The 70,340-nt window shown below is 43.7% G+C and overlaps 2 protein-coding genes across 3 annotated transcripts in view; one reads left to right on the top strand and one right to left on the bottom strand.

Moving 5' to 3' along the window:
- The window catches only part of ZFAND5 (zinc finger AN1-type containing 5), a 10,764-nt gene extending 7,785 nt beyond the window's left edge, over positions 1-2,979 (top strand). For both annotated transcript variants that reach the window (XM_033163606.1, XM_033163607.1), the window contains exons 5-6: positions 540-665; positions 1,277-2,979. In XM_033163606.1, coding sequence (XP_033019497.1) covers positions 540-665; positions 1,277-1,425 — 275 coding nt within the window. In that variant the 3' untranslated portion in view covers positions 1,426-2,979. The remainder of the gene's footprint in view (positions 1-539; positions 666-1,276) is intronic.
- Positions 2,980-25,032: 22,053 nt separating this feature from the next.
- On the bottom strand, positions 25,033-60,676 carry GDA (guanine deaminase). The gene is made up of 13 exons (XM_033164434.1): positions 60,588-60,676; positions 57,561-57,732; positions 56,158-56,245; positions 55,726-55,831; positions 49,855-49,886; positions 48,406-48,507; positions 45,765-45,877; positions 43,982-44,079; positions 39,932-39,999; positions 39,387-39,533; positions 31,696-31,814; positions 30,632-30,659; positions 25,033-25,851 (listed from the first exon to the last, which is right to left on the bottom strand). Exons 2-13 carry the CDS (start codon positions 57,720-57,722, stop codon positions 25,781-25,783), a joined length of 1,134 nt encoding a protein of 377 aa, XP_033020325.1. The 5' UTR covers positions 57,723-57,732; positions 60,588-60,676; the 3' UTR covers positions 25,033-25,780.
- Positions 60,677-70,340: the final 9,664 nt, after the last annotated feature.

Here is a 70,340-nt window from a genome sequence, read left to right on the forward strand (position 1 = left end):
AAGGTTGTGGGCTCTACTTGGTGCTCCTATCTAGACTGAATTGCTTGAATCCTAAACTAGCTTAAGAAATTATCTTAATGGAATGAAGCTTTACTATCCCTCCCCCCCCAACACCACCCCTGAAAAAGTCTCTGAAGGGGAGGCGTCCTGAATAATATAGAAGAGGGTACAGAGGACTTCTGGAAAAGATGAGGACTGGCAGCTTAGAAGCCACTGCCCCATAAAAGGTGGGGAACCCTCCAGGGAAGCTTTTCATGGAGCATAGGTTGCTATAGGCAGAAGGTGGGGAGAAAGAACTTTGTGTTTTCAGGTTAACATCATAAAATAAGAGAACCATTCTAATGATTTCTTTGCTACAAAAGGGAGACAGGGAGGATGAAGGAGTAGGTGCTTCCAAAAATTAATTCAGCATCTCTTTCTATAAATAAACTACCAACACTGAGGTGTGTAAAGAAGAGAATTTAAAATGTGGCGATGAAAGCAGTTTAGAATTACAGTATACCACGCCTAATCAACTTGGCCGGTTTTGTTCTTTTCAGTTGTTACTCAACCCAGTCCTACAGTTAGTCAGCCTAGTACATCTCAGAATGAAGAGAAAACACCTGAAATGCCTAAACCAAAGAAGAACAGATGTTTTATGTGCAGAAAGAAGGTTGGCCTTACAGGTATGCTATTAGACACTGCATTTTCCACACTTACCCAGTCTTAAATATACAGTGGTACCTCGACTTACGAAGTTAATGCGTTCCGAAGGCGCCCTCGTAAGTCGAAATCTTCGTAAGTCGAAGGCGCTATCTCCAAACGGCAAAAAAATCGTATGTCGAAAAAACCGCATTCAAAACTTCGTACGTCGAGGTATCGTGCCACTGCTTTCCCTTCGCATGTCAAAAAATTAGGAAGCAGCGGTCATTTTTTTGCTTCCAGAACTCATTCGGAAGTCGAAAAAAATGTAAGTTGAGTCGCTCGTAAGTCGAGGTACCACTGTAGTTACTGCTGAGGACTTGCATACTTTGAAACTTTGTGAGCACTTTGAAAGGGCGTATAAGACGACCCCCAACTTTTCCAGTTAAAATATAGAGTTTGAGATATACTCGACCGCAGATTCTCCACCCGGCATATAAGACGACCCCCAACTTTTGAGAAGATTTTCCTGGATTAAAAAGTAGTCTTATACGCCAGAATATACAGTATGTACGGGAGTTCAGTTTATTATTCCACATGACGAAACCTAGGTCTTCACCAAACAGGACTTTATGCTGTTTTTGTGCTTTTACAGGGTTTGATTGCCGATGTGGAAATCTGTTTTGTGGACTTCACCGTTACTCTGACAAGCACAACTGCCCATATGATTACAAAGCAGAAGCTGCAGCAAAAATCAGAAAAGAGAATCCAGTTGTTGTGGCCGAAAAAATCCAGAGAATATAAACTAACCTACTCGGTGAAAGACTGACTTTCTTTGTTTTTATTTTAAAATATCCTAGGAAAACATTAAAGAGCAGATGCATGGCCATTTTCCTTTGATGTTCTCCAGAGTTTTACTTTAGTCTATCTTATTGATTGATATTTTAGGATGTTGTGGGTGTTACAGGCAGAATTGGATAGATACAGCCCTTTAAAATGTGTACATGCCCTCCCCAAAATGAATTGAAAGAGTAAGACCTGCACTAGAAAACAAGACATGCACAAAAGATAAGAGTTGTCTAGTTCACATGTGCCAAACAGATGCATAAAATCTGCATGTTTGCAGCAGATTTGCCTTTTGGGAATGTAATTGAGGTATATCATCCTTGGATAGTGCTACGTGCCTGCTTGATTAAATTATACACCAGGAAAAAAAATGAGTCTACTTTTACCATAGTTAAACTTTGTCCTCTTTAATTTCCACAATTCATTGTTTTGAAACTGAGCTGCAGAGGAGCCACTTTCTAAAGAGATCGGGCGTTCAGGTGCCATAAGCTGCAGTTTAAGGTTACCTACTGAATGAAACCAAGAAATTTGAGTCTGAACAGTGCAATCCTTGGAACTGATGAAAATTGCTCAACTATTAAAACTGGTTCCCAAAGGAAACTTCATTTTCAGAACTTTATGGACTAGCCTACAACAGAAGATTTGTCTGCTTCTTACTCTTATGTAGCTGATAAGTTTGTGTAGCACAAAACCACAAGACTGTTTTACAGTTTACAAACAAAATGCTACATTTAAAAAAATAAACATAACCACAGCAGCTCTGTCAAGTAACATGCATCTAATGAACCTAGTTTGCAAATGTATTCAAGCATTTAATTTGTCATATACATCTTAAGTTGAATGTGTTCTGGGTTCAAAAGAACATTAGCTCTTAATTTTTAGAGTTTTCAAATGTAGTGAGATTGCACCATTTTGCATGGGAAAAAATCATACCCAATATGGCTGCTGTAGACTTTTTAAGTGGTGCCTGGAACCACTCTGAGGGCTGCTTTATTATTTTAATAGTACTTGGGTGTAGGACTATAGTGTTCTTGGGTGTATTGCATGGGCTGCATTATCTACAGCATTGTACAATAACAACTCTAGAAAAGGCAGTATACTTCACTGATGCTTGTCTGGTAATATCACTTCTGTGTTATAATGGAAGGTTTTTTGTGATGTATGAAACTTGTGTTTTTTTATATAAACAAGTACAGTTTAGAGTAGTGTAGTGGTAATGCCTGTCCCCATCTGTAAATAGTTGTGTATACACAGGGCACTACTTCCGACTTCTATTGCAGTGTTCAGTCTTAGTTTTTCTTCATTAAAAGCATCAGGTTTTGCTTTAAACTTTGTCCTCAGTTGAGTTATTAGATATACAAATGTGTACAGATAGTTCATATTTATGTATTGCACATAATCATGCTACCCGGCATCTATGCTATATTGTATTATGTAAATAATAAAATCATGTACAGAGGGATATAGCTCCTTTTTGTGATGCTTCATTGGGTTATTAAAATACTGGTTGAATAATCTGAAAACTCCTACTTGTGAAAATATGGTTGCAACTAATCCTTCAATACTTACTAGTTAATAATTCTGGAGACCAGCTCTTCTGCATGTTTCTCCCATTGATGGATTTTATTTTTATGTACACTTCAGCCAATGAAGATGTGTTCAGATGAGCAAAGCATGTAAGATGGAATACAAATATGACTCCTGGACCTTTAAGAGCAACGTCATAGTTGAAAAAGGAAGCCTTTAAGAGTCTTAGTTGCTTTGATCTACAAATTTCTCCACTCGGAATCTCTTTTTGCTGCCACCTTAGCTGTAGTTTTCTGACCTGATGGACTTCAACCCTGGGTGATTGCCTGAACACAAACTTCATTTATTGTGCTGGTTTATGGGTTCCTCGTGATTTTTATAAAGGACCAGCAAAACAGCTTCTGTACAGCAATGGAAGGAAAGTGTCAAGATCTTTAAAAAACAAAAACAAAAAGGGAGTGTGATAACTGCTACCCTCTCCATTTATCTCTGTGTTGCTGCTTTTGCACACTCACAGGCAAGGATTACCCTTTAATGCAAATTACAAGAAATTTTAAATCTGTTGCTTCAGCTTGAGATTGTGGAACTTGCTGGGCCAAACACTATCCATAGCTTTAAGAAAAAAAGAACGGCAGTAATGAAGGATAACTGCAGCATAGCTAATGGCAATTGCTTTAATTGTTTATAACTCGTGGGACTGTCAAGAACCTGCCAACCTCTTCCATCAGCCAAAAAGTCCTCGGATAAAAGATTCTTTCCTAGTAGAAGGAAGCAAATAGATGATCTGTCTTTGTGTTTTGACAAAAATGCAAAGCTGTCAGGGCAGTTAAATGAGCACTACAGCCCATGTTACACTGCAAGCTATCGTGCCATTTCCTTTATGAGACTTAGCCATAGACCTTAAGGTATTGCTGAACTTCCAACTGCATTATCCTTGCCCAGTCATTGTGCTGGCTGGGATTGATGGAAGTTTGAGACAAACGCCATTTGGAGAGCCACAGGTCTGAATATTAAGAGTAATTCGAACTGTTTTTAGAGTTGTCACATGCTGCAGTTTACTATGTGACTTTCTGTAGAAAGGTTTCAAGGAAGGCTTCTCACTGCTTTGGCAAAGATGGATCAGCAAGTTAAAATAATGAATTTTGGTCCAAAATGTAAGTATGAACAAAACAAGTATTTTATGTGTATAGTAGGAAGCAGTCAATGCTTGTATTTTTTTTTTCTCTAATGGGAAGCCAGTGATTGAATTTTTTGGGAAATCTATAAAATTTGGTGTGCTTGGTGTGCGTAATGTAAAATACTGCTCTAGCCTAGAAACCCACCCACTGTTCTGCTTTTGGTGCCTTAAAAGAAATCAAAGGTGTTAATGTCTAGACAGTGTTGCCTTATGTCCTTTGAGTATAGCATGCCTTCGGAACCACTTGTAGCAGTCTACTTTTTTAGGGTTCTCCACTGCAAAAGTTGTGCCTTTTGACCATGTTGAATCACTTGTTTTTTCTTTCTTCCAGTAGCAGCTTAGAGACCAAGTTAGTTAGTTCTTGGTATGAGCTTTCGTGTGCATGCACACTTCTTCAGATACACTGAAACGGAAGTCACCAGATCCTTAAATATAGTGAAAACAGTACAACGCATCATCAGAGATCTACAACCTCTCCTAGACAATGACAGCTCTCTTTCTCAAGCTCTGGGAGGAAGACCTTTCATTGCCTACAGACAGCCACCCAATCTTAAACAACTCCTCACCCACAATAATACAACAACAGGACTCAACATGGACACTGGTACCAGAGCCTGCAATAAACCCAGATGCCAACTTTGCTGCCACATAAACCCGGACAACACCATTACTGGCCCCAACAACATCAAACATACCATCTCAGGACTATTTAATTACTCATCTTCCAACATTGTGTATGCAATCAAATGCCAACAGTGCCCTTCAGCTCTCTATATTGGACAAACAGGCCAAACCCTACGCCAAAGGATAAATGGACATAAATCTGATATCGGGAATCACAAGACAGAGAAACCAGTAGGAGAACACTTCAATCTCCCAGGACATTCTATAAAAGATCTCAAAGTAGCTGTCTTAATACAAAGGAATTTCAGAAATAGACTGGAAAGAGAAGTGGCTGAATTGCAACTAATCACCAAACTTAAAACCATGGAGAAACCTGGTCTGAACAAAGACATTGGATTCTTATCTCATTATACATGACAAAGCTATCTTTAGCCATCTCACCCTTTGCCTTTCCCTGTAAGACCCTGTAATAATTGCAGTCTTAACAGTCGTCTACATGTTTTCCACACCTATCAGCTGATCACCCATTCCCACCACCCTTCTGAGTAATCTTCCCCACTCCCTCACTATATTTAAGGGTCTGGTGACTTCCGTTTCAGTGTATCTGAAGAAGTGTGCATGCACACGAAAGCTCATACCAAGAACTAACTTAGTTGGTCTCGAAAGTGCTACTGGAAGGAATTTTTTATTTTGTTTTGTTTTGACTATGGCAGACCAACACGGCTACCTACCTGTAATTGTTTTTTCTTTATTACTGTTATGAAATCCAATTACCCTGTGTGATGGTATACCACTTCCATGGAATTAAATATGAAAACTATATGATGTGTACAGATTTCCCCTCTTTCAAACTTTTTAAAGAGCTTGGAGCTGTAAAGAGCACACTCCCTGGTTCACTTTCCCAAATTATGTCCACCCTGGTCTAGTACTGTTTCCTTTTTATATATTTTTTGTTGGAAGGTCAGGATCTGGAAAAGGTATGTGCATAGAGCTCTGTTCTGTAGTGGCTAGTAATGCGTTCATAATTAAGTAGGATGCAAAAAGTTGGTGCTATTCCCTGGAATAACAGGTTTACTTATATGAGCAGTTTAGTTTGCTTTCTCGTGGAATTTGCAGAAGAACATTTCTGTTCCTCGTGTGTGTGTGTTTGTGTGGAAAAAACCCATAGCAGCTCCAAACTTCACAAGGGGTGGGCTATTAATGACACTATAATCAAAGCTTAGCTGTGTATCTGCCTTGCCTGTGACATGGTAGTTTGAGAACTTGCACTTTCTTTAACAGAGACCTAAAATTATCTGCAAACAGATGTGCAATAAAACAGTTTTTACAGCTTTTTACCTCTATTATTAGGCTCAAATGCCGCACATGTGCAGAGCTGATGCTTAGCTCTGTAGTTCTTCCTCCCAATATGAAATCATTTGCTTTGTTTCCTGAGGTAGTTCACCCTGTTAATATCTCTGTACAGTATAAAATACAAAATATCTGTCACTAGGGTTCCCTTGGGTGGGTAGAGAGCAAGTGCTGGTGCACTACAAAGTATCCACTGGGAAGAAAAGATACGCTCCCCATCCCATGTCTACTAGTTTGTAGTAGACTAAAAACGAAAGGTGTTCTCCCTGTGTCCACGGGAGTCTTAGGCAACCTTGGACGTAGTTGACATCCTGCCTTACATTGAAACAAGGCTGACCCAGGGTCTGCTGGTGGTTGCTGCATGTTTGGTTCCCATAAGCTGCAGGAAAGGCTCTTGTGGTGTGCAGGCGGCACAGATGTGCACGGGGTTTTTCTTCTCAAATGCTTTCCCAAGTTGGCACACAACGTATATTTCAGCTGGGACATGGTGGTTGTCTAAAAATAAGGCAACTTGCCTGGAATCAGCATCTTACCTTCTCTCTGTATCTTCCACAACAGTGAGAGTGCGATTTATGCTTTTTATTGTTACACTACAGAGCATTCTGCATTTCAGTTTTCATTTGGAAGAAAAGATTGAAGTTCCTTTTAACTTACTGTATAATTTAATGGACATGAAGGTGTCCAGATTACCTTTCAAAAAGTAACAATCTGAATTCCAAATCCCACTTTGGTCCTACAGTACTCTGAGCAAGGACAAAATGTGGTGCCCCCCAAAAGTAATATTTCTCATTTTCACAATAATTCATTTTGGTAGGTGTGGCGTTCACCCACACTTCGGATTGGCATAGAAGGTGTTAAAAGGAAATAACCAGTAAGAACCTTGAGGGGGCGGAGTTATGTGGGCTATATAAACCCCTCCCGGGGAAGGAAGGTAGTTCTTTAGGTTCTTAGTTCTTTGGTCGTTGGGTCTTTGGTTCTTTAGTCTTTAGGCTTGTTGTTGGTCTTTAGCTAGGGGCTTGTTGTGGGTATTGAGTGCCTGGTAGAAGGGTGGCAAGGGAAGGAGTAGGAACAGGGGTGGGAGAAATCGTTGGGCACTGTTGTTAACAAGAACACAACCAAGAAAGTACTCTTTATTCAGAAACCACATGCGTATGTACTAAACTTCAAATAAAACAGTTTTGTTCCAATATTCTCCTTGACTGAACTGAGTGAAGTAAATACCAGACAAACTGGTTGGTGGCAGCGGTTAAGTAATAAAGTGGTGAGTGCAGGTATCAACGGACCGTTAAACGTCTGGGGGACCTGTGCAGGTTGAGCGAACCGCCACAGTAGGTTTTTTAAGGTACCTGTATAAATATAAAATTTGGCACTTCTTTGGCTCTGTGCCCTGTGCAGGGGAACTGCAGGCACCACTCTAAATCTGTCACTGTTCACTTGCCTGGAAGGAAACTACTGAACACAAGATGACTTGCTGTGGAATAGATATGGTGAGGATTGCACTGTCAGTGAGCTTTTGTAGTGCTGGTTAAGTAAAATTTAAACTGGGTAAACCTGCAATCCCGTATGTATTTACCTAGAAATAAGACCCACTGAACTAAGGGATTTATTTCTGAGTAGGCATGTCTAAACCACAAAGCCTAGGGCTTGCTGATCAGAAAGTTGGCAGTTCAAATCCCTGCGGTGGGGTGAGCTCCTGTTGTTCTGTCCCTGCTCCTGCCCACCTAGCAGTTCAAAAGCACATCAAAAGTGCAAGTAGATAAATAGGTACCGCTCCACTGGGAAGGTAAACGGTGTTTACATGCGCTGCTCTGGTTCGCCAGAAGTGGCTTAGTCATGCTGACCACATGACCCGGAAGCTGTATGCCGGCTCCCTTGGCCAATAAAGCGAGATGAGCGCTGCAACCCCAGAGTCGGACACAACTGGACCTAATGGTCAGGGGTCCCTTTACCTTTACCTTTTTACCTTTACCTCTAGGCATGTAAGTAAGTGATTTGTTTTTACTCAGCACTCTGACTTTTAATCAATTGGTTCCACTGTATTCTGGTAATTATTCTATTTTGGCAAATGTGTCTATTATTATTAATTAAAATATTATTACTACTGTATTATTAATATCTGTGTGAAAACAAACCACTAGGCTGCAGCAAAAACATTAAAGATCATAACAAGAGAGAGAGAAAGCATCTGTCTTGAATAGGAGAGTGTTATGTATTGAAGTTCTCACCTTGGCCACCAGGGGTGTGTGTATATAGTTTATTCTGCTGCGGTTTTCACTCAGGTCAGCTTATGCAAATGAAGGATTATAAACTGACACTCAGGGATTGGATAGCTGCAGAATATTGTTACTGTTGCGTTGTAGCTGAGTTCTATATAAGCAGGTGGCTGAGGCCTTCAGCTCAGTTCTGTTCCAGCCTGCAAATAAACAAGAGCTGTTTGGAAATCGCTGTGTCGTCTGCTGTGTCCACCCACAACTTAACACTGGCGACGAGGATGGGATTATGGACATCAGAACACAGATAGCACACAGCCAGTCTCAGAGCAAGGGCAAATCACTGAGCTGAATCACTGAGCTGAATCACTGAGCTGAAACGCTGAGCGAATCACTGAACAGAACCAACTCAGAGCTGCCCGTTCTGGCTAGAGCACTGTGTTCCATCCATCGCCCACCACGTCGGCATCGGAATCATGGCTACACTAGTGCCTCTACCGCCGTTTGCCCCGGCCTCTGAATCATGGGACTCATATCTCGCTCGGTTCGAATGCTACCTTCAAGCAAACGAGCTAACAGAAGTATCAGAGGAGCGGAAGCGAGGCCTCTTCCTCAGCCTCTGCGGGCCCGAAGTGTTTGAGACGGCCAGAGTTTTAGTCGCTCCACTCGCAGTTCACAGAGCACCGTGGGACGTGCTCCAAGAGAAGCTACGCAGCCACTACGCGCCCAAGCCATCCAAAATTGCTGCCCGCCATGCGTTTTACCACCGGAACCAGGCAGAGGGGGAGTCGATCAACGACTACGTCGCCGCCCTCCGGAAGGCCGCATTAACCTGCGAGTTCCGAGACTTGGACGATGCTATGATGGATCGGATCGTCTGCGGGGTCTGGGACAACCGTCTGCAACGGCGTCTCCTTGCCAAGCCAGACCTCACGCTGCAGAAGGCCATCGAGGAGGCTGCGGCCTCAGAAGCGGCTGAACTCTCTGCCCAAGAGATCCGCAAGGCCAGCAGCCCCCGTCCTACAAAAAAGCCAATTGCTGTACACCATGAAGAGGCTAGCAGCGACGAGGCAGCAACCAGCGAAGACGATGACGTGCACCAGATGAAGCGGGAACGCGGGAAGTTCAAACAGAGGTCCAAGGACCAATCAGAATGCGCCGGCTGTGGAGGCAACCACCCCCGCGCCAAATGTCGATTCAGAGACGCCACCTGCCGACAGTGCTCCAGAAAAGGCCACATCGCCAAGGTTTGCCGATCAACCCCGTCAAACACAGCCTCTTCACCATCTCGTAAGTCCAAATCGTCACCCCGGTCCACGAACAGTAACTGTTTCGCTCTCACCAACTGTTGCTGCTCATCCGGAACCACGATTGGACAAACCAACTCGCCTACGCAACGCAAACTACACATCACGGTGCTCATCGAAGGAGCTCCGTGTGACATGGAGATCGACACCGGGTCTGCCCTGTCCGTTGTGTCCTGGAGCACTATCAAAAGACTTGTGCCCAAGCTTTCTAAGAGGCAGCTTGACCGACATCGTGTACACCTGAGGGACTACCAGGGGAACGACATTCCCGTGACGGGCGTCGGCCAGTTCCAGGTCAAGTTCAAAAATTTCTCGGGCCCACTCCTACTCGTGGTAGTTGAAGATCTGCGGCCCAGCCTCCTAGGGCTAGAATGGTTTGGCGCCCTCGGCCTGGAAGTCACCGGCATCAACTGCATCTCCAACGCGGAAGTTGAAAACTTAACTAAAGAATTTGCCGAGGTTTTCGATGGCACATTGGGCCAATATACAGGCACACCCATCTCCTTTAGCCTTGATCCACAAGTAGCTCCAATCAAGCTAAAGCCACGCCGGGTTCCGTTCGCCCTCAAGGCTAAGGTGGACGAACAACTGGACAAATTAATCGCGCAAGGGGTTTTGGAGCCGGTCGACCATGCCAAGTGGGAAACGCCTATCGTCACACCTGTCAAGCCGGATGGGTCGGTGAGGATATGCGCAGACTACAAGTGCACGATCAACAAGGCGCTTCAGCAGCACGCTTATCCAGTTCCCGTCGTCCAACACCTGCTGCATTCTTTGGGCGAAGGCAAGGTCTTTGCTAAGCTGGACCTTGCCCAAGCCTATCAACAACTGCCTGTTGACGACGCCACCGCTGAAGCTCAGACGATCGTCACCCACCGAGGAGCGTTCCGATGCCGCCGACTACAGTTCGGGGTGAGCGTGGCTCCTGGCATCTTTCAAAGCCTCATGGAGCGCCTCCTGCAGGGACTGCCAGGCGTGGTACCATATTTCGATGATGTACTGGTATCCGCAGACTCAAATCAGCAGCTGTTCGAGCGCCTCCGCGCTGTGCTGACCAGGTTCCAGGAGGCCGGACTCAAGGTGAAGAAAGAAAAGTGTCTGATTGCCGTTCCACAGGTGGAGTTCCTGGGCTACCTCATCAACGCCTCTGGCCTTCACCCAACGGCATCCAAAATCCGGGCCATCTAGGAGGCCCCGATTCCAAAGAACAAGACTGAGTTGCAGGCGTTCCTGGGGCTGCTGAACTTCTACAATATGTTCCTGCCCCACAAGGCAACGCTAGCTGAGCCTCTCCACCGCCTGCTCAGCACGAAGGCGCCATGGTCCTGGGGTCATCGGGAGACAGCGGCCTTCAACGCGGTCAAGTCCCTTCTCTCCTCAGACAGTGTGCTGGTACAGTACAGTGAAGCCAGGCCACTGGTCCTCGCCTGTGACGCCTCGCCCTTTGGCATCGGTGCAGTCCTCAGTCATCGGTTCCCGGATGGGAGGGAAGCACCACTTGTTTACTTCTCTCGGACGCTGTCTCCGGCGGAACGGAATTACAGCCAGCTCGACAAGGAGGCACTGGCGCTTGTGGCTGGAGTGAAGAGGTTCCACGAATATCTCTACGGGAGAACCTTTGACCTCATCACTGACCACAAGCCGCTCCTGGGCCTCCTTGCGGGGGACAGACCAACTCCGCCGATCCTCTCGCCACGCATGCTGCGATGGACTGTTTTTCTGGCAGCCTACAGCTATCGGCTCATTCATCGCCCGGGAAAGTCACTGGGCCATGCTGATGCCCTCAGTCGTTGCCCTCTTCCGGCGTTTGTGGAAGATCCAGCTCCTGCTTCATCGGTACTCCTGCTTGAGGACCGTCCAGCTGCACCAGTGTCGGCTGCCGATGTGGCCTCCGCATCTTCCCAGGACCGCACCATCAGACGTGTGCTCAACTGGGTGTGGAGGGGGTGGCCAGAAGGGCCATTCACAACTGAGTTCCAGCCATTTGCAACCAGACAGCATGAGCTCTCGGCTCATCGCGGCTGCCTACTGTGGGGAGACCGAGTCGTGGTTCCCCAAAGACTCCGCCAACGCGTCCTTGAGGCTCTGCACATCGGCCACCCAGGGATCGTTAAAATGAAGGCGTTGGCTCGGTGTTACGTCTGGTGGCCTAACATGGACGATGCCATCACCTCCTGGGTTGCCTCCTGTCAAGCGTGTCAAGAATCGAGACCTGCACCACCGGCAGCTAAGGGCAACACCTGGGAGACGCCAAAGGCACCCTGGTCGAGAGTGCACATTGACCTTGCTGGCCCTTTTCATGGCCGGACCTTTATGGTAGTGGTGGACGCTTATTCGAAATGGCTGGAGGTGGCTCTGATGCCCTCCACCACTACCGAAGCCATAGTCCGGGTGCTGCGGGGCCTATTTGCAACACATGGATGTCCTGATGTCCTCGTCTCCGACAACGGGCCACAGTTCACATCAGGCGCTTTTGAAAGGTACCTCTTGGGGCTAGGCATCCGCCACGCCCTAACAGCACCATTCCACCCGGCCAGCAACGGACAGGCGGAAAGAATGGTGCGCTCAGCGAAAGAGGCACTGGCACGCCTGGACCAGAAGGACTGGCATGAGCGAGTCACGGAATACTTGCTCGTGCAACACATTACCCCGCATGCAGCCACAGGGCGGAGTCCAGCTGAACTGCTTATGGGCCGTCGCCTCAGATCTCCGCTCGACCGGTTGCATCCAGACTTCAGGGTAGCCGAGCCCCCGGGCGGTGCTAACGCACCAAGGTCTTTCATTCCCGGGGATAAGGTTTTTGCCAGAAACTATGTGGGTGACATTCCTTGGGTGCCGGCCACGATAGTGGGAGTCACTGGGCCCCGCTCATATCAGGTGGCACTTGAGGACGGGCGTTTGTGGCGCCGGCACATAGACCAACTGAGGCGCCGGGTTGGGACTTTGGACGATATCGCAGTACCCTCAACGGCAGCCTCAGCTCTAGAACCGACACCAATGGAAGGCGAGGCTCCATCTACACCCCCTTCACAAACTGCGGACATGGAGCCAAGCCGAGCCACTGCAGGGGTTTTGCCTGACTTCCTTGAGACTCCGACCACTGCCTTGCCTGAGTGTCCACCAAGTCCGATCGCGACAGGCCCTTCAACAGCAGCGGAGCCGGGGAACTCAGGCCCAACGACACCATTGGTAGCACAGCAGTCGCAACGGGACTCGGGCAGCCAACCGGACTCTGATACTGGCCCACGGCGGTCAGGTAGGGTTCCCAAACGCCCAGCGTATCTAAAAGACTATGTTACACACAATTTGCACACATAATGCTGCATCGTAAATTGAACTGTTATGCTATGTGCCTTAATGAATCAACAAGAATATTGCTGTATATAATGGAACCACTATGCTTGTAACCTAATGCCTTATCTCGGTGGGGAGGGGTGTTATGTATTGAAGTTCTCACCTTGGCCACCAGGGGTGTGTGTATATAGTTTATTCTGCTGCGGTTTTCACTCAGGTCAGCTTATGCAAATGAAGGATTATAAACTGACACTCAGGGATTGGATAGCTGCAGAATATTGTTACTGTTGCGTTGTAGCTGAGTTCTATATAAGCAGGTGGCTGAGGCCTTCAGCTCAGTTCTGTTCCAGCCTGCAAATAAACAAGAGCTGTTTGGAAATCGCTGTGTCGTCTGCTGTGTCCACCCACAACTTAACAGAGAGGGAAAGGAGTGCCAGCTTTAAATTCCTGACAGTAAGTGGGCAATGGGAGAGAGCTGTTGTGGGAGCTTGTCTGCAGTCTTACTCCTGAGCCAATGCATCATTGCAATAATCACTTTGCATAAATTGGATGGGAAAGCACAGAGACACATACTTTTTTGCATAAACTACCATTTTATGGTTCCCTTCCCCTTTTCAGTTCTGAAGTAGCACACTTTCTAATGCCCCAAGGGAATATGGATTTCACTGTTCTGGGTAAGCAGATGAAAAAGCTAGTTATTATATTTATTTCACTGCTGTAGCTATATATCTGTAAACAGATTAGATCAGTATTCGCTGTCAGTGTTACGGATTTCTAGGTTGCAAATACAGAAGAAAACATATCCAAATGCCACTTGCTTATGTATAAAGCAGGACAGTCTCTTCTGACTTCATGTATCTCATTGTTCATTTTTTCATTGGCCTGGTGTCCTCTACTAATTTTGTGTGTTCTCGTGAACACATCTTTGTGTCCCTAGCATGATGGCTTAAGTGTCCTTGTGTCTTAAAAATGCACTCCTAGGTGTCTGTAACCAGAAGTAAGCCCATTGACACCAATGGGTTTGTGTAGGAATGCGGCCTACAATTCTTATTACTGCTATGTGCATACATGGTCCAATCTTGGACAGCCTCTTTGTATGGTCAAACTATCCTAACTGGATTTCTTGGACCTTATTAATCCTGTTCCATCCTCAGAACCACTGCCTTATTCTCACTTCATTTCTTATTTAATCTTTTCCTTGTTAAGTCCAGTAACCACTGTATCATTTGCATATCATGTTTATTTAAACCATGTCTTTCTGAACATGTGCTCATTTTCTTTGTATTTTTGCAAACCTTGCTCCTAGCCTTTTAACCACACAAATGCCAACCAGAATTCAAGCGCCTTGTTCTCCTTTTTAACCTCCGGCATCATAGACTCAGCATTTTTCAATTCCTGAACTGATGAATTTACTCTTGCCTGTTCCCTGATTCTGTACCTACTCTCCCGATCATATATTCTGTCATATCTTTACAATCTTCATTCTATTCTACTCCAATCACCTCTGCTCAAGATCCTCTTGCTATTCACTGCATTGGACATAGTTATCTGCAAATGGCACATTACATGATGCATTTCTATGGATCTGTGCAGTTAGCACAATTGCTATTTTGATGAGCAAGAATAGGATTACAGCAATTCCTATACATACTCACATTTTAACCATGAGGTACCTAGCCCAACCTTTCCAGATTTGTATCTCTGTTCTTGAACCTCCTTGTACAGAACTGCATTATAGTGCAATTTCATTTATCCAAGGCAGGGGGAGAGATGGTACAGTACCACAATATTAATGGGTATTATCAGGTGCAGAAAGCTGTGTATGAATCACATTTGTTGTGACATGACAAACAATAAATAGCAATAACATAATGGAACATAATAAAGGTAAAAGTAAAGTAATGTACCCCTGGATGGTTAAGTGCAGCCCAAGTGACTATGGGGTGTGGCGCTCATCTCGCTTCAGGCTGAGGCAGCTGGCATTTGTGCACAGAATTTTCTAGGTCATGTGTCCAGTATGACTAAACCGCTTCTGACGCAAAGGGACACCGTGACAGAAGCCAGAGCACACACAAACGCCATTTACCTTCCCGACGTAGTGGTACCTATTTATCTACTTGCACTGGTATGCTTTCAAACTGTTAGGTTGGCAGGAGCTGGGACAGAGCAAGGGGAGCTCACCCCGTCGCACAGATTCGAAACGCCGATCTTCGAATCGGCAAGCCGAAGACGTTCAGTGGTTTAGACCAGTGTTTCCCACCCTTGTGCCTCCAGCTGTTTTTGGACTACAACTCCCATCATCCCTAGCTAGCAAGACCAGTGGTCAGGGATGGTGGGAATTGTAGTCCGAAAACATCTGGAGGCAGAAGGTTGGGAAACACTGGTTTAGACCACAGCGCCAACCACATCCCTTTTAGTACATAATAGAGCATCACAAATCATATAAACTAATTAAATCTATCTTAATTAAAATAATTATGATCTATAAAACACTATTAACAAAGCAGCAACTAAATAACACAGACACGCTGCAATTTGGACAGTTATAGGTTCCTGGATGTAATAGATAAATTTTGGGCAATGGACAAAAGATCAAGAGTAGTCAAGACAATCGGAGTGTTTGAGGACCGGGACATTCACAGGGAAACCAAAATGCTTGTTTATAAAGCTATTGTACTACTAACCTTATTATATGCTTGTGAAACATGGACCACTTATAAACGCCATCTCCAACTCCTCAAAAGATTCCATCAACAGTGTCTCCGAAAAAATTTACACATCACTTGGGAAGACAGGTGAACTAATATCAGTGTATTGGAAGAAGCAATGATTACCAAAGTTAATGATTACCATTAACTTTGTTGGACTGGTCATGTTGTGCGGATGCCTGATGATCGTCTTCCAAAGCAACTACTCTATTCCAAACTTAAAAATGGAAAGTGTAATCAGGCCCAAACGGTGGGGGGGGGGGGTCATATGGGCCACTTGGCCCTGTTAGGATATTGGTACAGACCGAGCTGCAAAAGCAGCAGCAGCGAGGCTGATATGACTTGTGTTTTTCCCATGAGAAAGACAACTGTTTTGTCTTTCTCTCAATCATGTGATATCTTTACTTTTACTTTCAGTTCTGGCTCAAGAGATGCTAGATGCATTATGCACAGCTCTGACTTACTGAGCTGGCAAGCAGAGACAAACTCTGCATCTTATCTATAATAAAATAGTTTAGCCTTAATGGCTTGTGTGTTGTTGTTCTTCACGCTAGGGAACAATCACATATCAATGTGCCACTGGACTCGAGTAGCCAGCAGTGCACCCAGGCTTCGTCCCTACCTGGGGGGTCAGTCTCACAACTTGCCCCAGCGGGACGTTTGCTAACAGGCCCAGGCCTCCGATTCCAAAGGGGGCCTCGGTCAGCATATTCACAATCGCTCACCATTATTTAAATGTAAATACTTAAAATAACCCTTTTCCCTATGTATTTTTAAAAAGCACTATTGTATATCTATATTTTCCATTTTGTCTTTATATGCAGATACGGTTCAAGTCTTGAAATAAAATTATTTGTCAGCATAACTTCTGTGAAAATTATTTATATACTTACTTATTTATAAGACTTCGGAGATTCCCAGGGTAAAAAAGGTGGGGGGGCTCTGTCTTGCTCTGCAAGGGCCTGAGTGTAATGCTGGTGGTCAACAAAAGAGGTTTAAAGACTGTCTCAAGGCAAATCTAAAAAAAAATGTAGTATACACACTGACAACTGGGAAACACTGGCCTGCGAGAGCTCCAGTTGGAGAACAGCCTTTACCAAAGGTGTCATGGGCTTTGAAGACGCTCAAACTCAGGACCAGGGCCGGCGTGTCCATTAAGGCGAACTAGGCAATTGCCTACGGCGCCGAAATGGAGGGGGTGCTGGCCAGCCTGCCCCGCTGCCCCCCACTGCTGCTCCGCAAGCGGCAGAGTGGCGGGGGAGGGGGGAGCAGCCCAAAATCAGGCTTCTCCGCCGCCAGCTGCAGAGCAGCGGGGCTGGGCAGCAGCCGCTTAGCTCCTGCCTAGCCCCGCTGCTTTGGGGCGAGCGGCAAGGGAGGGCTCCATCTGAGCCTCTTTCCCTCTGCCCACCCCACAGAGAGCCTGGGATAAGGGAGATGCGGTTGCCTGTGGTAGAAATTGGCTCATTCCAGTCAGTCAATTCTCCAGTGTCTGAGCAGCCTTCCAAGTCCCAACTTGAATTGCAAAATATAAATATTAAAATGCCTTTCTTTGAAAAGGGCAGCAGCCCTGCTCTTTCCTTTCAGCTGATCGTTAAAGACTCTGACAACAAAGAGCACGTTTGTAGCACTTACTTCCCAGAGGGTGTGGTGTAACACTAATGAAATTTGAAACCCTTTTTATAACATGAGAAAAACCTTGACTCTAAAGGAGACTGTAAACAAGCTGTTTTCAAGAGAGGCAGGCAGGTGTCCCTTTCTACTGACGGTTAGTTTGTTGTTCAGATTTCATTTTGAATATTTCAAAAATCTCTCCAGTAGGTGCTGTTTTGGAATGGAGGGAGTATTTGTAGAATCACAGAATTGTAGAGTTGGAAGGGACCCCAAGGGTCAACTAGTCCAACCCTCTGAAATGCAGGAATCTTAGCTAAAACATCCACTTAAGGAAAGAACAGTGGTCTGGAGAAGGGGTTAAGCATATCCCACCACCACCTCCTCCTCCTCCTTTTAACTGGCGCTAACCACACCTGGCTCTTTCCAAACATCTGACTCCACTCTTAGGTGTGTGTGATAGAAGATGGGTCGCACACCTTGGGCAGTTGGAACAGTGTAATGTGGAATACTAGGAGAGGTTTTAGGTTTATGGACATTAGCAGGAAGTTATAGATAGGGATGGCAATTGCAGAAGTGCACAGAACTACATGGCTCTTCGTTTTGGACTTTTTTGCCCTTATTTCATTGTGCGGTTATTGTGTTTTGCAAAACTTATTTAAAAAGCGATTGAGCGGCAGTGTGCTGTAATGTAATAAAATTGTTGTAATGTAGGATATATGGCTTGCTATCCAGTAGTTGCATCAACACTTGGCTCACATTGATCAAAATGTATTATTCCAAAGTCTCATTAAGGGTTGTTGTTTTTTCTCTATCAGTTGATGGAATAAATTAAATTTTATCCCAAGAGGTGGCCTTTAATGAAATCTTCATAAATTATAAATATTTGGTTTGTTTAACCCAAGTTTATCACTTTGAAGTATCGGTTTGAAGGGGGAAAGTAAGCATCTGCTTAGTGCTTAATGTCAGCCGTAGTGCGGTCCCTACTGATGTCCTAGTGTTATACAAGACTTTGTGAGAATAAATGTTAAAACATGTATTGCAAAATTTCATTGAAATTTCAGAAAGTTTGTTACTGTGGTAAAATGTGAAAAGTCAATTTTTACTACATTTGACAAAAATCCAATAAAAGTATCTTGAACGCTGGTATGATTTGCTTCAGAAGGGCACTGTGTATAGCAGAGGTTTGGGGTGCCATGTAGAAATACTGACAGTGAAATTTGATTGATATACCAACCCCTGTTGTTCTGATGATTTAATCTTCAGGAAATTCCAAGCAGCCGCCTTTGTTGGAAACAGGGGTCCCACATCATCCCTCCCCCGAGGGCTTTCTTTACTGGGTGTGGCAGCTGATGGCTCAGGAGTTTAAGAGCTTTAACTGGCAAATTTGTTAGGGGAGGCCACTTTCAGAGACATATCAAGCCATCAGTCCTAGCACAATGCCAGGATCAAAGTTAAGTAATGGACCTAATGTTGCTCGATTCACAAAATATTTATGCAGACAGTGTTGCTCCATTCAAAAAGCCATTTAATTTTATTTGCCCCTTCTGGAGTTTTTCAAAGCCCAAGAAATATAACCCATTTGCTTTCTAAAAAGCCAATAGTTGATAACATTCCACACAGCTCAATGGGGCATAAGAAAATCACATATTTAACTGTCCCCATGTTCCCAGAGTGCCTGCGCACCCTCCTCCCCCAAAACAACACACATATGGATCCATAAGTGCTAAAACCAGCTTTTATTCTGTTCCACATGCAGCGGGGTGGCAGGGACAAAATCCAAAGTGTTCCCAAATACTTCCACAGCAGAAAGCTACAGCTATCTGAAAGACAACAGCAGCTCCTCGGGGATCTTTCCCAGACACATCTAGAGATGCTAGCGAATAAATTGGGGAATTTTAATACAAAATCTGCACCCTGTTATTGAGCTACAGCTCTTACCTAACTTGCTATTTGAAAGTTCAATTTGTAGGGAAACAACACCAGAGCAAAACCTGAAACACAGCTCGTCCCCCAACTTTTTCCTTTCCTTTATGTCGGTCTATGTATTATGGTTTTGTATATTCTCCCAACCAAAATAATCAGACACTTAGTAATGTAAACATGGCCTCTTTATTTTGTTACATCAGTACAAAGGTGCTCATTTAGCATAACTGACAACAAATCAGCCAGAAAACAAGAGCGACAACCACAATTCCAGATGCATTTCTAACCCCAAAAGAAAGGAATCAAAAGAAAATAGAAGATCTGGTGAGAATATTCAAGATACTTCCTTCAAAAAGCAGTCTTGCACTTCTGCAAAATGTGATTAGAGCACCTTTTTTACACCAGCGCTGACAGCTCTTGCATTTTGGTGAGGGGTGAAGTGCTCCTATCCACATATTCTTATCCATGCAGCCTAAATGTAGCCAGCAACATCCCAAAGGCTTGCCAAATCTTTGAGTGGTGTGAGCAAAACTGCTAATGTCAGTGCTAGTGTGAAGATAGCTACGGCCTCCTAACTGTGTGTGGCACACACTAACCTCGTGCTGCCTATCTGATCTTCATTCAGCAAGCACAATGAGGCTGAGTTTGGGTCATCACACTAACCCCTCTTATTTAAATGGAGGGTTCTTCACAAGCAGGAGCCCTACATTTTGGTGTGAACTGACAAGGTGGTGAAACTCTTATAGGTTTGCTTTCTTCTCCATTACTGCAAAAATGCACGATCAGGTGCATAGGGGGAAGCATTCAAGAGAAGGGAATAAAGTGCAGCCTTTCTCTGAGTTCACTAAGCCATCTGTTTGCAAATATTACAGAACATGGACACTATGGCAAGGCAACATTTTAAAGTGCAGAACTCTACTTGTCACATCAGAATCATTCACATAGCTGAACAAAGCACAGGCAATATTCAGTTTCATTAACATCTTCAAACAGAAGGTTAGCAAGTGGCACAGTAAGATAGAGACAGAATTATACATTCAGATCAACTCCATGAAAAGTGCTTGTTTCCACAAAGTGCACATTTAAGATATCCCTCCAATAAGCTATATTTCCACATTCTCCTTTCTTTTTCATTGTCTAAAATGCATGCTGACAAGAACAGAAGGGGGTCATGGGATGGGAGGGAGAGGCATAGTATCAAATTTTCGTAAAATGAAAATACAAGAGAATGTGAGGCTTCTGAAAACAGACTTTCCCTAAGACTTCATTCCCCATTTGGAATGTAACAGGACATTCTTGGATAAGTCAAAGCAACTCCCTTTTTCTTTCCCTTCATGACCTTTGGCTTACATATGGCAGGGTTTTCTGCTTAGCCTATGCAGTGATAAACAATATTGAGGATATCACCCTTTTCTACTGAGAATCCTAAAAATGTCCTATACAAATGTGACAACCTGGTAAAGATCCACAGAAGGCACACATCCTTCTAAAAGTGCTCTGTTCAAGTCTAGTACATTAGCACCTACCAGTCTGTGGGTACAGCACAATAAATCTTGAGCATTGATCAATTCCTTTCCTAAGTACTTCACGGGCATTATCAGAATAATCATTGTCAGTGAACTGCGCTCTCTGGATGCACAGGGAGGAGAATGTGTCAAGAGACACATAGTGAGCTCCTGCTATTCCTGATTCGTGTCACATTCCACCTGACTATACTCTCATTCCTAATGGTTATGATTTTTAAAGTTCTAGAGAGCACCTGTGCTCATTCTGATGAATAAGGCCAATTCTGCTGCTTGTTCTGATGGGAGAGGAAGGATTCCCCTCACAACTTATTTCCATAAGCCAGGCAATTGACACACAACTGCCAGCTGACTGAAGGACAGAACACTGCCTTTTTCCCATCAGAGTGCATCACTCTGACAGAACAAGATTCATTTTTCCATGATACCATTAATTTACCTTGGATGGAAAGGGCTGAAGGCTTGCAAGTAGTACACCTTTTAAAGTTTTGTGAAGTTCAACATGGCAGTTATTAAAAAAAATATTTTACATCAAAACTTTAAGAATATATTTTCAACATTGTTTGTTCGGAAAACAGCAAAAAAGAAAAAAGAGAGAGGTTTATACAGGAGGGCTATACTTTTAATACTAAAATAAATACGTTGGCCGCAAAACTATGTGTTCAGTTTTATATGGATGAGAAATGGATCCTCTTTTGTTGCACTCAAATGAAATCTGATCTCCTCCTCACAAAGAACTATGGGCCTTATCAGAATGGATTGTCAAGTACAATTTGAATCTATTAGTTTATCCCTTAATTATTTCCTAACACCTTGTTCACTAGATGCTGTGTTGAATTAACATTTCCGCAACACCTTTAAAACTGGAAAAGTTGATTCTGGAGAGCTGATTGGAATCAGAGAAGGCAGCAGGGCTGACCTTCTTGAAACTTGCTCTTTACAAGTTTCAAATCTCAGTTAGTCCCATTCACACACCCTGCATCAGCTTTCCTCTCTGTGTGGGTTCAAGTGAAAGAAAACATGCACTGAAACCCCCACAGGGGGAATTCATTGGGTTGTGTGATTTGGGCTGAGGAAATGAAGGGTGTCAAGAGAGAGTGGGGCAGCATCAACTTCAGCCCTTAAAATTTTATGCAGTTTAATAATGAAATGACCCTCTCAGTTAACAGCTCAGTGACAGCCCCCGCACTGCTCCTTTTAAGCATACTATTGCTGAGGCAGTTGTATAATGATTCTTCAACATCAACTTCGTTGGACTGGTCGTGTTGTGCGGATGCCTGATTATCGTCTTCCAAAGCAACTACAGTGGTACCTCGGTTTACGAACTTAATCCGTTCCGGAAGTCCATTCTTAAACCGAAACCATTCTTAAACTGAAGTGCGCTTTCCCTAATGAGGCCTCACGCCGCCAGTGCCCTTCCACCATTCAGATTCCGTTCTTAGACCAAGGTAAAGTTCTCAAACCAAGACACTATTTCCAGTTTTGCGGAGTTTGCAAACCAAATCGTTCTTAAACCAGACTGTTCTTAAACCAAGGTACCACTTTACTCTATTCTGAACTTAAAAATGGAAAGTGTAATGCTGCTGGTCAACAAAAGAGGTTTAAAGACTCTGTCAAGGCAAATCTAAAAAAAAAAAAGTAGTATAAACACCAACAATTGGGGAACACTGGCCTGCGAGCGCTCCAGTTGGAGAACAGCCTTGACCAAAGGTGTCTTTTCATCAAAGCCAGATTAAATGTATTCTCATCCTAAGTGTTAAATGGCAGACTGAGAGGTATCCCTTATCAAAATAGGATCTGTGTATGCTCTCAAGCATTGGTTCAAAATTGGGAAAGGAGTACGACAAGGCTGTATTTTGTCTCCTTGCTTATTTAACTTATATGCAGAATATATCATGCGAAAGGCTGGACTGGATGAATCCCCAACCGGAATTAAGATTGCCGGAAAAAATATCAACAACCTCAGATATGCTGATGATACTACCTTGATGGCAGAAAGTGAGGAAGAATTGAAGAACCTTTTAATGAGGGTGAAAGAAGAGAGCGCAAAATATGGTCTGAAGCTCAACATCAAAAAAACTAAGATCATGGCCACTGGTCCCATCACCTCCTGGCAAATAGAAGGGGAAGAAATGGAGGCAGTGAGAGATTTCACTTTCTTGGGTTCCATGATCACTGCAGATGGTGACAGCAGTCACGAAATCAGAAGACGCCTGCTTCTTGGGAGAAAAGCAATGACAAACCTAGACAGCATCTTAAAAAGCAAAGACATCACCTTGCCGACAAAAGTCCGTATAGTTAAAGCTATGGTTTTCCCAGTAGTAATGTATGGAAGTGAGAGCTGGACCATAAAGAAGGCTGATCGCCGTAGAATTGATGCTTTTGAATTATGGTGCTGGAAGAGACTCTTGAGAGTCCCGTGGACTGCAAGAAGATCAAACCTATCCATTCTCAAAGAAATCAGCCCTGAGTACTCACTAGAAGGACAGATCCTGAAGTTGAGGCTCCAGTACTTTGGCCACCTCATGAGAAGAGAAGAATCCCTAGAAAAGACCCTGATGTTGGGAAAGATGGAGGGCACAAGGAGAAGGGGACGACAGAGGATGAGATGGTTGGACAGTGTTCTTGAAGCTACTAACATGAGTTTGGCCAAACTGCGAGAGGCAGTGAAGGATAGGCGTGCCTGGCGTACTCTGGTCCATGGGGTCACGAAGAGTCGGACACGACTGAACGACTGAACAACAACAATGCTCTCAAGACATCGACTGCATGTGGCATATTTTATTGCACTGCAGACAATATGATCAAGCTAGGGAACAATTGATTAAACCACTATTGGCAAATCAGCTGGGTCAATCTGAAGCCTATTATACAGTGGCAGGGGAACCCTCTCCAGCCCCTGGGGCGGGACGAACCACCCTGTGACGCACGTGCAACATCCATACGGAGTACATACACACGGCAGCCCATACGGTCGCCCGTATGGACAACACGAGAGAGTGCTAGCCCATACGGACGCCACATAAGCGGCGCCCATACTGACTGTGTGAGCCCTCGGCCGCTCTACAGCTGGGGGGAGGCAGGGGCCATCTTGTCAACCTCCCCCCCAGAGTGGCACCCGGGGCGGCCTGCCCCCTCCACCTCCCACTTCGTACGCCACTGCTACTGTACCAAATATCTTCTGGACGACAAGTCCAATGATATCACAGTGGCCGTGGCTAAGTTTCTTTCAGTAGTCATACGAATCAAATATTAACATACTCAGGACTAAACAAATAATGCTTCGGTTTCCCTTCCCTGGGGGGTTGTCTGTATGAAACTGTATTTTATTCTGAATCCATGTTATGGGTTGTTGGACCGCAATAAATATTATTATTATATTATATTATTAAAAGGTGTCACGGGCTTTGAAGACACTCTAACTCAGGACGCAAGGAGAAAACGTGCTAAGAGGAAGGCACGCTTGGCAAATCCACACCATGATCAACTCTCACCCGGAAACCAATGTCCCCACTGTGGAAGGACGTGTGGGTCCAGAATTGGCTTCCACAGTCACTTACAGACTCACTGTTAAAACCGTGTTTATGGAAGACAATCTTACTCAGCTACAAGTGATCGCCAAAGAAGAAGATGATAATTATTCACATTAATTTCTCTAATAAGACCCTATTAAACTTGTCCCAGTCTATAAGCATGCATTAAAAAAGAAAGTGTTACAGGACATTGTGGTGCCTGAGGCCTAAAACCCAAGAAATGCCCCATGGTGGCAAAGCTATACTAAATAAACTAAATAATTGACTATTCACTGCCTTTTAGAATAACAGCAAAATCTTTCACTTGAGACAGGCTGTGTCATCCTGTCTAATATTAAAGCCAGCCTTAGTATTGTTTTAAAATTAAGCATGCAGGGGTGGACTTTGGTAATCTTTTGTAATATGGTGCCCTGTGCTAGGCCGAAATTTGGTGCCCCGTTATGGATCTTCTCAATCTTGTGCCCCCTCAGCTTGGAGCCCTGTGTGGAAGAATGACTCGCACCCCCCTGATTTTGGTGTTGAAGCATGTGCTTATATTTGAAGCAATTTGGAAACTGAGGCAGGGTGTGAATGTGTGGCTCCCCATCAGTCCTGATGCAACTGCTTGTTCAAACAAGGTTTATGGTAATAATTGCATTCACAAATATCTAGCAGTGTGCTAATGAGAAGGAAATAAGTCAGCAGAACATGATCTTTATGTTGGCCTTAGAGCCTTCAGTAAAAGTGCTTTTCAGGGGATGGATGGAAAAGACATTTAAAAATGCAAAAAAATAACACAAAAATGGCTTGAAAGGATGGTTGAGCAAATTGAGATAAAAGTGTATCTGTGCTCAATTTTCTACCCCATTCCCCAAATAATTCCTGTGTATTGTTTAATGTCATCAGAGATGAATTGAATGGGTTTAGGCTTTGTTAAGAATTATACTTTGCTTTGCTTGAAACATATTTATAAACAATGACCAGGATCCAAAAAGTCCAGTGTTCTGTTTACACACCAGAGCATTTCCAGTCCCCTTCAATGTGCAGTGCACTGTTCCCCTGAAATGTGTCACCTGAATGTTGAAGTAGGATTGATGTCCATGAGGGATGCAGATTTTTTGGGGTGGGGAGTGTGGGGAATCATCAACACCCCCCAACCCCATACCAAAGTATGGTAGGGCTCTCATTGAAATCCTCTTAATATTTTATAATAAGATGCCTAAAAATTTATGGAATAAACATTTAAAATCATAAATTTACCTCAATGTGTACTTGAGGTATGTGTACTATGACTGTATCTGTAGATTCTTCTTTATGTCAGAGTTTTTTCCACAGACAACTTTGCTTTTACTTTAGATCTTTGTGGCCTCTCTCTCTCTCATACATTATTGGCACAATACTTTTTTTATCTGATGTGTAATTGGTTTCTTTTGTGCAAATCAGAAACATAAATGAGCATGGCTTCACAACGAGGCACCCCATTTTCACCCAATTATTCCAAGCTATAGAGTTACCAGCAGAGCATTTTGCAGCAAGAGGATCTAACTTTAGACAGAGCTTGAAAATGGCACCACCAATCTGCCAGCCACATAAACTTCTTCAATATTCCTGTCATCACCTGAAATCAGAAAGATGAAAGAGATGTATGCAATCTGTTCCGTCAGCCTTGATATCGATATTTTTCTAAGGACACAAACACACCATGTAGCTGAATTATGTACAGATTCACATGCTTCCAAGAACTGAACTTGACACCTGGACTTAGTTTATACTAGTAATTTCCCAAGTGCACAGAGAAGGGGGGCACATTAACCCCCCCCACTGTTATGAATGTTCTCCTGGCCATCTCTTTTGCCGGCAACTTGTTTAGTGATTACCCCAAATGTTAAGGGGACATCTCTTTATGGAGGTTAATTGTAAGGGAGTTTGTTGGCTAATTACTCAGGATGGGTGATTGATGCTTTCCCAGTAGAAGAAATCCTGGGAAGGTGACACATCTCCATTATCCCCAGCACAGGGTAGGACTGATCTGAAGTGTGTGAAAGAAATTGCAGGGTTTTGCTTTTTTGTAGAGGGAAGCAGAGAATTAGCTGATGATTAAAAGCATCTTGGGGTGCTGTGTGTCACTCTCTGGGGATCTGATGTGAGGCAGTGGATAAACTCCCTGATAAGTCCTATGCTGTGTCCCTCTACCTACATGCTTATTTATGAACAAAATCAAGTATCATAAAAACACCCTAAATCTCCAATGATCTCTCCTCCAAAAGGAAGCTAGGGCCAAGAAGCTATCCCCCAAGTTCCTCACCTTTTGGGGGCATCAGGAGGGTGGTACAACAGTATTCACACTTGCTGTACCTATTACTCAGTCTACTCTCAGGTTACTCTCATTGGTTTTCATAGAGGAGGAAATACCGTATTTTACGCTCCATAAGACGCACTTTTTCCCTCCTAAAATGGAAGGGAAAATCGCTGTGCGCCTTATGGAGCGAAGGCTTCGCTCCCACTGCCTCCCCACATCCCCCGTCGCGTTCGGCGGGACGTGGGGGGAGGCGGCGGAGGTGTTGGTGGATCATGCCAGCACCTCCGTTCACCGAAAGAAGCTTCTTTCGGCGAGCGGAGCTGCTAGCATGATCCAGCAACATCTCCGCTGCTTCCCCCGACCTCCCGCCGAACGCGACGGGGGATGGGGGGAGGCGGCGGGAAGCGAAGGGGATGCTGGTGGATCGTGCCAGCAGCTCCATTCACGGAGCTGCTAGCACGATCCACCAACACCTTCGCCGCCTCCCCCCACGTCCCGCCGAACGCGACGGGGGATGGGGGAGGCGGCGGGAAGCGAAGGGGATGTTGGTGGATCGTGCCAGCAGCTCCATTCACGGAGCTGCTAGCACAATCCACCAACACCTCCGCCGCCTCCCCCCACGTCCCGCCGAACGCGACGGGGGATGGGGGGAGGCGGCGGGAAGCGAAGGGGATGTTGGTGGATCGTGCCAGCAGCTCCATTCACGGAGCTGCTAGCACGATCCACCAACACCTCCGCCGCCTCCCCCCACGTCCCGCCGAACGCGACGGGGGATGGGGGGAGGCAGCGGGAAGCGAAGGGGATGTTGGTGGATCGTGCCAGCAGCTCCATTCACGGAGCTGCTAGCACGATCCACCAACACCTCCGCCGCCTCCCCCCACGTCCCGCCGAACGCGACGGGGGATGGGGGGAGGCGGCGGGAAACGAAGGGGATGTTGGTGGATCGTGCCAGCAGCTCCATTCACGGAGCTGCTAGCACGATCCACCAACACCTCCGCCGCCTCCCCCCACGTCCCGCCGAACGCGACGGGGGATGGGGGGAGGCGGCGGGAAGCGAAGGGGATGTTGGTGGATCGTGCCAGCAGCTCCATTCACGGAGCTGCTAGCACGATCCACCAACATCTCTGCTGCCTCCCCCCATCTCCCGCCGTATTCGGCGGGAGGTGGGGGGAGGCAGCTGCGATGCCTGCTTTTGGGATCGGTGGGCGGCAGGGAGGTTGGTAGAGGATTTCCTCCACCACCCCACGCGCTGCCCGCCAATCCCAAAAGCAGGCTTTTGGGATCGGTGCAAGGCATGGGATTGTGGAGGAAACAGCAGGGATGCTGCTGCTTTCTCCACCACCCTGCGCCCCGACGCCAAAAGCAGGCTTATCCCCTGTTGCTTTAAAGGGACATGGGGAGGAGGGGAGAAACCTTCTCCCCTCGTCCCCATGTCCCTTTAAGGAAGAGGGGATGAGCCGCTGTGAAGGGAGAAGGGGCTTCCCCTCCAGCGCTCCCCTCCGTGTTTTTTAGAGGAGGAAAACCAGGAAAATATTTTTTCCTGGTTTTTCCCCTTTAAAAAACAAGTGCGTCTTGTGGTCCGGAGCGCCTTATGGACTGAAAAATACGGTAATAGTCTGTGATGCCAGCCCCAGAGGGAAGGAGGAAACATGGTTCGTGTAACAAAAGTGGTCAGGAAATTTGGGGTAATGAGAAATTAAAACTTTGTGAAATTTCAATGAAACACTTTTCATATTTATTTTTGGTGCTGAAACTTGGGATCGAACTAGGGACTTTTAGGTGAATGAAACATTTCACCCACTTTCATTACTATGGCCTAAAGTATATGGATGGCAGTGGAGACATCTTCAAATCTGAGCCTGCCACAATCACATTTAAAGCAGAGCAAGGAGTGCAATTGAAAGCACCAAAAGAGCACATGGGGAGTGTTAAAGCAGCAGTTCTTTGCTCACTGCTTGTCAGGGACAGACTGGACGGGGAGGAGTGGTAGAAGGCTGGAGAAACCCCTAGGGAAGCCTCAGAAAAAGAAGGCTCAGAGCCAGGGGAGTGGGGGTGGGACACTGAAGACAGGTCAGAGGGGAGGGGGAGAGAACGGTTGGATGTTTAACATGCAACAGGCTTGAGTGAGAGAGAGGAAGAAGAGGCAGAAAGCACTGCACATGTAGGGCAGGCAGCTGAGGAGGAGGTGGGGGCTGAGGCTGCAACAGATTCACAGGAGCCAGCCAGTCCTACTGTATTCAGCTCCCCTCCTCCTGTGTCTTCAAGGGCAGAAAGGGAGTTTCAGATGGCTGGGGAAACAGCCCAACTGAGAGGAGACTCAGGGGGAAGTGGGAGGCACAGATCGTCAGTCCTGGCAACTGCTTTACCGGAGCCAGTCTTGCTGTAGGTTTCTGTTTCTCTGTTTTCTTGAATAAAGAATTAACTTCACTGCTTGCCTCTGGCCTACCTAACATGGCAATGTAACCAAATCTTAATACCTGAAGAGGGCTATACTATTTCTTGATTAGCAGAAATCTGGTAAAACCTATACACCTCTTACATTGCTGTTTCATCCTACTTTTCCTGCCCACCCAGCAACTGAATTTGAACAGCAGCTCATTAGCTTTCTAGTCCTCTGAATGGATTAAGAAAAAATAGCACAATAACTGTTCATTTCTGTGTAGAACCTAGAAAAGTGAGTTATTTGTTAGAAAACATTCTGGCCCCAATCCAGAAATAATCCATGTAAAAAGGTATTGCTTGCAACTAGCAACAAGTGGATACAAACTGTGTGCAGGACCAGCAGCGCAGCTAGCTGCTTGGGTGTGTGGTGCAGTGTGCACGTCCTGCAGCCGGGCGTGGGGTGAGCCACCCATGGGGGCGGGCACACTGCGTGGAGCCTCTCCACCCCTCCCCATTAGCTGTAGGGTGGCTGAGGGAGATGATGCGGTGGGCAGACACAATCTCCACGCTGCCATTTCAGGCTGCGTGGAGCCTGGAGGTGCCCAAGCCACCACGTCACTCCCAGGAGAGACACGTGGCTTGGGCATGGCAGCTGCAATTCGTTACGTTTGTTGACCGAACGAAAGTTTGGTGAGCCCTTTAAAAAAAACACTCATATTTTTGTCATGTTGTCACCCCCCTCAGTGATGACACTCGGGGCAGCCCACACCCCCTTCCTCCGCCACTGTGCAGGACTACCACACAGTGTATGATGACATTCGGGGATGAATGGGAATGTGTACCTACAAACACACTAAGGCAAAGCAACAGCAAATGCATAAGACAGGGGTAGGCAACCTAAGGCCCACGGGCCGGATCCGGCCCAATCACCTTTTAAATCCGCCCCGCAGACGGTCTGGGAATCAGCGTGTTTTTACATGAGTAGAATGTGTCCTTTTATTTAAAATGCATCTCTGGGTTATTTGTGGGGCCTGCCTGGTGTTTTTATATGAGTAGAATGTGTGCTTTTATTTAAAATGCATCTCTGGGTTATGTGTGGAGCATAGGAATTTGTTCATATTTTTTTTCAAAATATAGTCTGGCCCCCCACATGGTCTGAGGGACAGTGGACTGGCCCATGGCTGAAAAAGGCTGCTGACCCCTGGCATAAGACAATGCATATGAGCATCTTATTCTGTGCATGCATCCTGTCCCTGCAGATTTGCACAGGCACCCATGTGTGTTAATCAGCTTTCCTACACGCAGTGATGTACAATGCTAACATATGTAGGCAAGGAGGCCTTTGGAAGCAAAGCAAGTTGCCATGTGCAGAGCAGAAATTACACACACACACACACACACACACACACAATATCACCTTGTTGAATAGACAAACTGATACTGACTGGATGGTGATGTGTGACAAACCTATTTCCATTAAAGCACTGGGAAACACAAGTGTAATTCCCCATGTACAGACATTCAATAATGCCTATTGAAATCAATTACAGTACAATTAATAGATTTCAATAGGCTAAATTTAACCATATAAAAATAAATAAAATATTACATTTTGAAAGAAAGTTTTAACAAAAAGAGCACCTTCAACACTTGTAGCAGAAAGATACTTGTTTTGCAATTAGATGAAAACATCTGCATAGCAAGAACTGATACATACCCAGATATAGGAATTTCTGGATCATATCCTAAAAATATGGGAGAAGAAACAATTATTCAAAAGCAGTTCCTCCTTTGTAATTAAAGCAGCAAGATAGAAAGACTAATAGTAGCCTTTAAAAAAACTAGGCAATATTAACATATTAAAAGCAAAATCCAGATCCAACATAGCTATTTACTTTAAAGACGTGTGAGAATGAAGAATATTATAGAATGTTGAAAAATTACATTCAGCAATCCTCTGCTGCAGATACCTTTTATTCAATTGTTTCTTACACTGCCATATTATCCTATTCAGAGGTGGTTCATGGTGGTGCGACCGCAGTGGTAACACTGGGCACCATGCTGCAATGGGAGCCAAAACAACGCTTTATAACTCGGGCCTTTGGAAATAATATTGCCTGAAATGAACTAATCCAGTTTTTTGTCAGTTTTCCAATAGGAATCTTCTGCAGACAATGGGTTGGATCCAGAGACAATTAATAATAATAATAATAATAATAATAATAGTAATAATAAATTTTTATTTATACCCCGCCCTTCCCCGCCAAACCGGGCTCAATTAAGCACAACTCTATTCATGCAACAGGGTTTTGCTGGTTTCTCCTAGCACCATTACATTCCCTCCAAAAGCCACTCTTGAAGGTAACCAGGCACCCTAGAATGGCATGGGTCATGGGTTGTAGAATGGTTTAGAAGTGAGTAATTCATTTTTTATTTTTTTTAACAAGAATTTATTGGTTTTAGAAGTGAGTAATTCAGTGTGGCTGCCATGTGCAAGTGGTAGTGCTTTCCTGTTCATGCAAGACATTCCTGGATCCAAGCCATTTAATTAATCGATATTAAATGGAACAAAGGAAATTCCTTAGCCATAATTCCGTTGGGTAGAAGCCTAACCCACAAATTCTAGGCTGTCACTGTGGTGAGCAGCAAGCATCTTGTATAAGGGTTGCCAATAATCCACAGATATGAAGCAGCCAGAAAGCCACAAAGTGCAGCCCACTGGCCTAAAATGGGTTCCTCCAAACATGGTCAGCGTATTTCTACAACACATTGTTCAATTACCTCAAAAGCATCACAAGTGAACAGCTCGAAAGGACTGTCTGAAGCTTTGGTGTTGATAAGCAGTGCATCAAATTCTTTGCCAACTTCAAAGTTTCCAATCACAGTATCTAGCCCAAGGGCTATGAAAGAAATTTAAATAACAAATTACTCTTTTCTCTTTCATAGAAAACCTACAAACAAACATTTGATTCAATAAGTTGCAAGTATGATAACTTGCAATGGGAAGAAAACAGTTATAGCATTTATGTTAGGAAATATAGCAGAAGTGAAGGTCAATGGAATATACATGGATCAGAGCGGGGGGGGGGTGGGGGTCATAAGGTAGATCGGGCTCTACTGGTAGATCAAAAAGGGCTTCTGACTCCCAACTGTTGAACAGCAGAATCAACAAAATTACTTTTCCTGTCTGTATCAGGCTGTGAAGATGAAAAAAACTAAGCAGCAATGGACTTTTGTGTTAAAGAACTGTGAGCTCACCTCAGTTCTAGCACAGAAAACAAAACCCTAGGCTAAGAATGTGCTCTGAGGCACCCAGTATGTTTTTTTCCATGTGGCTCTGATTTGTAGATCTTTGGTTCTAGGTGTTTGTTTAAAACAAAACAAAAAAAGATCCAGCAAGCCTGAAGCCTGCCCACCTCTGTATTACGATGGTGATGGTGACAGATGGATAGACAGAGAATATTATTGAAAATTAATTTTTCTATTTAGCTTTATTTTACTATACTGATGCAAATGCTATGAATATAACTTTGCATTGTAACGGGTTTAAATTAAAACACAATACAATTCACCTTCTAAGAGACTTGCACAGTTCCTCTTCATCTCAAAGGCCAAACCAACAGTGTAGATTTACATCAGTTATGGTTTTACGACGTTTAGCTGACTGCCATGACCCCAGCATCTAATTCCTCATCTTCAGCAAACAAGGCTGGGAATTCAGAATAGAGTATTGCAGCTTCTGGGAGCTCACAGGACTCGCAAACAAGTGTTTGCAAGGATTGCTGGAGGAGACTGAAGAGAGGGAGTTTGTGCCTTAGGGATTCAGGCTTGAATGAGCTGTTTAGAAGCTTGATTGATTGCAGGCCTGAGGCTGTGGCTGAGGGTTCTGCTGGAGCACATGATCTGAGGGGGAGGAGCTACTGCTGAGAGGAAGTCAGGCTGAATGAGGAAGTGAGCTGAGGAGGAGTTAGCAGCTGGCAGCAGTCCAACTTACGGTAGCTTATTGCAGCTTCTGGTTGCTCAGAAATGTGGGTGTTTGTGAGGGTGTTTAGAGGGGGAATTTAAGGGGGAGGCCCAGAGTATTGTCTCTCAGTGTGCAAAGGACCAAGAGATATGGAAGGCGAGTGAGCTGCTGCAGTGACCTGCAACACCTGTGCCACGGAGAGCATGCAACAGCACACTTGTAGCAAGTGCAAGCTGGTTGTCTTGCTGGAAGAGAAGGTGCAGCAACTTGAGGCTCACCTAGCCACACTTCTAGCTACAGGACAACATGCAGAGTTACTTGATAGAGCTAAGTGGACTGTGATGGAACAGCAACACTGCACTACACTTCCCCAAGTTCCAGAGAGAGAGAGAGAGAGAGAGAGAGAGAGAAGTGGATATGGAACTATTTTATTATATAGTAGGATATTATATTTAGTACCATAAGCCCAAGGACACATCTCAAAAGCAGCGCTCTTTCCCACTGGGAAAGGCTACTTTAACAGATGGAGGGGGACGCCATTCCTGATAGGATGACCCTCCTTACTGGAGACAAGCTGGGTCTTCAGCTTGCCATGTACTTTCCAGAGGGGAGGAGCCCTCCCATTTCTCCAGATTGACCCTGCCTGCTGCAAGGGATGGTTGGGTCTTTGTGTCTCTCTCTGTGTGTGGAAAGAAACACTTGTCTGAGAGCTTGTTTTTTTGTGGATTTCCCCTTGTCTAGTCCTCTCCTTCATCCTGTTTGCAAACAGGATCATCTTTCTGAGTGAGTTTTTTCTTAGCACTTCCTATGAATGCAACTTGCTTTAGTCCTATTTATTCCTGACATAATGGGCAGTGAAATGGAGATCCCTATTATGAAAATATGTGAGTAGATTCTTGTCTACCTACCTTTATAAATAGCTTGGAAAGATTGATCATTTCAGAATATTTGAATGGAATTCAGGTACTGAAAGCTATTTATAAATCGAGACCAAGGTAGTTCCATCAAGCATTTAATTTATATATACAGTACTGTAAAATAATAACTATTGTAATCTGACTTCAAGAAACATGGTTTGCACGACACTCATCAACGTTAACACTGGTATTGCTAGGCTTTAAAATATAAAAAATAGTTAAGTCTTGGGAGATGTTTGGTAATCAAAGGATATTTCATTTGTTTTCCAGTTCTTATATGCAATAAATATTATTTATTATACCTCAGCATAAAATGCAACACCACATAATTTATTGTCTTACAAATTGCATAATTTATTGTCTTACAAATTCCCTCGCATTTTGCTTGCCTTCTCTCCCCCGCTATTTGTAAGGCCTCATTGGACAGCCACTTTGCTTTCTTGCATTTCTTTTTCATTGGGATGGTTTTCGTTGCTGTCTCCTGTATAATGTTACGAGCCTCCATCCACAGTTCTTCAAGGATTTAGATTTGGTGGATAGAGTACCTGAAGAACTGTGGATGGAGGCTCGTAACATTATACAGGAGACAGCAACGAAAACCATCCCAATGAAAAAGAAATGCAAGAAAGCAAAGTGGCTGTCCAATGAGGCCTTACAAATAGCGGGGGAGAGAAGGCAAGCAAAATGCGAGGGAGATCGTGAAAGATACAGGAAATTGAATGCAGATTTCCAAAGAATAGCAAGGAGAGACAAGAGGGCCTTTCTAAACGAGCAATGCAAAGAAATAGAGAGGAAAGAAATAGAGGAAAATAACAGAATGGGAAAAACCAGAGATTTGTTCAAGAAAATTGGAGATATGAAAGGAAGATTTCGTACAAAGATTACCACAATTAAGGACAAAAGTGGAAAGGACCTAACAGAAGCAGAAGACATCAAGAAGAGGTGGCAAGAATACACAGAGGAATTATACCAGAAAGATATGGAGGTCTCATACACCCCAGGTAATGTGGTTGCTGACCTTGAGCCAGACATCCTGGAGAGTGAAGTCAAATGGGCCTTAGAAAGCCTCGCTAACAACAAGGCCAGTGGAAGTGATGATATTCCAGCTGAACTATTTAAAATTTTAAAAGATGATGCTGTTAAGGTGCTACACTCAATATGCCAGCAAATTTGGAAAACTCAGCAGTGGCCAGAGGATTGGAGAAGATCAGTCTACATCCCAATCCCAAAGAAGGGCAGTGCCAAAGAATGCTCCAACCACCGCACAATTGCACTCATTTCACACGCTAGCAAGGTTATGCTTAAAATTCTACAAGGCAGGCTTAAGCAGTATGTGGACCGAGAACTCCCAGAAGTGCAAGCTGGATTTCGAAGGGGCAGAGGAACCAGAGACCAAATTGCAAACATGCGCTGGATTATGGAGAAAGCTAGAGAGTTCCAGAAAAACATCTACTTCTGCTTCATTGACTACGCAAAAGCATTTGACTGTGTCGACCACAGCAAACTATGGCAAGTTCTTAAAGAAATGGGAGTGCCGGATCACCTCATTTGTCTCCTGAGAAATCTCTATGTGGGACAAGAAGCTACAGTTAGAACTGGATATGGAACAACTGATTGGTTCAAAATTGGGAAAGGAGTACGACAAGGCTGTATATTGTCTCCCTGCTTATTTAACTTATATGCAGAATTCATCATGCGAAAGGCTGGACTGGATGAATCCCCAACCGGAATTAAGATTGCCGGAAAAAATATCAACAACCTCAGATATGCTGATGATACTACCCTGATGGCAGAAAGTGAGGAGGAATTAAAGAACCTTTTAATGAAGGTGAAAGAGGAGAGCGCTAAATATGGTCTGAAGCTCAACATCAAAAAAACTAAGATCCTGGCCACTGGTCCCATCACCTCCTGGCAAATAGAAGGGGAAGAAATGGAGGCAGTGAGAGATTTCACTTTCTTGGGTTCCATGATCACTGCAGATGGTGACAGCAGTCACGAAATTAGAAGACGCCTGCTTCTTGGGAGAAAAGCAATGACAAACCTAGACAACATCTTAAAAAGCAAAGACATCACCTTGCCGACAAAGGTCCGTATAGTTAAAGCTATGGTTTTCCCAGTAGTAATGTATGGAAGTGAGAGCTGGACCATAAAGAAGGCTGATCGCCGAAGAATTGATGCTTTTGAATTATGGTGCTGGAGGAGACTCTTGAGAGTCCCATGGACTGCAAGAAGATCAAACCTATCCATTCTCAAAGAAATCAGCCCCGAGTGCTCACTAGAAGGACAGATCCTGAAGTTGAGGCTCCAGTACTTTGGCCACCTCATGAGAAGAGAAGACTCCCTAGAAAAGACCCTGATGTTGGGAAAGATGGAGGGCACAAGGAGAAGGGGACGACAGAGGATGAGATGGTTGGACAGTGTTCTCGAAGCTACTAACATGAGTTTGGCCAAACTGCGGGAGGCAGTGAAGGATAGGCGTGCCTGGCGTGCTCTGGTCCATGGGGTCACGAAGAGTCGGACACGACTGAACGACTGAACAACAACAAAGATATTGTCAGCATGGCAGTGTGTTATTTTTTTCAGTGGTATCTTTAGTGCAGTTTTCACATTAAACACAAGAGGGTGGTAAGAGGTTAAAATAATTTTTAAAAGGTTTCTTCGGCTATGTCTGAAGCAAAAGGAAGAATAAGCAAGTGGTAGGATCTCTGTGTGGGGAACACAGAGAAATGCTATTGGGTGACAGAGAAAAGGCGGAAATACTTAGCACCTACTTTGCCTCTGTCTTCACCCAAAAGGAAAGTGATGCCCAACCTGGTGATAACAGAATAAATGATGTAAGCAGAGCCGTCTCATCCATAGGGGCTGGTGGCGCGGTGCGCCAGGGCGCTGGGCAGGGGCGCCCCCGCGAGCCCGTCGGCATACCGGGCGCCCCCTCCCCAACCCGCCCCCGCAGGTGGGCGGGCGGGCGCTCGCAAGCCAGCTGCCCTCGCCTCCCCAAGCCCCAGCTGGAGCGCTGGAAAGGCACGCAAAGCCCAGCGCTGCTCCAGCGCCACGCCCCTCATCCCCCGCTCGCCCACCCCCCTCCTGAGGGGCGGCCAGAGCGGGAGGGAGGCGAGCGGAGAGGCCGATCCCTCTTCCCTCTAAGACACAGCTCTTCCCCCTGCACACAGCTGCAGTGTGCAGCTTTCCTGCCTCTGCCTCAGGGTCTTACTGCCCACCCATTTGTCTTGTGTTTTCGGTTGCTGTGTTTGCTCAGATCGCGGCTAGGAATGAATTAGCAGCCGTGTCCTTTCCCCTTCCGTTGCTCAGCGTTTGCTGCGGCAGCAACTGACAGCTGCCTCCTCCTCCTCTTCGTGCTGAGAGAGAGAGCGTGCTGGCTTGGGGGGCGGGCGATAACTTTTGCTTTCCTTTCCTCCCTCCCCTTAAACCCCGCTCCTGCATCGTCTGACCTTCCAGACTCATCCTGGGGAGTCTGGCAAAAAGTTCTAGCCGATCCCTCAGCCCGTGGGCTCCTTACTGCTTCTCCTTTGGAGCCATCTGGGTAGCAGGAGTATATGGTGGGGAGGGTGCTGGGCGGATCTTTACACCCCACACCTCATATGCTAAAGATGGTCCTGGCTGGGTTGACAACTCTGGAAAAGGGGGGGGCGCCGGAGGAATCTTTGAACCAGGGCGCTAGATAAGCTTAAGACGGCCCTGGATGTAAGGAGGGACCTGCAGCCCAAGATAGGAAAATAGATATTAAGGGAACACCTAGCTACTTTAAATGAATTCAGATCTTCAGGGCCTTATAACCTGCATCCAAGGGTACTAAAGAAGCTTGCAGATGAAATTTCAGAGCCTTTATTTTTGAGAATTATCTTTGAGAATTCTTGGAGAACAGTTGAGGTCCCTACAGACTGGAGGTGGGCAAATGTTATCCACATCTTCAAAAAGGAGGGAAAGGAAGACCCAGATAACTATCAACCAGTGAACTTGGTATCAATACCAGAGAAGGTCCTAGAACAGATAGTTCAACAGTTGGTCTGTGAGCATTTAGAAAAGGGTGCTGTGATTACTAAGACTCAGCATGGGTTTCTCAAAAATAACTAATGCCAGACCAATCTGATTTCTATTTTTTATGGAATTACAAACTTGGTGGATCAGGGAAATGCTGTAGACATAGTGTATATTGATTTCAGTAAGGCACTTGATAACGTTCCCTGTGATATTCTTTGGAGGAAGCTGGTAAAATGTGGGTTGAACGCGGTAACTGTTAGGTAGATTTGTAGCTGGTTGACTGACCAAACCCAAAGAGTACTCATTAATGGTTCCTCGTCATCCTGGAAAAAAGTGGCAAGTGGGGTGCCACATGGTTCTGTCCTGGGCCTGTTGTTGTTTAACGTCTTTATAAATGACTTGGATGAAAGTATTGAGGCGATGCTCATCAAATTTGCAGATGACACTAAACTGGGAGGGGTAGCTAATGCCACAGAAGACAGAATCAGAATTCAAAATGACCTTAACAGATTGGAAAACTGGGCCCAAAAGAACAAAATGAATTTCAATAGGGACAAATGTCGGGTTCTGTACTTAGGCAGAAAGAACCAGATGCACAACTATAGCATGGAGGACACCTGGCTTACTTTACTTTACTTTACTTTACTTTACTTTACTTTACTTTACTTTACTTTACTTTACTTTACTTTACATGTAAAAAGGATCTAGGGGTCTTGGTGGACCACAAGCTTAACATGAATCAACAGTGTGATGCAGCAGCAAAAAAAGCTAATGCTATTTTAGGCGGCATCTAACATGTAATTCACGTTTGACACCACTGAGAAATTTGTATCCTGTGTTGCAATTGAGATGAGCAAATACCACAATTTTTCACCTAGATGAATAGACCTGAGAAGACAGGGGATAGTTTCCATGTCATGGCTTTACATCACACTAAGCCACGCGGGTGGCGCTGTGGTCTAAACCACAGAGCCTAGGGCTTGCTGATCAGAAGGTCGGCGGTTCGAATCCCTGCGACGGGGTGAGCTCCTGTTGCTCGGTCCCTGCTCCTGCCAACCTAGCAGTTCGAAAGCACGTCAAAGTGCAAGCAGATAAATAGGCGGGAAGATAAATGGCCTTTCTGTGCGCTGCTCTGGTTCACCAGAAGCGGCTTAGTCATGCTGGCCACATGACCTGGAATCTGTACGCCGGCTCCCTTGGCCAGTAAAGTGAGATGAGCGCCGCAACCCCAGAGTCATTCGCGACTGGACCTAATGGTCAGGGGTCCCTTTACCTTTACCTTTTAAACATCAACTTATTCCCCTAAAACACAGCTCTTCTCACCAAAAATCTGAGCACTCAAGCATGAGCATGCAGAAGCCCTAAGTTCAAAATGGAAAATTCATTCAGAACAAAATCAAGTATCAAATATGAAATTCAAATTTTGAGATATTCATATTATCAGACAGCCAGAAGGAAATCTTGTCAATTTAGAATATGAGGGGGGAAATGTGTCTTGCATCTAACTTTGCACAAGTAGCTCCTTGATAAACCAAAATTTTGACAGCTGTGCATTCTAGGGTAGAGAAGTAAAAGAAGAAGAGCTTCATTACCTTGGCTCCCTCCAAGAGTTGCTAGTTGGAAAACTTCCTTGAGAGTTAGGCATGTTTCATCCTCCTTGTTAATACGAATGATGTTAGATACCATAATTGCCTTTCTGATAGCATCAAGCATAGAGGCTGAGTAGCCACCAGCAACATCTGAAATAGAACAGAAAATTAAAAGCATAGCCTGGAAGGAACAGTCTTCAGGTGAAAACATGAGTTCCATTAAATATATGTGTGTGGGTAATCACACAGAGGGTCCTTAGCATGGCACAGCTATGTTATGGAGCAGATATGAACAGAAGCCTGTTGAGCAGCCTTGGTTATAACCCAGAATTCCTGCCTGCAGACAGACGGAGAGAGACACTCTATGAGTATCACTCCATCAGGGGTTTTGTTCCTTTTTTAAACTTTAAATGCTTTTAAAATCTCTATTCAATAAGCAAACTGTGGAGGAGTGTGGCTTTTTGTTAGCAGATGTTCCACGTGAAGATGCTTGTGAGTCTTTCAGTGCAGTGTTTCCAAAATAAGCAGCTATGGAGTCAATGGCTCACCTGTGCCGAGGCCCAGCTTCACGTGATGCTTCAGAACCTTCCTTGCGTTTAAAAGGCCACTGCACAACCTGGATGGGAAGCAGGAGAAGGGGGAAATGTGCCATCTTTACAAACAAAAAAACTGATGTGTTGTCAAATGATGCTATTGGAAGTCTTTCATAAAGGGAAGCCTAGAATAAAGTTTTTATATAAACCTTGGCTAAGAAAAGACAGTTTTCTCCCATGACTTCCATTCTTTGTTGTTTCACTGTTTGGAACTGAGGTGTCCCACATATTCCTGTGACTGTAAGTTTTTTTAGTTGTTTTTAATTCTGTATTATTATTATTATTATTATTATTATTATTATTATTATTATTATTATGTTTTTTCAGTTTTTCAGTTACATCTTCTTTTCCATACCATATACAATAAATCTATTTGATTTCCCACCCAGCATTTCAGGACAGTTCTTTATACATCTTATTTTGCTGGATATACATTAGTTCAGGCATAGGCAAACTTGGCCCTCCAGATATTTTGGGACTACAACTCCCATGATCCCTAGCTAACAGGACTCAGGGATGATGGGAATTTAGTCCCAAAACATCTGGAGGGCTGAGTTTGCCTATGCCTGCATTAGTTCCTTCACTCAATTTTCCACACACTCTTATCTTATAATGTCACAAAGTAACCCCTACTTTGAGGTCCAATTTTTGTAAATATTCCCCTAGGTGCTCCCACTCACTCCTCGTCACTTTATTGTCTTGTTTAGATATCATACTGTTAGTTTGTTACAGGTGGGTAGCCGTGTTGGTCTGCCATAGTCGAAACAAATAGGAAACAAAATAGGAAATTCTTTCCAGTAGCACCTTAGAGACCAACTGAGTTTGTTCTTGGTATGAGCTTTCGTGTGCATGTATCTGAAGAAGTGTGCATGCACACGAAAGCTCATACCAAGAACAAACTCAGTTGGTCTCTAAGGTGCTACTGGAAAGAATTTCCTATTTTGTTTCCTAGTTTGTTAGTTTGTTAGTTTGTATTGCCATTGTTCTTTCCTTGGGATTTCTCTTAATTTCCAATATCTTCCATATACTATCTTGCTGCTGCTGTTGCATATAAAAATAGGTTGTGGGCTTTCTTAGGTAATTCATTCCCAATTACACTTAGAAGAAATGCTTCCATAAATAAATAAATGAAGGAAGGAAGGAATCCTCTACATCTAAACATTTCCAGCACACTTTTGATTTTTTGGGTACATTTTAGCTTAATCAGTGCCAAATATCATCTATACTGCATTTTCTCTAATTTGGTAAGATGCCGAAAGTTCATTATTGAATTCCATAATTTGTGCCTCATCCAAACCTTATATAGATTCCTTCTAATCATGTGATTTAAAAATCCTCTGTGCACCCTAGTTTTCTCATAACAAAGGTACTCATGCCATCCAAAGATCAGGTCAGCTCCTGATCTATGGATGGCATGAGTAATGTGTCCAGCACATTTCTATCCTTCAATTTGATCCACTCCTTCATCCACCTTAGGCAGGCTACTTCATAATAAAATTTCAGATCTGGGACAGCAAACCTCCCTCTGTGCTTCTCATCTATTAATATTTTGAATTTGATCCTTGGTTTTTTTCTTCTTCTTTGCAATAAAAAGTTTAGTATATCCTTTTTCCATTTTGTGAAGCAGTTAGTGTTGGATATCACCAGTAGTGATTGGAATAAAAATATACTTTTGGGGAGGACATTCATTTTAACTACAGAATCCTGCCCAAAAGACAAATTCATTCACTTCCATTTTTAAAAGTCTTTTTTTATTATTTCAGTCCACACTCTATTATAATTATCTTGAAATAGATTCAGATTTTTGGATGCAATTCATATTCCTAAGTATTTAATTTTTCATTCCATTTTGATTCCTAGGTCATTTTCCAGTTCTCTCTCTGTTTGATTGTTTATATTCTGAGTTAACTTTTGGTTTTTTATTAATACAGAATCCCGCTAGATTGCCAAATGTTGTGAAAGCTTCCAGTGCTATTGGTAAACCTATCAATGGGATCGCTACTGTTATTACTACGTCGTTTGCAAAGGCCTTAATTTTATAAGTTCTCTGTCCAATCTGTGTGCCTTTTATTCTCTCCTTCTCCCTAATCTTTCTTGTAAGATGTACCGGTACTTCCAATACCAAATTAAATAGTAATGGAAATAAGGGACATCTTTGTCTTGTACCTTTGTTGATTTGAAATTTGTCAGTGATGTTTTTGTTAATAATTATGTTTGCTCTTTGTTCTCTGTATATTGCCTTAATAGCATTTGTAAAGGCCAGTCCAAAGTCCATATAGTCTAGAATCTTTGTTATGAAGATCCATAAAACGTTATCAAAGGCCTTTTCTGCATCTAAAAACAGGATTTCTGCTTCTTCTCCCTCCTTTTTTCCATGTATTCAATTATATTCAAGATATTTCTGATGCTGTTTTTCATTTGTCTTGATGGCAAAAAGTCGGCTTGGTCTTTGTGAATTACCATATTCAATACCGTCACCATTCTGTTAGCCATAATGTTTGCAAATATTTTATAATCATTGTTTAATGGAGATATTGGCCTGAAGTTCTTTGGGTGTGGAGTTAGTTAATCTTGTTTTGGAATTAAAGTTATAAATGTCTTTTTCCATGAAGGTGGAATTTCTTCCCCCTGGAGAATTTGGTTCATTACCTCTATCACTGGTCATGCCAGTGTTTCTTGGAAGACTTTATAATACATCGAAGAAAGTCCATCAGGTCCAAGCGATTTCCCTAACTTAGCTTGTTTCATGACCATATTAATTAATATTAATTGCTTGTTAATATTAATTATTAATTAATTAATAATATTAAGTAATATTAATTCCATGTGCTCTGGCTTCCATCACGGTGTCCCGTTGTGCCAGAAGTGGTTTAGTCATGCTGGCCACATGACCCAGAAAGCTGTCTGTGGACAAACACTGGCTCCCTTAGCCTTAACTGAGATAGGCACCGCACATAACTGTCCAGGGCTCCTTTACCTTTTTTACCTAATCTCCAACAGGATTATCAATGCATTCAGGTTTTGAAATTGTTCTTTGGAGAGGTGTGGTAGGTTAGATTCATTACCCTCTTTGTCTAGATTGGAGTAATAATTCCAAAATTCACTTCTAATGTCTTCAGGGTTAGATATTATTCTGTCCCCTATTAGGACTTCGTATATGATATTTGGTTTCCTTCCTTTTGATAATTGCCGTGCCAGGAGTTCACCAGGTTTATTAGCATGTTCATATTGCTTTTGTTTGAAGGCTTTTATTTTTTGTTCTATTTCATTCTGCGTTGTAATTGCCAGTTGTGTTTGTAAGATTTTAATTTTCTGTGTGGTAGTTAGATCTCTGGGCTTATCTATTATTGTCTTCTCACAGTTCTTCAGTTCGTCCATTAGCTTTTGTATTTCTCTAGCGCCGTACAGACGGTGCCAGAATCCTCTGCTTGTAGCTGAAGCAGCGGCAGCGGCAACCCGCTATGTACAGCGCATGTGTGACGTCACTACGTACCACGCATGTGTCATACGTAGCGACGCTGCACATGCGCACTACATAGAGATGCCCCGCCCCTGGGTGCACGTCATGTTTGCCACTCTGGGTGCCCAAGCAGCTTCCTATGCCACTGCCTCCGTCCACCTGCTGGACCCTGTTACGCCCTACCACAAATGTGCGCTCAGGACCATGGCCCTCCCCGTGCTATGCCTCTGCTGTCAGGGGCACAGACACAGGGCTAGTAAAAAAGATGGTCACTTCAGAGCACCCAGATTTATATCTGCCTTGGGGACATCTGGAAACAGGCTACTTTGAGCCCTTCAAAGGGGTATGTGCAAACATCTGTTTTCTCTGTGAAGAGGCTTGTACAGTGCCGATTCCATCATCCCATGTTAAAATTATCTAAACCTTCAAGCTATCCACACTGAAATGTGGTGAACTTTAAAACACAGATATGAAACACAGCATTATCTGAAACACTCCTCTATGAGGTATTACCTACTGTAAATGAATTAACTTATTTTACTTACGATATGTTTGAATTAGGGCAATGTACAATGGCAGCTCCTTTAAGATTAAAAACTTGCAGTTCTTCATCAGAAAGATGGCAGCCATGAGCCATTATTGTCTAAAGAGTAAGACAAAAACAGTGTAATTTGTATTTTATTTTATTCTCAACTTTTACTATCATTTCGCTTCTACTTGTACCTAGAGAGGACAATACCTAGACAGGGCCCTGGTGCTATGAAGAATTATTGCCTCTGTTCATTCCTCATAACTCTGCTGTGAGCTCATTTGCTCTCTTGTAGAGAGCCAAATAAGATGTATTATCATTCACACAATTAGGAATGGTGCAGATCCTGTGTTTACAAAGGTTATCATGTGCCAGAACGGCTACTTCCATGGGCTGTTATGTGTCCTTCATACCATTCATATTTCTTTTCCTGACCTCTTAATGACCAGGGTGAACTTCCATATATCCCAGTAAATTTTATCCAACAACTAAAATATGAATGAAAAGTAGTGAAATTGAGTCTATTGGGCTTTTGTTGTGGTTGTTTAATGCTACCTTGAATGAAGGTTATTCTTTATAATAGGAAGTAATGCTTGTTTCTCAGATAATCAAAGAAAACATAGCAGGGCCCTGCCAAATGCAAACCTTTAAACTCTTGGTAGTAACCCTCATGATTAATGACTCTATTTAGAAGCATTGTGCTTAAATTTGAATCTCATTAATGTGATTAATGCTGTGTATACAATCTGCTAATTGACACTAATTCAGCTAATAAAATGCTATGCAAATCTTAAAATCCAAAGGGAGAATTTCAAAGACAAATGAGACATATTCCCTGAAGGTTTTCAGAGGCAACTGAAAATGCCTTGCATGTCTTTGAAAAATCTCCCTCACAAGTGTAATTGAAAAAACCTAAGTTTGCCTCAAAGTCAAGTGTGAGGAAACAATCACAAAGAAAGTGTCTGAAAACTTGGGGATTCACACTGCTTTAATTCAAATGCAGACAAGTGTGTTTGTTTGTGTGTGTGTGTGTTCCTCCACTTTTTAATCTGTGGGAATTTGCTATGGTTGCCTTATTTTAAAGAGCAAAAAAGAGGATACACACATGGAAGCGCCCCTCCAAGCAGCCAGTGGCCATGATGCTTCGTGACTCCACAACACCCCCCACACACGCGATACCCTGCCGCTGCCACCCTCCTCCCAGGTCTCGCCCAGTCAGCTGGTGGAGGAGAGCCGGCGGGGAGAGAGGGGGGCTGGGCAGCGGAGGCGCACGGCGAGTCTGGTGGCCGTGCTGAGGAGACACATCAAACACCTCCTCATACTGCCCAACCATGAGCAAGGGAGCACACGCCCTTTCTCTGTCTCTCACCTCTGAGAGGCCTTGGGCCCCCCCTTCACTGCTGCTTCCCTCTCTCTCTCTCCTCGCAAACCTGGTTCCCGCCTCAACGCTGCCCACCAGTTGGGGGGGGGGGAGTGAGAGGGAGAAGGGCTGCCTGCAGCCCTGATCCCAGGGAAGAGAGCCTCCTGGTGCTGGAGCAGGCGGACCCATGCTCATTTTCTTGGTGCCCACCACCCCGGAGCAGAAGCCAAGCACCCTGACAGCGGGCTTCCCTTCCAAAGTAGATCTCCTTCTGGCACTTGGGGCACATGGGCATGGCAGCGGCGACAAGCACTCCGTCACTGCAATGGAGGGTGGCGGCGGCAGCAGCCATCAGAGAGCCAGGACTCTGTCTGCTCGCAAACCCCACCAAATGGATCCTCCCCAATAAGATATTTAAGTATTCTGTAAAACACTCTACCTTGTTTGTTAGAAGATTGTTTTTATCATATAACTCTGTATAGTTTTGATAAGTAGGGAATAGTTTTTCTACGAGTTTCATTTCTCCTTCACTCTCACTTATGTGACTCTGTAAGGAGAAATGGGGTTCAAAGACAATGATCAGCATTTCAATATATGGTTAGCTTGGGGGAAAAAGACACCATAACTCCCCCCTCCATACAGGTGTGTAATGGCTTTGATTCTACAGAGCACATCACTGTTAATTATGAATACCTTCTTCCATATTATCTTCCCAGGTGACAACATAAAGATATTCTAGTCAAGGGAGTAGCCAGCTTGCAAGGAAATGACACTCTGCATATATTATAGCTCTATATAAGTATCTGTGTCTCTATATAGATAAAGGCTCATTAGAGAGAGCACATAGCCTTGGAAAAATACCAGGAAGGGGCAGAGGTCAAAGGCTCACAAAATAGTGATACGTTCTTTGGGAAGGTGGGAAAGAGGGAAGAAGGAACAAGCACTGCTGGCTTTCAGCACTTCTGATTTGTTTCAGTGCTATTTTGTGCATGCCTTCCCGTATTTTTCGCTCCATAAGACGCACCTGAACATAAGACGCACCTCGTTTCTAGAGGAGGAAAGGGGGGGAGCCCTGGTTTTTGAGGATCAGCTCAGATTTGTGCAGCTTTTTTGCAAAGGGGGAAAAGCAAAGCTTTTTTGCAAGGGGGGAAAGCAAAGCTTTTTTTGCAAAGGGTGTTGAAAGCAAAGCTTTTGCAAAGGGGAAAAAGCAAGAGGAAAAGCCCCATTTTTATGGGGTTCAACTCACATTTCTTAAGGAGCCCTTTCTACAGTTTGCAGAAAGATAATCTAATCAGCCAGTTACAGCTGGGGAAACAAACAGCCTCCCTCTGCAGCACATTCAACAATGGAGGCCTGGGCAAGGGGCGGGGCCCAGAGGGAGCCGGGGAGTCTTATCTCTCTCCCGATCTCTTGCTGATCAGCTGCTGAGCGGGGGTCCTTTCAACACCCCCTTTTCTCTCTTTCTTTTTAAAAAAGCAGGATCTGCTTTGGCCCTGGGCAATTTGGCTCCAGGGACCATCATTCGCTCCATAAGACGCACAGACATTTCCCCTTACTTTTTGGGAGGAAAAAAGTGCGTCTTATGGAGCAAAAAATACGGTACTCAAAAGTAAGTTCCACTGTGTTCAATAGGCCTTACTCACAGACAGGAGTGGCTCATCCAGTAGGGCAGAGGTGTGGCAACATTCTCCTGGGAGTGGAATGGCTGCTGCTTACTGACAACAACAGAGATCAGGTCTGCGTGTGGACGCCGTCTGCAGGGAGCCCATCTGGCACTCCTGTCAGTGTTGCATTTGTGCACCCCTTAACTTGCTACTGCCTCACCTCTTCCTGACTGGTAAGCAGCAGCAAACAAGCCACTCTTGCTCACAAATACAGCATGCAGAAAACTGCAGCTTTTGTTCCATTTTGAAGGACTCTGTGGAGTATGCATATTCCCCTAAAATGGTTTAAATGTTCATAAAATGGGGTTGGAATGGATGGGAAGTGTGTGTTGATCATTACAAATGATGCCATGGACAATAACATTAGGTCTGTGACACCTGGAAAACCACATTTTACACAGCATTACAAATTGAAATAGGTGTGCAAACAGAACCTATTTTCCTGGCATAATGTATTACTGTTCAGAGTAATGGCAAAACTTCCCCACAAAAAGCCGGACTGAGCCCCCAGCAATAATTAACCACACTGCACTTTTATTATATAAGGAATAGTTATCAAGAATGGCACCCATTCCTATTTAAGTACATTAGATTCTACAGTCAGACAAATGAAGGACATTGTAAGGGACAGTCTCGTGGAATTACATTAAAAACTATTCGAAATACAAAGCTTCTTGCTGTTTCCTGTTCTCAAGTTTGTGCGCATTGTGGAGGAAAACCTAAGCCTTCTTAGACAGCTAACTCCTCAACTCCCCTAGGCAGATCTCTTGCCATAAGAAGGATTACTCAGAGTGAAGCCGATCCTTATGAGCATGAAAAAAAATTGCACTGGGGTTTCCATTTCCCATGTATATATCATGACTGCAGGGCCTGACATCAGGGCTGGTGGCCTAAACAGAGTTGATGCTTCCTAAGCAACACGGGTGGCGCTGTGGGTTAACCACAGAGCCTAGGGCTTGCCAATCGAAGTTGGTGGTTTGAATCCCTGCGATGGGGTGAGCTCCTGTTGTCAGTCCCAGCTCCTGCCCACCTAGCAGTTTGAAAGCACATGAAGTGCAAGTAGATAAATAGGTACCGCTCCAGCGGGAAGGTAAACGGCATTTCCGTACGCTGCTCTGGTTCGCCAGAAGCGGCTGTAGTCATGCTGGCCACATGACCCGGAAGCTGTACGTCGGCTCCCTCGGCCAGTAATGTGAGATGAGCACCGCAACCCAGAGTCATCCACGACTGGACCTAATGGTCAGGGTACCTTTACCTTTAAGCTACAGTAGGGTTGCCATATTTCAAGAAGTAAAAATCTGAACACAAAAGTTGTTAAGCTTTTTCTTGGCGGGGGGATAGCCCAAAAAGTTGTCATTTGAAATTGCTGCATGGATGAGTTTTCACTAAATACGATGACAAGAAACTTACCTGCACCATGAAGGTCATGGATCTTTGCCAGCTTACCAAGGCTATTAAGCAGTTCCTCTGTACAGATGGTCCAAAAGCGGGGTGTTACTATGGGGTGAACCTTGGATACTGGGGAAAATATCAAAGATAGGCAATCAACAGTTGTGCATAACAGCATGTTTAAGTATACCTATTCTTAACTTGTTTCTTAGGCAAATTATTAAAAATGGGAACAAATTAAGCCTGTGCAGATTACTTTTTCCAAGGCACACAGTTTCTGTTCTGTATGGCTAAAATCACAATTTCAGATAGCTAAACAGTGACATCAGTTAGCAAGCACAAAGTACTCAGCATGTGCCAATTCAGGCTATAACCCATCATTCTTTACAAGGAGCGTGATCCACATATGGCTTAGCTCCTTGCAGTCTCTCTGACTTTACGTTCCCTCAGCCTGGCTCCAGGATGGCAATGAGTCTGGAATGGGGTTAAACAGAACTACAGTGGAACCTCAGTTTTTGAACGTAATCTGTTCCAGAAAACTGTTTGACTTCTGAAACGTTCAAAAACCAAGGCGCAAAGGGCGGTTCTGCAAATTTACAGAGAAAAATTGAGAAAAATACAGTGGCACCTCAGCGGAAGCCATTTGACTTCTGAGGTGCGTTTGAAAATGGAAGCATTTACTTCTGGGTTTTCCAGTGTTCAAGTTCCGAAATGTTTGTCAACGAGACGATCAAAATCTGAGGTACCACTGTATCCCTCTCTCCATTCAAATGATTGGGACAGAGCAGATAGATGGGTCTCCTCCTCCATCATGTCTAGTTCAGCTCAAGGGTGAGACGTGAATTCTGACAGGATCACCAGCCCAGTGTCTGCCGTAACTTGGCACCTGTAAGGGTTCCCCTGCTTTCTTTCTTTCTTTCTTTCCTTCTTGTTCTTCTTTCTTTCTTTCTTCTTTCTTTCTTTCTTCTTTCTTCTTTTTTCTTTCTTTCTTTCTTTCTTTCTTTCTTTCTTTCTTTCTTGTTCCTATCCCTCTTAGAAAGAAAATAATAGGGCAAAATGTGCAGGTGCCTTCCAAATGATTTCTGTGAATGAGGAGACTAGTGTTGTAACCTTGTGTATTTGTCTTGGTACCGAGGAACTCTCCCTGCTGCTATTAGACAGTAACAGCATCAGTGGGTGTGGGTGTGAAATCAGTAAAAAATCAATGATGTGTGAACTTCACAGTCAGGATCAGGTAAGGCTGTTTTGTGTTTTGCCATGCTCCCCATGGCAGCCATTTTGTGCTATGCCCTGCCCCACAGTGGCTACTTTGTGACCAGAATCCCCCAACTCTGTCAAAATTCAAAATGTTAATGACCCCTACCATACAGCCTAACCTTTTACATAGGAAAACATCTTATCATTTACATAGAAATATGCATGCCCTGGGAGTACACATAACCAGTTACTGTTCTGGGAAGGGAAAGGAAATTCTACTTACTTTCTTGTCGTCCACTCCTCTAACAAACCTGAAAGGATTAGGGTAGGAAGTTAAAATATATATAAAAATATTATTTATCGTCATCATCTAGATTTATCCATACTTTAATATGAGGTCCCAGGATAAGTTACAACCATTTTTAAAATCAGCATTATATTTGTGCCTGTCAGTCCTGCTGTGTTTCTGTATTAGGGGTGTACCTTGTATCTGTGCATTTTAACAAAATTCTGATCTGTTTCTGAATTGTCGTGTGTCCTCTCTGCTTTGATTTGTATTCTGGGTTCTGAGCATCTCTATATAAAACAAAGTTCTGTGGTCCCCAATCACTATAATGGTGAATTTAAAAATTGTCACAACTCCCTTCCCCTTTGGCCAAAGTGGATGAATTTTACAGAAACATTGAGTCCCTCCAGAGTGGATTACACATCAACCCAATTTGCCCCATTATTCAGCCCCCACATGCAGGCTACACCCCTCCCCCCCATTATGTGTACAAACAGAAAGATATTTTTGTATGGATCGTTTGACAATGTGATCAGCTATAGTGGAATGGGAGGCACCAAAAACTAAGAAAGATATGCAGAGGTTTTTGGGATTTGCCAATTACTATCGTAAGTTCATAGGTAATTACTCCAAAATCACAACGCCACTTACAGATTCTCTGAGAGGCAAGGGACCGTTCAGATGGTCTGGGGAAGCTCAAGAGGCTTTTGATAAATTAAAGGCGGTGTTTACTTCAGAAAAGTATCTTATGCACCTAGACACAAGTAGACCTATGAAGGTAGAAACTGACGCCTCTGATAGGGCTATTGGGGCAATTCTGCTGCAACAGGACAAGGAGGGGGAATGGAGACCCTGTGCATTCTACTCTAGAAAACTAAATCAATCAGAACAGAACTACACCATATTTGATAAAGAACTTTTAGCTGTGTATGCAGCTTTCAAGTGTGGAGGCATTTTTTGGAAGGGGCGTCACATCAGGTGGTGGTACAAACGGATCACAAGAATTTAGAATATTGGAGAACTGCTAGACAACTAAATCAAAGGCAAATTAGGTGGGGCGGAGTTTTTTGCTGGGTTTAATTTTAGGATAGAGTATGTACCTGGGCATCAAAATGTTAGGGCAGACGCGCTATCCACGCAAACCTGAATATATGGTAGAGGAAGCAACTCCCAAGTTGCGAGAAATGTTGAGATCGGATCAGTGGAGGTGTGCAGCCATAGTAATGGATGGCAGGGAATTCCAGCGGGTTGACAGTAACAGATGTGTTTGCACAAAGGAAGATAGAAGAACTGAGACAAGGTAGAGGGGAAGAGGAAGGTTTTGAGGGAAAAGGTGGATTGTTGTATAGGAGAGGGGCGCTGTATGTACCTGAAGGTGAATTAAGAGGTAGGTAATGAGACAACACCATGATAACCCGACTGCAGGACATTTTGGGAGAGACCAAACATTATATCAGATCACACGGCAGTTCTGGTGGCCGAAGTTGAGGGAGGATGTAAGACAATATGTAAGGGCTTGTGAGGTGTGTCAACGAGCAAAGACACCCAGAACAGCTCCTGTCGGGTTGTTTGCAACCTATGCCCACACCGGGAAGGCCTTGGGAGGTGGTGTCTATGGATTTTGTAACGGATCTACCAGCATCACACAGGCAAACAGTGATCTTTGTGGTGGTTGACATGCTAACCAAGATGGCGCATTTCATACCATGTACCAAAATTCCTACCGCACAGGAAACCGCTAAGATGTTTTTAGATAATATTTTTAGGTTGCATGGTAAAGGTAAAGGTAAAGGGACCCCTGACCATCAGGTCCAGTCGTGTCCGACTCTGGGGTTGCGGCGCTCATCTCGCTCTATAGGCCGAGGGAGCCGGCGTTTGTCCGCAGACAGCTTCCGGGTCATGTGGCCAGCATGACAAAGCCGCTTCTGGCTAACCAGAGCAGCGCACGGAAACGCCGTTTACCTTCCCGCTGGAGCGGTCCCTATTTATCTACTTGCACTTTGACGTGCTTTCGAACTGCTAGGGGGCAGGAGCTAGGACCGAACAACAGGAGCTCACCCCGTCGCAGGGATTCAAACCGCCGACCTTCTGATCGGCAAGCCCTAGACTCTGTGGTTTAACCCACAGCGCCACCTGGGTCCCTAGGTTGCATGGTATGCCATCACAAATTATTTCAGATAGAGGGGCTCAATTTACATCACAATTTTGGAGGAGATTAATGCAATTGCTAGATGTGGAGCTGAGCCTCACGTCAGCGAGACACCCGCAAACCAGTGGGGAAGCAGAAAGAACGAATGCAACCCTACAACAGTATCTGAGGTGTTATACGGGTGGTCAACAAAGCGGGTGGGTAGAAAAACTGAGTCTAGCAGAATTTGCGTATAATAATGCACTGCATGTGTCTACGGGCAGAGCGCCATTTGTGGCAAATTATGGCTTGCATCCAAGGGCATTCCCGGGGCAAGAGGAGCAGTTAGCAGTACAGCAGCAGAACAAATGGTAGAGGAGTTGAGATGCACTCATGAGTTATTGAAGGAGGAGTTGGAAGACGCTAAGGAGGCTTACAAAATAGCTGCAGACAAACACCGGCGTGTTGGGGAAGAAATCCAAGTAGGGAATTGGGTATGGCTGTCTACCAAGGGACTACCAATACGAGGGAGATGTAAAAAGCTAGAACCAAGAAGAATAGGGCCTTTCCAAGTAATGGCTCAAATTAATCCAGTCGCTTTCAAGCTTCAGTTACCTGAAAATATGAGAATACACCCTGTATTTCATAGATCTTTATTGTCAGTGTTTGTACCAGCTCATAAATACCAGGTGACAAGGGAACCACCTCCTTTCCCCACAGTGGTGGAGGAAGAGGAGAACGAAGTGGAAGAGATATTAGATTCGAGGATAAGCAGGAGGCAATTACAGTATTTGGTTGCATGGAAAGGGTTAGATGCATCTGAGAATTCATGGGAACCAGCAGAAAAAATAAATGTTCCGGAACTGCAGAGAGAGTTTCATTGTAAATATCCCCACAAACCTAAGCCCCATAACTGGTATCTTCAAAACAAAATCGAAATTCTTTCTAGTAGCACCTTAGAGACCAACTGAGGTGCTACTAGAAAGAATTTTCGATTTTGTTTTGACTATGGCAGACCAACACGGCTACCCACCTGTAACTGGTATCTTCAAGAAATTTTCGAAGAGACAGATAGTGATGAAGATGAGTTCATAGGATTCAGCCCTTCAGAAACCGAGGGAGAGCGAGGAGGAGGGAGGGGGGCTTAGGGGAGGGGGTGATGTCAGAGTAGAGTTAGAAAGAGAGTTAGAATGTTCACAGAGGCAAGGGTTAAGTGATGACTCCAACTCGGGGGAGGGGAGGTACAAGCCAGTCCTCACAAGGAGGTTAGAAAAAGAGCGGGAAAAGCCTTTTGAGAGTTGCTGGTCAGGGGAGAAGCAGAGCTCAGAAGGTATCTGAACTGAATGACTCTGTGGAGTGATAGTTGAAGTTAAGAACTATTTATTAATACTGTTTGGGAATTTAATAAAAATTATAAAGACCAAGAGACGTTTGTGTGGTAATGTGAAGAGGAATCGACCAGCCCTGACAGCAGCTAAGGATTTTTATCTCAAATCTACACAAGCTGTTGGTAATTAACAGCAGACAAGTGGTCATTACTATGCTTCCTGTGACAACTAAATAGATAACATGTGAAATGAAGTGAAAACATAATTATATAGGCTACTACAATGGCAGTATTTTTCTTTTAAAAAGTAAAAACTTATTTTTGGCTGTGTATCACAAACCCAAATGAATTCTATCTTTATTGCCTTATTTTAGATGGCAAAATTGATGTTTCATTTACAATAGTTATGTCCACACAAAAATTAAGCTCTAATTTAAGATCTGTTTTTATTCATTTCTCTGATACTGTCTACCTCCCCTGCATCTCCTTTAAATAACATTTATTTTCTTTTAAAGTATGTAGAAAAAACGAGAATTTCCTTGAAGGTTTATGAAGATAGGTGAATTCACTAAATAAGCAACATTTGCAGCAGTTTTTCTTTGATACTGTGGATTAGTCTTAAAAAGCAAAGACATCACCTTGCCGACAAAGGTCCGCAAGGTGATGTTTTCCCAGTAGTAATGTACGGAAGTGAGAGCTGGAGCATAAAGAAGGCTGATCGCCGAAGAATTGATGTTTTTGAATTATGGTGCTGCAGGAGACTCTTGAGAGTCCCATGGACTGCAAGAAGATCAAACCTATCCATTCTTAAAGAAATCAGCCCTGAGTGCTCACTGGAAGGACAGATCCTGAAGTTGAGGCTCCAGTACTTTGGCCACCTCATGAGAAGAGAAGACTCCCTGGAAAAGATCCTGATGTTGGGAAAGATGGAGGGCACAAGGAGAAGGGGACGACAGAGGATGTGATGGTTGGACAGTGTTCTCAAAGCGACTAGCATGAGTTTGGCCAAACTGCGAGAGACAGTGGAGGATAGGCGTGCCTGGCGTGCTCCGGTCCATGGGGTCACAAAGAGTTGGACACGACTGAACGACTGAACAACGTGGATGAGTCACACACAAGTACCGCACATGTTGTAGCAGCTGTAAGTCCTTGGTGCAGGTAAGAAAGCAGGTTCCTTATCAGCCACATGTGCAGGATATATTGGATGCCACTAAAAGTCATCCTAAATGTGGGCACTAGAAACATGCTCCTGCGCATGGTAGTGCCTGCATAGACATGAAGAAATTTCAAGGAGCCATTAGAGACACGTCCCAATGTGGCGTAAATTGGTATTGAGTCTCTCAGATGTGCACATAAAATACTTTGGCACTTTATTGCTAGGTTCAGCTAAGATATTTAACAATGTGCATTTAAACGTTGGTTATCCAACACTTAGAATCAAGCGAAACATGATAGAGAAGTTCTGTCTGTGACCCCTTTCTGTCTGTGATTCCTGCATTGCAGAGAGTTGGACTAGATTGCCCTTGGGGGTATCTTCCAACTCTACAGTCCTATGATTCTTTGTATCAGTTATCATAATAGTCTGGCTTTTTTCTTTTTCTTTAATAGAACAGCACAAGGGGCTGAGATAGGGGCAAGGAGGAATCCACTTGCACCTTAGATTTCAGCAACAATCAAACCAAAGTATGAACAATAAGATAGGTACTGCCATCAGGATTCCAATTTAAGGGCACAACACAAAAGGGAAAGTATCTGAGAGGGTGGAGGAAAAATGAGGAGGAGGAGGAGGGTGTGATGAAGAAACTCCAAAAGCAATATAAGAGGAACATTAATTTTTTCAGCTTAAAATATGTAAAGACAGAAGCATAAATAATCCTCAAAATCTTTTAAACTATCCAAAATATATTGTTATGTATTCTTTTTTTACATTTACAATTTTATGCTCCAAAAAACATGACTTCAGTGACCCAAGATTTGCTAACAATGTTACATGCACAATACTTAGATACTTAATACTACCCCCCCTCTGTTTTGACAGGCTTATTTTAATAACTCTTTGTAAACCGGGCGCAAGCTAAATCCCTCCTCTTCTGATATATAGTAAGCTTTTAGAAACATGGAAGACAGAAATAGGCGCCTTATGCTTAAAGAAATTACAAGTACATTTAAAAATTTATTCAAGAAGAAATGTGTCTCTGTCGGTTTACTTCAAGGGTAGGTATTCTTAAGAATGTAATAGGTTTATAAAAAATAGCTGTAGCAGGATGCTTAGATTCTGTGGTCATATTACAGCTCAATGTTTATGTTTTAATCAAGTCTTCTATTTAACTTTTAGATTCTATGTTTTCCCTATTTCATTACTTTTAGAAAAATATGCTCTCTAATTTGTACATGAAGAAAGCATTTTACCTTTCCGTCTCCTTGATTGATTCAGTGGTGTTTTCCTTGTACTCTTCAAAACTCTCATTCATGTCCATGCAAACTTTACCCACAAATGCCCTCTGGCCAAATTTATCTGTAATGAATGAAAGAGAACAAAACTCAAAACAATGCTTTCAATTCACAGTTCTGGCAAGCCTTTCTTTTTAAAACATACTAATAAAGCTCTCTTTGTAAACACAGGCTGTTAGCTCTGATCTCCACAGCTAACCTGCAACCTTAATTTTGCTGAAGAAAAATTAAGATGTGGTGTTTAGTCTCCATCGTGCTGTTTGCGAGCTTTCTAGAGAAATCACAGCACCCATTGCGAGAGACGCCATATACAATCAGAGTGACACTTCATCAGAACCAGCAACCTAATTCTTGTGTTATTTAAGTTGTGGGGAGCCATCATCATTTTACCTATAATATCAGCGAGAAGCAAAGAAGCATCTGTGTGAATTGTTCCAAAGTAGCAGGCTGTAGTTGTGCCATTTTTAAGCGTTCGCCTCTGTAAAAAAGAACTCGGGTTTCAGTTATTTGCAGAAACAGTCATGCAATGAATGCTAGACGAAATTGTTTCAGCCACAAATTTCAGGAGTCACCATAGACCAGTGTTTTTCAACCACTGTTCCGCGGCACACTAGTGTGCCGCGAGATGTTGCCTGGTGTGCCGTGGGAAAAATTGTGTTTATTTGATTCCTATTCAAGAGAATTACTTTATATATAGTCAATATAGGCACAGAGTTAATTTTTTTAACATTTTCTAATGGTGGTGTGCCTCGTGGTTTTTTTCATAAAATAAGTGTGCCCTTGCCCAAAAAAGGTTGAAAAACACTGCCATAGACTACACAGATTTTTGTAAAGTGCAAAAAAGTGGCCAGAGGCAATAGAAAAGAAAAAGAAAGAAATGAGTTCATATATAATGTACAAAATGTTTCTGTTATAGCATCTTCAACTCATTTTAAAAAGTTTCCCTGTTTCTAACTTGCATGGTACATTTATAACATGTCACCCGTGTTTCTAAATTTCTACTTTGTGCTTGTTTTCCTCCCCTTGCCTTTCTCCTCCCTGTTATTCTTATTCTTTTAAATATTTATTTAGTACAAAAAAGTGCAAGGTGATGTGCAAATTCCATTTCCTCCATCATTTCTCCATCTTAGTTTCTTCTTTTTTATCAGTCTGCTATTCCATTCTGTCTCCCCACGCCCTTTTTACTGCATTTAAAACAGTTTATCATAACATGCAACATAATGTTGCCACTTACTTCACTGAATTTCATTTAGGCTTCATACTGACCACCACAAACGGTTCCAACAATTGAGCCTTAGGTATTACCTGAATAAGCATGCTTATTTCTGATAACATGTTCCACTGAAGATGGTAATATTCAAGCAACTTAACTAAGCCAAATTCTACCAGAGAAAGTGTACATGTGTGTGTGCATATACATGCACATGTGTGTAAGCCCGTGCACACACACACACAACTGTACCTTGGGAGTCATTCACCCATCTGGGAAAGTGCCGCAGCTCGTGTGCAAATATTCCCAGGCTCAACCTCCAGCATCTCCAGGTAAGACTAGGAAGGAGTTGCATCTAAAACCCTGGAAACTTACTAGTTATTCAAGTTGCTAATGTTTGGTTTATAAATTGTTTATAAGCAAATGTTTGTCACCTACTGTACTTCTTATTGGAGTGTGCAGGTGGAACTTGCAAGAGGATTAGAGAATCTAACGGGCTGCTTTTATTTCAGCATATCCACTTGAACTGGTCTTGCTTACAAAGGTACAAACTATCCTAACCCTCAAGACAGAATATACTTACCACCACTCTAGTGTACACCTCTTCCACAAAATCATTGTCTTTGAATTTGGCCTCTGTTGGGTAGGTATATTCCTTCAACCACTGCAAAAGAGGCAGATCGATTCGTGTTCCTGCAAAAGAATACTGTGGAGCATGGATGTGTGCATCAACCAAACCTGGCATGAAGAATTCACTGAGGAGAAAATGCATGGAAAAAATAAGAAGAAAAACAGGTTTTAAAATATTATTCCCATAAGTATCTTAAACCCTGGGTCTTAATAATATACTTGTGGAACAATCCTCAGCTTAAGAACATAGTAAAAAAAAACCAGCACATAAATATCAAATGTCACTTTTGAACAAAGGAGTAATTTCCATTTCACAATGGAAGTGTGGGGCCCTCAATACACAAAGGGAGCACCCACTGGTTTGCCCTACCATTTATTCACCTCAAGCAGAGCCTAAAAGCATCCAACCTAAACATGCACAGGCAATTGGGGACCCTGCATTTCTCCCTTCTCTCTTCATCCACACACTGATAACCCCACAAATGCCATTCGAAGAGGACTAATATTTGTTTGTTTGTAACATCTGATAGCTCATTCTTCAGTTACATTAGAATTTCATTTCAGTTAGAACCCTTCAGTTCCATTAGGTGAAGATGGCAGCAGTTATCACTAAGCACTAAATGCCGACCACAGTGAAAAAGCACAGGAAAATATAAGGCCTTTGACCTAGTGTAAGACTCACATAACCCTTGTGTGGATTGTGTCCATAATTTGAACATTGCATTAGATAAGTGTGATACAATATTTGCTTTATGCTTATTGCTCCTATGAGTTTATATAACACTGATTCACCTCTCTCATGCCTACTCCTGTTGCCATATTCCACACTTCCTGTATTATTCTCAGCATTTCAGTCAGTCATCACATGTAATTAATGACATCCTGGCAAATTGTCTGGTTGCATTGATTCTGAAGCAGCCCAATCATAAACCAGGCCTCCATTATACTGAACACTGTTAATAAGATTTGCTTTCCATGATACTAGTAAATCTTGACAATCTTAACACTCAAAGAATGCAAACCTGAACAGAGTGCAAGCCATGATTATATGGCATTCTATTTTTAATGAACTGTGTGTCAATGTGTTATTCACTCAGCTGGGTTTCAGAAGTGTGATCTGCACAAACGTTTCTTGCGTAACTGAAACCTAGGCTCCCTTCTATTGCACAAGAATGTAAAACAAAGAGATACCATGCTGCTCTGCGAATTTCCCTTTACCCAAGACACCCCACACTTATTAACTCAGCTAGAATCTGCAGTCAACCTGTTCTGGCAATGCTTTATAAATGCAAATCAATAAAGATGAAAACTAAAAATCTTGCCATTTTAAAAGAACATTCTGTCTTCAGCACCAATTAACACCCCAAACCTAAGTGCATTTACTTCAAAGTGTGGGTTAAACCACAGAGCCTAGGGCTTGTCGATCAGAAGATCGGTGGTTTGAATCCCTGCGACGGGGTGAGCTCCCGTTGCTCAGTCCCTGCTCCTGCCTACCTAGCAGTTCGAAAGCACGGCAAAGTGCAAGTAAATAAATAGGTACCGCTCCAGCGGGAAGGTAAACGGCGTTTCCATGCACTGCTCTGGTTCGCCAGAAACAGTTTAGTCACGCTGGGCACATGACCTGGAAGCTGTATGCCGGCTCCCTCGGCCAGTAAAGCGAGATGAGCGCCGCAACCCCAGAGTCGTCTGCGACTGGTCAGGGGTCCCTTTACCTAAGGTTCACACCCTTCAGTTGTAGTTACTCACTTTGGAGCAGTACCCATAGACTGACTCTCTCTCAGGTAAATGCTTTGCACATTTAAATGTATCCTGTCAATGTAAGCAAAATTTGTTTACAATGCCTAATTACAAAGCTGTTGGATGGGACACTTTGGAACAGAGAAGCAGCTGGGAAAGTGTAGAGGCAGGTGTTTAATGTGTCTTTGGAACCATACAGGAGAAAAATGGTTGGGAGTCCTGTTTAATCCATTTCCTTCCATGCCATCATTTTCAACATGTAACAACGTTCTTTATATAACATTCAGACTCAGCATTATACCCATCCTGCAAGGGAAAAAGACTGGGGCTGAACGTCAAGACAAAATGTTGATATATGAAGGTCAAACTGTATAGAAAAAACAGTATTTATCAATAACATGGAGCAGAAGTTAAGGTGGGAGCCATTATATATGGTTTCCTTGGTTTTTAGAACATGAATAAATTTGTAATTGTTTTAATTTAGGTCAAAGGTCTCTCGAACAACTAGACTCTAACCCAACACCCTGTATTCCGCAATGGCAAACCAGGTGCTTCCCAGTCTGGGAATCCCACAGCCTGCTTCCTGCTACTGGTTTTCAGAGGCACATTTCTTCTGAAAACGGATATTCCACAATGGACTATTTTGGAGGGGAACTTTCCTCCATGTACTTGAGCTCATGTCTGTGCATGCATACCTGTTTAGCAAGTTAGAAGACAACTGGAGCATGACTTCAGTTACAGGTGGGTAGCCGTGTTGGTCTGCCATAGTCAAAACAAAATCGAAAATTCTTTCTAGTAGCACCTTAGAGACCAACTGAGTTGTTCCTGGTATGAGCTTTCGTGTGCATGCACACTTCTTCAGATACATGCACACGAAAGCTCATACCAAGAACAAACTCAGTTGGTCTCTAAGGTGCTACTAGAAAGAATTTTCGATTTTGTTTGGAGCATGACTTGTGAGTTGCAAGTCCCCAGTTCAAAGCTCAGCAGACCATGTACTTACCCTACCTGACAGCATCACCTCCCCCTCTTTCAAAAAATATAGGGATACTAACTAATATTAGATAGTTGCACTGATTTGGCTGTTAGAACTGTTGTGGGGATAACAGGAGAAAATGCAAAGCAGAACGAACACTCAGAAAACGTATTTCACAAATACAATTTGCTATCATCATCAACATTATTGGAAATGATAAAGACAAAAATATCTGATGACAAAAGTAAAATAAAACATAATGCATACTTATTACTGAGCTCTCGGATGTCAGATGCTTTGAATCCCCACTTCTTTGCCAGTTTCTCCTGCTCTTCAGCTGGTTCCAAAAATGCAATCTAAGGAAGTGAAAAGAGTATAAGGCATTCAAATGTTTGTTTTTGATATGACTCTGTGTGTTTCACATTTAGTGTAGATTCACATCAAGGCAAATTAGTCAAGGCTAATTTTAAAGAATTTTAAGTTACTTCATATAAGGTATAATTCATATTAAATGTTCCACTTTATTGCTCTTCCAATATAATTCCAAACTGTTGCTCTTCCATAACACTGGTGACTTTAGTCGTAATTCAAATGCTATTTCCTGTTACCTAAAGTATTCTTGTGCTGCTCCTGTTTTTCATCTGTATTACTAAGGAATGCAATTCTAATCATACCAGGGCAGAAGTGGGGGCAACCAGCACATCTGCAGCCCCAACACTTGCACCAACAAGGGTGGAAGGGGGTAGGAGATAAACTTGTATTTTTGCTACACTAAATATGTTGTGACTTAAGATCCAGCAGATCCTTTGCCAGCCTTCCAAAACCTTGTAAAGCCAGTAGGAGTTTGCACCCAACCAGGGGTGCCAACTTGAATAATATATTGGGGGGGCAAGTAAGCCCCACCCTAGAGTCGATCACAAGACACAGCACACATACCATCTGAATGGCAATGCCCATCAACTTTGGGGAGGCACAGCCCCCTCAAATATTCTAGGGGGGGCAAAGGGTTCTCAGCTCCTAGGACTTGGCTCCTATGCACCCAACACATTACACGCAGGTCCATTAAGCAGCTCTGTGGCGCCAAAGTCCCCATCTGGATTCTTTGCAGGAAGCCATGAGCATGAAAGTGGTATGAAGTGTGCTTTAAACGTAAGGTGCATGTATGATCCCAGATAACAGAAAGTATGGTTTTTACCAGAAGGCTAGAAAAATAGTGCAAGGATTCTCTCTTGTGGCATTCCAGACACACTGGTGCTTTTAGGGGGGACTCTGAAAGGAAGACACTCAGAAATATACTCTTTGATAGGATTCTGATAAATAACATCAGAAAGAATTGCAGCTGTGTGAAGGAGCTTTAATACATATAATTATTTATTAAATTTCTATAGAAGTGTATTAATATAGAAGAGGGGGATTAAAATGTTTAAATGCTTAAGATAGGTCAAGTTAATTGAAGCATAATATTTTGAATAGCTGAAAGTAGAAGTCTAAGTGCAGCGTTAAGCAGAGATAACAGAATTAGTAAATATGTTCAGGGTGTGGAGAAGGGCATTAGTGAACAACTGGCACAGCAAGAACAGCACACCTGTTTGGTTGTGCATCGGGGCATAACAAGATAGTGCCAAGATGGCACAAGCAGATCATGAACTCCTTACATGCCATAAGGTGGAGATCAGGTAAGACCCATCTGGGCAAGGAATTATGGGGGAAAGTCCAGTGTTAATCTTCAGGATACACGAACATACACTTGAAAAGGGATCATACCTCATCTAACCCCAACAATGCCTGGCTTTGTAAGATTCTGTCCTACTAATTGGCCGGGTCAACCAATTCATGCTGTATTGGGGTAGTACAACTACTATTTGCTTAACGTGTCAGAGTATTAGAGTAGGTACGTAGTGAAGTATTGCTTATAAGAATTGTATTAATCAATATAAGAGTGATAAGTATTAAAAAAGCATGTTGTATCTGTCTTCTCTTAAGTCCATACAAAGGGAATACTGGTGGTAAATGGGCACTGTATAACATTCCTTTTAGTACAATCAGACATTCCAACCATAACTATGAAAATTGGCAAAATCAATAATTGGTGATCAATAACCTGATTGGCTAACAACAAGCACAAGCATGGGAGACTCAAATTAGTATTAGCAACCCCATCCAGAACAGGCACCTGTTGAGCATGCTTCCTTAGTCCTGTGCAGTGGACATTCGCTGCAAGGTAAGAGGGTGAAATAACAAAGCAAAAAACAGAAACCAGCAGAAAAGGGCAATACCCACACGACTTATAGAGTCAGAGGCAGCTAATGATGAGATGCCCATACAGGCACACCCCTAACAAACGCCTAGCATTCCTCTTGTGCCACAATGCACAAATCACACATAATACCACAATACCTGCAATGCAACAGCCCTGTTGAGAAGTTGGAGACAGGCGTTTGAGCTCCCAGGAGAAATGGGAAATGCCTCCCACTCAGCTTCTGTATGCTAAGGAAGAAACGACAGTCATGGGGGTGGGAGTGCCCACAACTCATACCCATATACCACACACCACAGAGCCAGCCCCACATCACTGGAGATTAGTTGTTCCCTCTGCCTTCTTTTATGTTTAATAATTTTTATTAATTTTTCATTAATAACAATCCAATATAAGCCACATTAATACAATACCAAATCATAATACAATTAAAAGAGCCAATTATCCAGTTCCAAATTCAACAATTTTGGGTGACTTCCCGTGTTCTGATTATCAGGAGATGATGATGTTATTCCTTGGTCCTTCTCCAATCCTCTTAATTAATCCAAGTACAACAGTTCCAATCTTAATTCTTTATCTTAACAGCCACTGGTGTGACGACATTTGTTCGTATTTAACTATTCCATACCCATTAATTTACAAACGAAGTTTATATCCTGTAACTTTCTGTGTGAAAAATTTGTTTGCATTCGTCCTTCCCTTCATGTTGTAATCAATCAATCATCTTCAGCACACACACACCCTTTCAAGGGCTGAATTCTCAATTATGCCATAGCCTCACGCCATCTTGCCTTTTCAAACCGAAATTGAACTGGCATCTGACCACGGCTCCGGACAGACTTCCAGCATTTTCTTCTTTGATCCTTTCCAATCTACCAACAAGCTGGTGTCTCGCCAAAACCATAATAAATTAAAGTTAGTGCCCTCTTTAGAAGGTAATGCCACCAATTCTCACAACATTTTCACACAGTCTATTCGTTCAAATAATCCATAAAAAATTATGAAGTTCTTGTTAATTCCCTCTTGCATTCCAGTAATAGTTGTAATCCATTGATAATTAGATTTTATTAGTAATTAATTCTTCAGTGAAGGTTTGCCAGATCATAAAACAGCAAACATAATGTAGAGAGAGAACAAAGGCTCCCCTTCACTTACATTCCAATCCCATTATGACGAAAATACTTTCCAGATCAAAACCTTGGCACTCACTGGCTGATTCATTTAGCAGGTTATCTTGTCTCCTTCGTCCAGAACATGCCTGTTTCTTAAATCCAAATTCAAATCCATCTTAAGATAACAGAAGGATCTCCGCTCACGGTTGGAGTTTCTGATACGTGCAGTGCTATGCATTCAGCGTCCCTGCCCCCTGCATTCCGTCGGAACAAGAGGCAGATATCGGATGATCTGTGAGTGAGAGCTCACCCACCCACCCCCGACCCTGGGAGGGGGCTTGCAAGGATAATTGCTCTCAAATTATCCTTAATTAGCTGCACAGATGGCATCCACTATCGTAGGAGCCGCTGTTCACTATGGCGGAAAACGCTGGAAGTCTGTTCCCTCTGCCTTCAACCCCAACCTTCAATTATAAATGCTAGTGGCACAGGAAGCATCATAAATGCTCAGCAGGAACCCTGGTCTGGAATGACAATTTATGTTCCTGATCAATCTCAGGGAACCCTTCACTAGACAAGAGGAAAGGCCCCAAATGTAGCCAGACCAAAGCCAATGTGGAGGACAAGTGCAGGTGCTGAAAGCCCAGAGACCTTACAAAAATTGGCTTTTACAATATTGCTGCTGAAACAGACATACGGTGAAACGGAACAGGTGTGAGGGTCTGCGGAATTTGAAGGGAGCAGCTTATATTCGGGTATTGTCTTTTTTTCTTTTTCCCTTTTGAATTTTAAAGGTGCGGCTTATGTTCAGGTGCGGCTTATATTCGGGCCAATATGGTACTGTCACAGAGTGTGCAAGGAGCCTGCACGGAGCAAGCAAGTCAACAGTCCCATGCAGGAACAGCCAGGAGCATCCTGGCCAGTGCTTGTGGTTAAGGAGTGGGCTTCCCTCAAGGTCTACAGAGATCCTTAACCTGCAGGATTTATTTTATTTATTTAAAATCTTTCTTGCTCGCTTTCATTACCAAAGCAGTTCCAGAGCCCACTCAAAATCAGCAAAAGGCAGCAGCTGGCGCCATATGGCTCTGGAGTCTAAGTAGGTGTTTGTGAGGAAGTGAAAAAGAAGGGCTGGTGAAACCTGAGTGCTGTGCTAGGGCTCTCCACTAGCACCACTGGTAAGGAGGGTGGGGGGAATACAGTGACTATGAATGTACTCGCATTCTTCCCATTGAGGGCTACAGTGAAAGGCTCTGTGTATGGTAGCAGTTTCTCCTGCCTACTGCATCTGGGCTGCGAACCTTGCAAGGCAAAAGTTTGCATGAGTGTTTGGCCAGCAGTTGCAATGGTTGGAGTGGATGATCTGGCTTTTGCTGATGGAGACATTAGCTGCAAGTGGGGATGGGTGCCTCCCTTTCATTTGGAGGACAATGCTCTCCGCTGTGAGTGTGGAAAATCTGAGAGCAACACAGTTATGACAAGACACAGGAATCATACAGTGAGACAGTACCTGCTCAAGGTGCTCTATCTTGGCACCCCCAGTTGCTAGAGTGGAGTCTATTGCTCGCTCTTTGTGTCCCTGTTGTACAATGTGCCCTTTCTCCATTGTGTCCCATTGCCAGAGGTCACCCCTTATGAGCTCTAAGTGTTTGTGACAGGAGGTCTAAGACATATAACCTCATACTTTGTGCCCAATCATTTGACTTTTGCTCTGCCAGCATTGGGTTTACACTGTATTCAAGTGGCGGCGTACTGTGCTTAAGTGCTAGGTAACACCAAATCCGTGATTCTTGACCTGTGTCTCCTGTTTTAATTGCAGTGCTGCTTGAATAGGATTAATTTATTGGATACCTTAATCATGGAGTTTATATCTTAATTGGATTGTGTGTGTTTTTAATTATTCTGTATTTTAACAATGTAGTGCAATTGGTTTTTATATTCTGTAAACCACTGAGAAGACATTTGAACATTAAGCAGAATATATATGTCATTTGAAGCCTGACCTGGGGGCAGAGAGAGGCTGTGGTGTGCTCGCCCCAGGTGTGCTTTGCAATGTGAGTTGCAGCGGACTGCCTCTGCACCCCACACCCCTGGGGGTGTGCCCCGCTTGCCAGCCCCAGGTAGCATTAGCTTACACTTTGCCACTGCAAACATGTCCTTCAAATATTTATTGTTTTAGAGGTGGCTTTATTGTTCATATGTTGCTGTTGTTTTAATATGTATTGCATATTTGATTTTGAGTGGGCTCTGGAACTGCTTTGGTAATGAACAGCGAGCAAGAAAGATTTAAAATAAATAAAATAAATTTTGCTGCTGTTGCTTCATCTCCAGTGGAATGATGGTTACATTGCTTCCTAAGACCCCTCTGTCAACAGATCTTGGAAATTCGATTACACCCTAAAAGGCTTTTTGAGGTACTGAGTGGTAAAGGTAAAGGGACCCCTGAACGTTTAGTCCAGTCGCGAACGACTCTGGGGTTGCGGCTCTCATTCTGTTTTACTGGCCAAGGGAGCTGGCGTTTTTTGTTGTGTTTTTTTTTTTTTGTAGACAGCTTCCGGGTCACGTGGCCAGCATGACTAAGCCGCTTCTGACAAAACCAGAGCAGCACACGGAAACACTGTTTACCTTCCCGCCAGAGCGGTACCTATTTATCTACTTGCACTTTGACATGCTTTGGAACTGCTAGGTGGGCAGGAGCTGGGACGGAGCAACGGGAGCTCACCCCATCGTGGGGATTCAAACCACCGACCTTCTGATAGGCAAGCCCTAAGCTCTGTGGTTTAGACCACAGCGCCACCCGCTGGTACTCAGTTGTAAATATTTGCTGCTGGAAATCATAAATGTAATCTGTAAAAATCCAGTAACAGTTCATTCAAGGTAACAAACAACTCTATTATTATCGTTGTTGTTGTTGTCGTCATTGTTATTGGCATTATTATCATGCTTAGGCATATGCATGCACACTACACCATTATCTAACAGATGCATATGCTTTATAACTCAGATCTTCTAATGAGCAATTATGTAAAGAAATGTCACAGAAATGCTGGAGTGAAGCTGGGAGAATGACTAATACCACTTACTGAACACAAAGTAGAAAATGAGAATAAGTGAAAAAGACAAGCATGCAACACCAGATGGGAAATGTGGAAAGCAGGCTTGTTGTCATGGAAGAAGAGCTGCTATACAGCATTCATAACAAGGCAACTTTAAATAGTTCCTTCCAGGAGTAGCAAAATGCATCATATAAATGTCACTTTCGGAAGAAAGACAATATTTAAAAAGCAAAGAGAGAAGAACAGTTATTAAGAACAAGTTGTGAAAGGTTAGGCTATCATCTGGTTCAGATGTTCTGCTTCTTTCATAAAGGTAAAGGTAAAGGTACCCCTGACCCTTAGGTCCAATCGTGGATGACTGGGGTTGCGGCGCTCATCTCGCTCTATAGGCTGAGGGAGCTGGCGTTTGTCCACAGACAGCTTCTGGGTCATGTGGCCAGCATGACTAAGCCGCTTCTGGTGAAACAGAGCAGCGCACGGAAACGCCGTTTACCTTCCCGCTGGAGCGGTACCTATTTATCTACTTGCACTTTGACGTGCTTTCAAACTGCTAGGTGGACAGGAGCTGGGACCGAGCAATGGGCGCTCACCCCATTGCGGGGATGCGCTGACCTTCTGATCACCAAGCCCTAGGCTCAGTGGTTTAGACCACAGTGCCACCCGCTTCTTTCATAGACCACCTCTAATTGGTCAATAGTATTCCAGTGAGGATGATGGAGCAGTTCACACATGCATTTTCAATTATTTGATTGCCCTTTTTTATTCACACATTTGTATCTCTGCCAAAGCATATCCTTAGATCTGCCAATGGAGAGCACTGAAGTAAGGGATTTATTGTAAAATATTCTACCTGGTTGTACTTAGTACTTTATCAGGAGTCATTTGTACACAAAACATACCAGCTTAAACCCAGAGCAGCCATGAAAAGGCGTTCTATCACTTCTCAAAACTTTGCCAAGTCTCCAGGGGACCCTCACTGCTTATCAGCAAGTTGGTAAGATAATGTTTGAAGTTAAATGATAATACACAGCCCATGTATTTCTCTTTGTGTGCATTTGCATTTCTGTAGTTCTCTGAAATGCTTGCTACTGATTAAAAGGCAGCCAAATGATCAGTAAGTTTACTGAGAATGATACAAGCTGTTCTTGTATTGCACAAAGATCATCATAAGAGCTGCACAGGCGAAGCACAGTGAGTTGCTACCAACTGAGTTCTACTCAGAGTAAATCCACTGGAATGAACAAGCCCAAGTTACACATGCCCATTAATTTCAATAGGCCTACTATTAGTTGACCCAGCATTGGATTCAATCCAATAGTGGGGGGTGAGGAATACAGATATATTTTTATCCCTGAATACAACAAACCTCAGGGGGAAGTTGGGCTTTTTGGCATTTTTATACCTGCCAGGCCACCCAAGGTCAGCTATAGGTGCTTGCATTTCAATTCCTCCCTTCTACAGGCCACAATGATATACACATACACACACATTTCCCATTGGGTGGGACAAGAAATTTCAGCAAATCAAAATAAAACAGCTGTTAGGAACTTAGTTTGTCATTCAACCCAATAATCAGCACACGTGGCTGCCTGGAAGGCAGAATTTAAGAAGCCTCCAGCCACTCGGGAATAACAAGCCATGGCTTGTTTCCCCAAAGCTTGGTTTCATTTTTCAGCTGCTGCTTCCTTGTGCTTATGTAGCTTAGTGAGCATGTGGAGTGGTGCAGCCCAACAAATCATGTTTAAGCAAGGCTTTTGGATTCAGAGACAACACCAAACCATAGCCAGATTCCTGCCAGCGGTGAGTGCTGAGGCCACTCCCTGGAAAGCCCTTTCCATCTGGCCTAGGGGCGGGGCCCAGGCTCACCTTGCCCTACAAAAGACGCTCCTGAGGGACGGAAGAGATTCCTGCCGGCTGTGAGTGCTGACGGCCCCAGTGTTTCGTTGGGGTTGGGGGTTTGTTTAATTTTTAACATAACTATGAATTTTTTTGTTTTTGTTTCTATTGTTTTATAAAGTTTGTATTCAGGGCCGTCTTAAGCATATCCGGCGCCGTGGTGCAAAAATCACTCCGCCGCCCCCCCTCCCCCCATTCCCCAAAGTTCCCCAGAATTGTTGACCTTTTTTTAGGAAGCTGACACCCTGCTTACGCATTATCTCTGCTTGGGAGAATAAAACAGGAAACATTAACAAACTTTTTTAGTTGCTCATTTGTTAACAATGAAATTGCTGAAAGCAATGCATTGGTCAGTCTGAACCATGTCAAGTAAACTATAAAAGTAGCATATCCACAACACAAACTGTGCTAGTACTTTCTTTTCAAGTCTAATTCCATAATGGGTACAATCTGAAGCAGCCACTACTCCCAGTCTGTGAAAAGTAGAGGAACTTGGCTATGAGACATTTTGAAAATGTGAAAGTTTACAGTACATTCTTGGGGCCCAATAGCAGGTTCTAGGCATTGAAGTGGGTTGGACTAGATGACCCTTGGGTCTCTTCAACATAATGCAGTTTAGTCCCATATGATTAAGCAATTATAAATAAATGAGTCCACCCCACCCTAAGAATAATGCACTCAGATAAACTGGTTTGTGCAAATCTTTTTGGGAAAGATACTTTGGTCATAATAGGCTATATCCAGCTAAATTCTACTTAGGACAGAGCCTTTGAAATTAATGTTTGGATTTTTAATTCATTTCAGTGAGACTACTCTGAGTAGGACTAACATCTGAGGCAACCGTGTGTGTGTGTGTGTGTGTGTGTGTGTGTGACAGAGAGAGAGAGAGAGAGAGAGAGGAGGGAGGGAGGGAGGGATGTAAATTTACATAGCAGGAGGAGGGCAAAGGAGGGCTGACAGCAAATGTAAAAAAGATGAGACAGCTGCGTATTCCTGCATTGCAGAGGGTTGAACTAGATGATCCTCAGGGTTGCTTCTAACTCTACAGTTCCATGATTTCAGAACATAGGCAGATGGATTACATTTAGAGCAGAGAAACACCTTTGGTCACAGAAACTGCTTTGGTATCCTGAATGATGACTTTTCTCAAGAGAGAGAGACAGGGGAACATGTCCCTGTTAATTCTCCTCAACCTCTCAGCGGCTTTCGATACCATCGACCATTGTCTCCTTCTGGAGCGGCTGTCCGAACTAGGGGTGGGTGGCACTGCTTTGCAGCGGATCTGATCCTACTTGGATGGTCAATTCCAGGGGGGGGGATGCTTGGCAAATGCTTTTCAGCCCCATGGAGCCTTCAGAGAGGAATTCCTCAGGGCTCAATCCTATTCCCCACATTGAACATCTACGTGAAACCACTGGGTGGGATTATCTGGAAGTTTGGAGTACATTGTCAGCTCTCTTCTCCTTCACGTCTGCAGGTCAGGCAGTGGAAGTGCTGGACCAGCGTCTTGCCTTGGTAATGGACTGGATGGGAGCCAGCAAACTGAAGCTCAGTCCAGCCTTGCCCCCTCAAATATTTTCTTGGTGGGGTGAAGGGATCATGGCCCCTAGGAGTTGGCTGCTATGCAGGAGGCCATGACAGCTATCAACTAGGATGGCTTTAAAAGAGGAGGAGAGGCATTCAGGGAGGGGAGGGATATGCA

This window comes from Lacerta agilis, chromosome 11, assembly GCF_009819535.1.
Source record: "Lacerta agilis isolate rLacAgi1 chromosome 11, rLacAgi1.pri, whole genome shotgun sequence".
Lineage (NCBI taxonomy): Eukaryota > Metazoa > Chordata > Lepidosauria > Squamata > Lacertidae > Lacerta > Lacerta agilis.

Bases quoted from the DNA above. Each gene is read 5' to 3' on its own strand.
- GDA (XM_033164434.1), bottom strand. From the start codon at position 57,722: ATGCCAGGTTTGGTTGATGCACACATCCATGCTCCACAGTATTCTTTT. The intron at 45,878-48,405 runs GTGCAGGTAAGT...CCCATTTCTCCT, and splicing joins AAAGATCCATGACCTTCATG to TACAGAGTCACATAAGTGAG. The intron at 39,534-39,931 runs GTGAGCCATTGA...GTTCTATTTCAG, and splicing joins GAAGCTGGGCCTCGGCACAG to ATGTTGCTGGTGGCTACTCA.